Raw genomic sequence first — 72,089 nt, 5'->3', positions numbered from 1 at the left:
GGTGTGAATGCCATTGAGAGTGAAGAGATAAGGGTTGTATCTGAAGTGAGCTGTTTGAATTTTCCTCTTGTATCTGTGAAGCAACATCTGATTAATAGCGGTATCTTCCCGGGCTGTGGTGTTGATTGTGAGAATTGCAAAAGTCAACCTGAAGGTTGTGCTGATTTGAAAGGTATGGTACAAAAGCTGATTGACGAGGGTCCTCTTCAGTTCTATCGAAGGCTGAGAGGTGCGAAGAGTAAGGATGGTGAAGTGTCTGTGATCTCAATTCCTTATGATCCAGTTGTTCCAATATGTATTCCGGTGCCTAGTCAGATACCTGTCAGTATCCCGTATGAGGAACAACCAGCGGCATTGATGATTACTGTGCCAGGGCCTATTCCGTATGAGAGTGAGAAGGCCATCCCTTGGCATTATGGTTCAGACGTATATTACTATGGCACGAAGGAAGAAGGCGAGCCATCTAAAGAGAAGTTTGTTGAGGCCTCAGTTGCAAACACTGATAACTTCGCCGGTACTGGTAGGATCACTCGCAGTGGTAGGGTGTTCTCCCCTCAGCTTGTTCAAAACAATGCAGATGCTTTGGCTAAGGCCAAAGGAAAACAAGTAGTGCCCGATGTCCAGAACTCTCCGATTCAGAGTGGGGCACCTGATAGTGCTGTGTCTTCCAAGGATGTGGAGGAATTATTGAGAATCATCAGGAAGTCTGATTACAAAGTTGTTGAGCAGTTGGGTCAGACCCAGTCAAAGATTTCCATCTTGCAACTGCTGATGTGTTCAGAAGGTCATAGAGATGCTCTCTTGAGAATCCTGAATGGTGCTTACGTCCCGCATGAAATATCTGTGAATCAGTTAGAGGCGGTGGCCAATAATATCTCCGCTGGGAACGGTTTGGGATTTACGGATCGTGATCTTCCTCTAGAAGGGAGAAACCATAACAAGGCTTTGCATATTTCGATTGAGTGTAAGGGGACGACTTTGTCCCGTGTTCTGGTTGATACTGGGTCTTCATTGAACGTGCTTCCTAAATCAGCTCTAATGAGAATTGACTATGCCGGTGTAGAGTTAAGGCCTAGTGAGTTGGTAGTGCGCGCCTTTGATGGTTCAAGGAGGTCTGTGTTCGGAGAGGTAGATCTACCAATCCAGATTGGTCCTCAGATCTTTACCACAACCTTTTATGTGATGGATATTCAACCCGCTTACTGTTGTCTGTTGGGACGACCGTGGATTCACAAGGCTGGTGCTGTGACATCCACTCTTCATCAGAAGTTGAAGTATCCGGTTGACGGTAAAGTGGTGACAGTTTGTGGTGAAGAAGATTACATCGTGAGTCACTTGTCCTCTTTCCGGTATGTGGAGATCGAAGGTGAGATACATGAGACGCCGTTCCAAGCGTTTGAAGCTGTAAATGCTGTGAGAACTCCTCCTTATGAGATAACGAAGCCAGAAACGATTATGTCTTCTCTGAAAGACGCTCAGGTTGTTGTTGAGACTGGAAAGGTGGAAGGCTGGGGGCAAGTAATTGATGTGCGTCCCAAATTTGACAAGAATGGTCTTGGTTTCAGTCCTGGAAAGCGTATTGCATCGCCAAAGCCTAATATCCTTAGCCCGATCAAGTTTGTGAGTGGTGGTGTCATTCAAGATGGCCAGGTTAATGCCATTGTCAATGGCGAGGAGGTGGATAGTGACTGTGATTTTGATAGCTGGATTCGTCCAAGTATTTCTGGGGAGATGCCTCGCAACTGGACAATTGAAGATGTCATTCAAGTCACACAAGCTCAGGAGTAAACTTCTTGTTTTTACTTTTCTTATCATGCAATAATTCCTACGCTCTGCCCAAGGCGTAGTGAATCATTTGTAGGGCCATGCAGTTCGCATTTTCAAAGTTAATCATGAAATAAAAGGACGTTTTTGCATTCAAATGTTTTGCTCTTTGTCTTTCTTTTTAACTTTTTCCTTTAAATGGCAATGTTTTTGCACACACTTGCACATAGCTTAATAAAAATAAAACTAAAATAAAAACATCAATCATGCAGATGTTCCACTACCACGGATTTCATTGGTAACAGTTCCGCTATTGCTTATTATGATTTTGACAATCCGATCTACCAAGCCGAGGAGGAAGCTTATGAAGATTGTGATCTCCCCGAAGAGTTGGCCAGACTGTTGAAACAGGAAGAAAAGAAAGCGATTCAGCCGCATCAGGGGGAAATTGAGATGGTAAATGTTGGCACTAAAGAGCAAGTCCGAGAAGTCAAGATAGGGGCTGCGCTTGAGAATAGTGTGAAGCAGAGGCTTATTGTTATGTTGAAAGAGTATGCAGACATCTTTGCTTGGTCCTATGAGGATATGCCTGGTCTCGATACAGATATTGTAGTACACCGCCTGCCTCTCAAGGAAGATAGTCCTCCTGTCAAGCAAAAGCTTCGAAGGACTCGCCCAGACATGTCTGAGAAGATTAAGAAAGAGGTTGAGAAACAATTTGATGCTGGCTTTCTACAAGTGGTGAATTACCCGCCGTGGGTCGCTAATATTGTTCCTGTACCTAAGAAGGACGGAAAGGTCAGGATGTGTGTGGACTACAGAGATCTTAATAGGGCGAGTCCAAAGGATGATTTTCCTCTTCCTCACATTGATGTGTTGGTGGATAGTACTGCTCCTTTCAAAGTGTTTTCCTTCATGGATGGCTTCTCTGGGTACAATCAGATCAAGATGGCACCAGAAGACATGGAGAAAACAACGTTCATCACACCGTGGGGAACTTTCTGCTATAAAGTTATGCCTTTTGGGTTGAAAAACGCAGGGGCAACGTATCAGCGCGCCATGGTGACTCTTTTTCACGACATGATTCACAAAGAGATTGAAGTGTATGTCGACGACATGATTGCAAAGTCTCACACTGAAGAAGAGCACTTGGTTCACTTGCAGAAGTTGTTTGAAAGGCTTCGGGAATTCAGACTGAGGTTGAATCCAAACAAATGCACCTTTGGAGTGCGATCCGGAAAGTTGTTGGGCTTTGTTGTTAGTGGAAAAGGTATTGAGGTCGATCCTGCCAAAATAAAAGCTATACAAGAGATGCCTGAGCCGAGAACAGAAAAAGAGGTTCGTGGTTTCTTAGGGAGATTGAACTACATTGCTAGATTCATCTCTCATCTTACGGCCACTTGTGAACCAATATTCAAGTTGCTAAGAAAAGATCAGACGGCCAGGTGGAATAATGATTGTCAAAAAGCATTCGAAAAAGTGAAAGAGTATCTGCAGGAACCTCCGATACTAATGCCTCCAGTTCCAGGAAGACCTTTGATTATGTACCTCACAGTTCTTGAAAATTCAATGGGATGTGTGCTGGGTCAACATGACGAGTCTGGCCGAAAAGAGCATGCAATATACTACCTTAGCAAAAAGTTTACCGACTGTGAATCCCGATACTCACTGCTCGAGAAAACTTGTTGTGCTTTGGTGTGGGCTGCTCGCTGGCTGAGGCAGTATATGTTGGTTCACACCACCTTGTTGATTTCCAAGATGGATCCTATCAAGTATGTTTTTGAGAAGCCCGCTCTTTCCGGTAGAGTAGCCAGGTGGCAAATGATTTTGACTGAATATGATATCCAATATACTACTCAGAAAGCCATCAAAGGTAGTGTGTTGGCAGATTATCTTGCGCACCAGCCGGTCGAAGATTATGAACCGATGAAGTTTGAATTCCCCGATGAGGATGTGTTGTACATCAGAGATTGTAACATTCCCGGACCGGAAGAAGGACCCGAACCAGGATCGCGATGGACGCTCGTGTTCGATGGTGCCTCTAATGCACTCGGGAATGGTGTTGGAGCTGTAATTACTTCCCCATCAGGTTTTCATATTCCATTTACAGCCAGAATCTGTTTTGATTGCACTAATAACATGGCTGAATATGAAGCCTGCATTTATGGTATCGAAGCTGCGATTGATTTGCGAATCAAGTACTTGAAAGTTTATGGGGATTCCAATCTTGTCATTAGCCAGATCAATGGAGATTGGGAAACTCGCCATCAGAATCTGATTCCGTACAGGGAGCATGTGATGAGACTCATTCCGTATTTTGATGAGATCACATTCGAGCATATTTCTAGAGAAGAGAACAATCTTGCTGATGCTCTCGCTACTTTGGCTTCCATGTTCAAAGTGAAATGGGCCAATGAAGCGCCTAACATCACCATCAACAGATTGGACGAACCAGCATTTTGCTTTGAGGTTGATGTTGAGTTGGATGGTAATCCCTGGTATCATGATATCAAAAAGTTCCTCGAAACTCAAGAGTATCCTCCCGAAGCGTCGGTGACTGATAAGAAGTTTCTGAGAAGGTTTGCAGCTAAGTTTTACCTCAACGGTGGGGTTTTGTACAAGAGACATCATGACGGTGTGTTACTCCGATGTGTTGTGAAGGAAGAAGCTTCGAAAATCATCGAGGAAATGCATGAAGGTGAGTTTGGTACCCATTCTAGTGGGCATACAATGGCTAAGAAGATCTTGAGGGCTGGTTACTATTGGTCCACTATGGAAACTGATTGTCATAACCATGTCAGAATTTGTCACAAGTGCCAGATTTATGCTGACAAAGTGCACGTGCCGCCCGTGCCTTTGAATGTTTTGACTTCTCCGTGGCCTTTTGCAATGTGGGGCATTGACATGATTGGAGAGATTAAGCCTACTGCTTCTAATGGACATCGCTTCATTTTGGTTGCCATCGATTACTTCACCAAGTGGGTCGAAGCTGCATCTTATGCGAATGTCACCAAGCAAGTGATTACTCGCTTTATCAAGCACAACATAATATGTCGTTATGGGATTCCTGAGAAGATCATTACTGATAATGGATCGAATCTCAATAACAAGATGATGAAGGAGCTTTGTGAGTCCTTCAAGATCAAGCATCACAATTCTTCTCCGTACCGTCCAAAGATGAATGGCGCGGTTGAAGCGGCCAACAAGAACATTAAGAAGATTGTGCAGAAGATGGTAGTGACCTACCGAGATTGGCACGAGATGTTGCCTTTCGCCTTGCATGGCTATCGCACCTCTGTGCGTACATCGACTGGGGCAACTCCTTTCTCACTTGTTTATGGCATGGAAGCAGTATTGCCAGTTGAAGTTGAGATCCCTTCCTTGAGGATTATGAAAGACGTCGAGCTTGACGAGTCAGAATGGGTACAAAATCGGATGGATCAGTTGAACCTCATTGATGAAAAACGCTTAGCGGCCATCGGGCATGGTCAGGTGTACCAAAAGAAGATGAGAAAAGCTTTTGACAAGCGGGTGCGACCCCAAAACTACAAACCAGGTGATCTGGTACTCAAAAGAATCATTCTCCCTCAAGGCGATCCTCGAGGCAAGTGGACTCCGACGTATGAAGGCCCCTTTGTTGTGCAGAAAGTATTCTCTGGCGGCGCCATGATGCTTGCAACAATGGATGGCGAGAACTTTCCGCACCCTGTGAACGCAGATGTAGTCAAAAAATACTTCGCATAGACCTGATAAAAAAAAGAAGAAAAAAAGAAAAAAAAAAGAAGAAAGAAAAAAGAGAAAAGAAAATGAATCAGGCAAAAGAATGAAAAAGAAACAAATATACCCGCTAAGTTGAAAACCCGAAAGGGCGGCTTAGGCAAAAAAGGGACAAAAGCGAACGACTACATCTCGCATGCCACCATGGCAATCACTCTTCATACATGTTTAGGGCTCCCGACCGAGGGATAAGCAAGACTCCGTGTTCTTGAGTTTACACCGGGCAGCTCAAATCCCTAAAGCATGCACAACATCCACTCACTTTGTTTAGGGCTCCCGACCGAGGGATAAGCAAGACTCCGTGTTCTTGAGTTTTGCATCGCTGGCAACTCAAATCCCTAAAGGCGCTCACAAACCCCGTCGGGTCCACAAGTTTGGTGATGTCATATCAATCAGTTGTTAAATCGGGCAGTGATCAATCCTAATGAGTACGGTCTTCCAAAGCAAGGAGATGAGAGCGTCGGAGTTATAAAAGTGATAGCGGGATCGAAACCAATGGATATCCGTTTCACATTGCCATTTCTCTCGTACTCAATAAATGTGTGGTTACCTCTTACTAGGAACTACTTCTGAAAAGTGTTCGCTCTTTTATGAGCATTCTTTTTTGCGATTAATAAAAATCCTTTTTATCTTAAACAACTGTTTTCTTTTACCGTTTTGTTTGCATAAAACGTCCTAAGTTTGTGTTAAACTTTGCATATGAAAACTGCATTGCTTTTACAATACATGATTAGAAATGAAACCTTTGAATCTACTTCGAAGTTTTGTGTAACTGGGATGGCAGGCTAAGATACCATGCTATATCCTGGGGCATTTGCATTTGTTTGTCTCGCAGGTACATGCTTGCAAGCGCTTCGTATTAGCATATCGGCGGACTTAATCATGAGAGATTCTCATTCCCCAGCCGAGTGTTTCTTAATGAAAGATTCTCATTCCCCAGCTGAGTACTTTCAGATGGGACTTTCCTTGCTCCAGGATTCTCATATCCTCTGTAAAGCACATCTTAATGCATTCTCTATGCTCCAGAAGCCTTATTCCCGACGGAATGCTTTCTCCCCAGTTGAATCATGATGGAATGGTGTCTGATTCCCCAGCTAGCTCTTAATAAGGTTCCTTGCTCGAGTTCCTCGTTCTTCCCAGTAAAGCGTTTCTCTCCCCAACGGATTGACCCGTTTTCCCCAGGAGAGTCATCTTGTTCCCCAGTGGAGTTGTCTTAACAAAAGGTTCTTATGCTAAGTCCTTATCCCCCAACGGATTCCTCATCTCATCAGTGGATCTTTGTGCAGAAGTATTCATCTTCCCCACCGTGTCTTTCCTCAGCAGAGATTCGCATGCATCCTCAGCAGAATCTGTTTCCTTCAAGGATTTTCCCAGCGGAATACGTCATACGCAAGCTAGTTGGTCACTCCCCATCAGAGTTGTCTTCATTTGGGATGTTCATATCCCCAAGCAGGATTTATTCCCCAATCAGAGCTCGCATCCAGATTTGATCGTCTCCAGCAGATTTCTGATCCATCTTTGACAGCTCGCAGTCGTGACCCTTGGTCACTCATCTTGTCCTCCCCGCAGAGTTCCATATTCTCTCTAGGACTTCTTCAGCAATTCAGTGCTCATCCGTTGCCTCCCTAAGCAACGCTCGAATCATGCATCATTTGCATTGCATTCTCAAAGCGTATAACGTCTTCCTTCTCGGAAACATTATTCCATACACATTCATACATGCATCATGCATAAATCATATCATATCTGTTTCTTTCCGCAGGAAAGTTATCCAGATACAAATGCCTCCTAGAGAGCAATATTCGCCTAGTCATTACAGGCGCTTATCCTGATGTTTTGAATCAGAAGAGGATTGTTCTACTTATTTTCTGGCACAGCTCAGATCAGTTCAAAGACATTCCTATTCCCGATGCCCCCAGATCGGTGGAAGATATTTGTTCCTATTCCTGATAAATCAGACTTTCAGTTGAAGGAACCGCCTCCGGATCTCCCAAGATCTTCCGAAGGAGCAAGCCCTCTGATACATCAGATCAGTTGGAAATATCTACTCCCTGACGATTTAGTTCGTTCAGAAGAAGAAACTCGTTTGCCCAGTCCTGATGCCTAACCATCAGTTGAAGACGTTTTCTTTACCCGGCGTACACAGTTCGGAAGAAACATCCGTTCCTATCCTAATATCCAGTTTCAGATTAGTTGAAGGAACCGCCTCCGGATCTCCCGTGATCTTACTAAGGAGCAAGCCACTGATATCATCAGATCAGATGGAGATGTTTGCCTGATCGACTTTGTCTTTCAGATGAAGATTGTCCTACTTATTTTCTGGCATCATGTCCAGATCAGTTTAAAGGCATTCTTTCCCCGGCGTACACAGTTCGGAAGAGATATTGTTCCTATCCTGATTCCTAGTTCAGTTGAAGGAACCGCCTCCGGATCCCCGTGGTCTTACGAAGGAGCTAGCCGCTAATTCCCAGATTAGTTGGAATATCTACCTGATGATTTAATTGCATCAGAAGAGATGTCTGCCCAGATTCCCAGATCAGAGATACTTATTACCCGTTGATATCCAGATCAACCGGCGTATCTCCTTCGATTCCCAGATCGACTTAAGACATCTATCCCGATGCAAGTTCGGAGACATCTGCTACGTCTGATACTCAGATCAGTCGAGATGTTCCTTCTCTTGATGCCCGGATCATTTGAAGTGTTTTCCCCTTCCTGTGGGTGCCCGTTCCTCCTTTTTCACAAGTTGGAGCATATTTATTATCCACATCAATTGAAGTTTTTTCTCCCTGCTTGCGGGGTGGTACATTCCTTCTTATTACGAGATGGAATCTTCTATTGATCAAGAGTGCAAATTTTCGAGTTCATTCTGTTATTTAATCTCCTTCCACCTCAACGGTTCGAAACTTTCGTTTCTCACTCGTCAGGTTCAAGAAGTTTGAATAGGGGCAGCTGTTGCACCCCAAAATTTGCCCTCTTTATTGGAGCTATAAGTTAATGATGACGTTTATTTCGTCATTCAAAAATGGAAGAAAAATAATAAAGAGTTTTCATGTGTTAAGGAAGTAAAGTGTGAAAAATGGTTTAAAACCGTGAAAGTACGAGAAAATTCATAAATACTATGTGGAAGGTGATACGAGTTAAGTTCCCGCGTTGTCCTCATTGTTTCGACAAAATATACAACTTTTGTGTTCGGCTCGGGAGCCAATTCTTTAAGGAAGGTCTTCAAATTGGCAAATTACTTGAGGTTTTTGCAGTGAGAAATAGTGCTGAATGTAGGGTTTTGCGCCTCGGAAAATTCATATCTCCTAATCCGCTCGCCGGATTCGCTTGAAAATTTAACTGGAGCTCCGTGGCATCATTACCAAGATTTCATATGTTCGGACCAAAGGCCAATTATGCATGGAAAATTCCCAGAATTTTAAGGATCGTCGTGTTGTTTCGGTAAAAAGTGTGTTTTCGAGCATGTCGCGCCGAGTTCAAAAATTCATAACTTCTTCGATTTTTATCGTATTAAGTCCATTCCGGCGGCATTCTCCCAGAAATTTCATTAGCTTCGATTCTTCGTCACACATGCCTGTTCAGATTCTGAGCCGAAGATATGGTTTTATCGAGTTCTTTGAGCGGTACTCACAAAATTTCGCACAGTCGCGCCAGATGAATAGACGTTTCTCGTCATTCAAACAGGCGTAATTTCTTCATCGCTTATCAGATCAAGACGATTCTCGCGGTGACGATTCACGAATTTGGTCATCTTCACAGTGGCATCGGTTTCGTTCCGAAATTTAGAGCCGAACCGAGTTTCCTTAAAAAACGAGCCAAAATAAGAGAATTAAGGGCGTTTTGGACATTTCACTATGTTCGCTATATAAGTCATTTTTCTTCACAAATTCTCATAACTTGACTTCACCCAAAAAGATCAAAAACACTTTCTCTCAATTCTCTTGAATCAAAACCACAAATTACATAAAAACTTTCATCGATATTCATCAATTTTCTTCAAGATCAAGAACAACATGGATTGAAAATCAAAGTTCCGAGCTCGAAGTTCTTCTCCTCCTCTCTCCCTAGCTTGCGCGCCCCTCTCTCACTCTCCTTGGGATCCGCTTTTCGCTTCGCGTTGTGTTCGCATACGTGTCGTGTTCGTGTTCGCGCGTCGGTTTAGATCTTCATTCGGTAAGCTTTCTAATCATGAATTAAGTGCTTAATTGATGATCATTACATGAATTCAAGTTTAGATATACTTATTTCTCTTGTCTCAATGGATGTGTGATGTGTGATTGATCGATGAATTCGCGTATTGTTAATTGTGTTCATATGAATTGTGGCTAGAATTAATGTTTGTTCCATATGATTGATGCTCGTTGATGATGAATTACGCTATTTGTGTTCGAATCCATGGCTCGTTGGTGATCATGTGTGCAATATTGTTAACATTCATGCGTAAGTCTTGCGATACACTCCAAGTGTTCGTTTAAATGCTTGTGTATAATTTTTGCTTGATAATGGCCTAGTTTGATGCTTAGGTTATGACTTGAGTATAGTTGCTATAATTGATCATCTTCACGTGTGTTAATTCTTGCCGTTGGTGACGTATTGATGTGATTGTTGGTGTTAATACTTGTATCTTGTGTCGCACTCAAGGTGTTTGTGCCAATATATGTGTTGAAATCTTTTGCTTACTATTTGTTTTGGTAAGTGCTTAAATCATTACTTGAGATATTGTCATAGTTTGATTACCATTGTATGTGTTAATGCTCGTCACTTATGTTGCGTTTGCATAATTGTTGGTGATGATGTTTGAGTTGTGGTTTGGCTCTACGCGTCGCACTTTGTTTGGTTTGTGGTTGTTTGGCCTAATTGACGTGGGGATTCATGTCTATCTTTTGCCAATATGTTTCATTTGTGCTTAATCATTGAAATCGATATATGTTTGGTTTTGTTGCTTTGGTGCTTGATGATTGTTCGCTTATTGCTAATAGCATGCCTCATGTTGATACTTGACTCACATATTCTCTTGTGCCATCAATCTTTGCCTTGATACCGTGCCTTGTTTCCATGATCGTTTCACTATGTTTTGGTTGCGCTTTGAAGATGTGCATGATGCTTGCAAGTTGGTATTGGTTTAGATTGAGTGGGAATGGCTTCCAAGCCTTTAAAAATGATAAAATTTGGTTTTCCTACAGTGGAACTCGGTTCCCAAAATGGAGGAACCGGTTCCTACTCAATCTAAAGCGCTTTGGTTTTGGGCAGAATGCCCTGGAACCCGGTTCCCAGTTTAGGGGAACCGGTTCCTGCTGTGTTGTGTTGCTTTGGTTTTTGGGCAGAATGCCCTGGAACCCGGTTCCCAGTTTGGGGGAACCGGTTCCTGCTGTGTTTTGCTGGTTTCGAATTTGGGCAGAGTGCCCTGGAACCCGGTTCCCAGTTTGGGGGGAACCGGTTCCTGTGTGTGTTTTTGTGCTGGAACCCGGGTTCCCATATAGGGGAACCGGTTCCCTTACTTGTTTTTGGTCCTTTTCTTTTCTAACTTCTTTCTTGCGTAACTTTTCACTCATAGCTTTGTTTTACATGTTCCTTATACCGTTGGAAAGCTTGAGAAGTGTACTACCTAGTTAAATGTTTGTTTCTCATTAATTTGTATCCCATTTATGTTTGATCTCTCTTTGAGGTTTTGTGATTCATTTCATATTCATATTATTTGATCGTTTCCTTTCGCTTTATAATAAGAACGCAATTCCGATTGCGATGTTTGTTATCTCTAACTTGTGTGCTAGTGTGCAAGGCGTTTGGACGGTCACCGATTGATACTCATTGCTTGAGTGTTCCGCTTCACTTGCGGAATACGATTATATCTCATTGACTCGTATCGTGTTCTCGACTTGGAGACACGATCTTATCGCTTTATATCTGCTTGTTTGGTTTGCTTGTTACTCTTGCAGGTGTATCGTGATTATGCTCGACATGCGAGTCGACATTTGTGCGCTTTATGGCTAATCGGTGTGCTGACTATTTGCTTTTGCTTTGCTAGCTCGCTCGCGGGATTCTAGTTTCTTCGTTTTGCTTCGCTTTAGTTTACGGATCATCATCCGTTTGGTATTGATTCCGTTTCATTTTATCTTTTCTCGCACTTTATTGCTTTCCGCATCATCCTATAACATGAGAAGTAGGACCTAGACATGCATCTGGCCAAGCCCTCGAAAGAGGCTCTGTTTTTGTTGGTGTGTTTACATTTGTGCTTTGCGGCAGGGAGTCACGGTGTAATAAGTCCTATATGGCACTCCGTTAAGTCCTCATGGAAGGCATGCGGTCAAGGGTTCGTAATCAACCCCCGCCTAGTCTCATAGAGTCTGTTCAGTATGCGCATGTTACGCGTGGCTCGCTTCTGAACCAACACAAGATCTTGTTATCGAGTATGTCAGGAAAAGGGTTCATGTAGCCGGACCCCCGCCTTTCCTATAGCTCACGTCGCTCGACGTTGACGCTCGGTGTACGCACGCACCATTTTCCTTTATGATCCGTGACGGCTTGGTTGCTGAGAGGGGTCCGCCCTCTTGTCTATGGCCCGATCATTTTCGCGAGGTCTAATGCTTGGTTGACTTGGGTTGAGTTGCTCCCCTTGGCTATGGCGGGACCGCCTTTCTACCACTTGGCCAGTGCCTTTGGTTTGTTTGCTTCACGAGTGGATGCTCGTTTGTGTGCTATATTGTTTGCATTCGCTTTTCCCCCGTAGGTTGTTTAGTTTAGTTTAGACTTGTACCCTTTGTATGATAACATTAGGTAGCAAGCTTTCCCCCTTAGCTTAGGTTTTCCTCATGCATTCTTTAAAACACAAACCACACTCTTTGATTTTCTTTTCTTAAGAGCTTGTTATTTCCGCTCCATTCCCAAGCATAAGTCTCCAAAGGTCGAGCAGCGGAGTGTGAATGTAACTCGTTCACCTAAAAAACACAAAACAAATAGAAATTAGTTAGCCGAGCTACGGTAGCTCTGATTCTGCAAAACAGATACGTAGGCAGCGGGGTAGGGCCCGTGCAAGCATAATCCTTTATTTTCCCTACATTCTGCATTCATTTTAGTCCAGATTAGCATAGATTTGTTACATACCCATAGATTTAGACACTAGCGTGGATACCATCGAGTACGATGGGCGCGAGGGGTGCTAGCACCTTCCCCTCGCGTAACCGACTCCCTTACCCTTTTCTCTGGTCGTGAGACCGTTGTTTTGTTTTGTGGTTTGCTGGCATTCCCTTCCTTTTCAGGATAAATATGTTAGTGGCGACTCTGTTAATTTTCGCGGTAGCGACAGTAGGTACTTGAAGGGTTAAAGTTGGGTGTTTAATCTATGTTAGATTTGTAACTAAAAGTATTAAGAATGAACCTTATGATGAACGAAGGTAGGAGACCATGTATCACGTGGATATGTGACGTTATATATGTAGTATGAGAGACAATGAGTATAAAGGTTAACATGAGATGAAGGTAAAGTAGCACCAAAAATTTAAGTAATCATAAAAGTTGAGATGGAAAAGTGTTAATCATTCAAGTCATGGATGACAATGTTTAGAGATTTATTAGAAATGTTAAACAACGTGTAGACAAGGGTTCATTATAAGAGTGTTAAGACGGTGAGACTGGGAGCATATTAAAAAAAACTCAGATTGTATATATAGTGAGATGAAATCAACAAAATTATATGGTATAACAAGTATTTGGAGATCTTGAAGATTAAATTATAGAGTTTGATTTAGGGATCAGACATTAAAAAAAAATATAGGAAATAATTTATGCTTGAGTAATTCTTCTTTTTCAGTCGAGCGTTAATATTTGAGATACGTGCTCAGTGATCAAATGGATCAGTAAGATATGTTATTTTTGAAGAAATAATTCTTTAGAGTGTTAGGTTGAAGAAAAATTTACTGGTTGGTACCTTAATAAAAGTTAAAAATGAATAAAAAATTTATGAAAAGATAGATGTGTCAGGATGATTAGTCAGAATTTATGCATAAAAGATTGATTTGGGGTAGGGCTGGAAATGAGTCGAGTCGAGTCGAACTCGTCTCAGTTTAGTTCGATTCGTTAACAATTGGACGAGTTTGATTTCGAGTTCATGACAAATTTCTTTTTTCAGCTCAAACTGACTCGTTAAGAATTGTCCGAGTTTGAGTTCGAGTTTATTACGAACTTTTTTTCCAACTCAAACTTGACTTGTTAGAAGTTCACGAACATCTCGGTTCGACTCGTTAGCTTTATCTTGTTAGGTTTAACTCGCTTATTCTACGAATTTAAAAGTAATTTTTTAAAGTCTATTTTTTTTTATATTTTTTATATTTTAAATTAATATTTTTAAAATAAAAATATAGAAATAAAATAACAGTTAAAAGATTTGAATTTATACGATGTAAGTTTTATTTGTATAATTATTTGTAGAAATATTTTGCTAACTTGAGAATATAAATTATCAATAAAACTATTAGATTAAAATAAAATATGATATTAAGATTTAGAGCAAATCTTTAAACCTACTCTTAAACACAATATAATATATCTCATATATAATTGAATTGACTCATGAACCTAACGAATCGAACTATATATGTTCAAGTTCAGCTCATTTAATTAACGAACTTAATTTTTAGCACATACTCAACTCATTTGGTTCATGAACATGACTCAACGATTTAATTTTCGAATCAAGTTTCAAATTATTTTCGAGTTAGTTTGATTCATTATCATGTTAGAATTTTTTGGGGTCATACATGTAATAAATTAATGTGTTAGAACCATTATTTAATTAGCCAAATTAAAGTGATCTATTTAATGTAAAATTTATGGCTAAGGATGTAATTATCATGAAAAATATTGTGTAGATACCAAAAGTCTTATTTCTATTATTTGTGATGGGTAAAATTGGAATAAGAAAACTTGAATAATTATGACCCTTCATGGAAGGGCATGATGTAACACCCCAAATCTACCCCTCAATTATAAGCGAAAATCAGAGTGCATTTAAGAATATTCATCAAAGATGGGATGTCACAATTCGACTTAATCAAACAAACATACTTATATTGCATTTAATAATGATACATAGCATTCGGAACAAAACTTCATTCATCACTTACAACTTAAACTTATAAACACCTTTCAATTTAACTTAACACAAATGTCATCATGGAATACAATAATCATATAATAACGACTAATCCCCCCGAGTGCTACGTATCAGAGCAATGGACACCAACTCGACTTGCCATAAAGCAACATAAAGACTTCACATAGATAACCTCGGACATCCACGACTAATCTTGAGTACCTGCCCATTTCCCATGGTAGGGGAAATATCAGCAAAGGGGTGAGATATCTTACAATATAAAGGAATGCATGATAAATAATATAGGAGATATAGATCATACATAATTTCACCACTTCGCATCACATAACATCTTACAACAAGTTTCACCGCAAAACGACTTATCAATATAATACAACTTTCAAAACGGCAACGATGTCATTAATCACATATTCAAATATACAAGTATGATATCAAATACGTCACAACAAACATATCATTATCACGTCACAACAAACACCTCTTCATCTCAACAATCCAAACACAATTCAAATGCAATTCAAATGCGACTCGAATGCGACTCAAACTTATGCACATGCATGTGGTACCATTGGAGTAAAACTCCCGTCTCAAACAGTTTGCCATTGGGGCGTATTAAACATTTGCCACAAGGGCCGTCTCAAACATTTGCCACAAGGGCCGTCTCAAACAATTGCCACAAGGGCCGTCTCAAACAATGCAATGGATGCGACTCAAATGATGCACATCCACAAACACAACTTAAACCACTTAATCAACTTAAACGACATAATCAACTTGAACGACATAATCAACTTAAACAACATAACCACATCAACTAAACGACATCAACTCAATGCCAAGGTTCTATGGCAATAACCGTATCATAGTAATTTACCACATCTAAATCACATCATCACATCATATCGACATACAACATCTATTCAACTTCATTCTTATCAACATAATACAACTTATCAATAGTGACCATAGGGTCTACAACAACAACGACAAGTTCATCATGTTATAGCAACAATAACAATTCAACATATTGTACAACAACAACAAACATCAACAAATTCTTCATATTCCTTAATTCAAGTAATCGTCATAACACATTACATTCAACTTCCTAATAAAGACATATATATTCTTAATTCATCACATGGCATCATCGTCGACTCATACATATCAAATACGCACAATTAATCACATATAGAATACAACATATTTATCAATTATGCATATCATCACATGTCTCATTATCTCATTACAAGGAAGGCACATATTATCATTTCAATAACATTGTATCGTCATAAGGAAAACATACATCAAGATATACCGCAACATGGTTACATTGATTCATAGCAAAGAACATACTTCACATGTTAACACAACATAGTCCATCACTTAATCCTAATAAACATAGTAGGAGAATGGATCCTATGAATCATTTTACTGCATCATGGTATAGTTCATTGCATTAGCTTTCCGACGCTTCAAACGGCGCCTAAAACGGAGTTACGGATCAAAAGTTACATCATTTCAAAGTTTGGAAAAAGTTATGCAAAACAGGGTTCGCGGCTCGAACAATAGTTCGCGGCGCGAACTGAGTGAATCAAATAATCCTCAAGTTTCTGCCAAGCAGTTCGCGGCTCGAACAATAGTTCGCGGCGCGAACTGAGTGAATCAAATAATCCTCAAGTTTCTGCCAAGCAGTTCGCGGCTCGAACAATAGTTCGCGGCGCGAACTGAGCAGATCCAGTTTTTCCCAAGTTTCTGCCAAGAGGTTCGCGGCTCGAACAATAGTTCGCGGCGCGAACTGGCGATTTTCAGAAAATCCCAAAACACAGAAACAACATACGAAACTCATTCAAAAATCCCCAAACTTAACCCAATCAAGTTGGAAAACACCAATCATCACGAACAACCACATAATACATGTTATAAACACAAATACAACACATATTATGGATCTTCTAACAACACAACATCATTAAGCATCAATCAAACACATTTCAAATCATCAATTCATGCATTTGTTCTTAAACCCTAACTTTTCTATGTTTCAATGAAATTGCAAAGAATAGAAAGCACACACAACATTATCAATTCCACATTCATCAACATTGCAACACAATCATGGATTTCAATTATGGAACCTAATCTCTACCATACCCATCATCATGCCAACCCTTAGAGAGTAAGAACCCCACCCTTACCTTAGCAAAAGCTTCACTTCCTTCAATGGAACTCTTCCTCTTCATGCCATAGATTTCCCTCTTCCTCTCTTCTTTCTCTTCTTTCTCTTCTTTCTCTTCTTTCTCTTCTTTTCCACAAAATGAGTTATGAGGTTTAATCTCTAAAACCCTAACTCTTACTATCTTTTCTCCCTAATGGGCTTAACCCATAACCCATCCATTGTGTTATATTCTTTCCACTTAGGCCCAATTCATAACATCTCTTTAATTACTCAATTAAGCCAAATAACACACATAAATAATTAACCACACAACATAACCGAATATTATTTCCAATAATATTCCACATTTACCATCGATCCATAACTTTAACAATACTAACTGGCAATTGTACTTCTCTGACTAATCCGACTAATAAATCCGACCATAACTTAACTGCTCAAATTAACATATTAATCCAAATTACGTTTGTAGAATAATACCGATAAACCTCGACTTCAACTAATTCCAACCAATAAACCCTTGATCAATTTAATTAAATAATTAATTAAATTCGGGGCGTTACACATGAGATTCTAAACTTGAATAGGCATGACTCTTTATGAAAGGGCATGTAATTCATATAAATAAGGGGTTATGGTCCCCAATTGTAGACACGACACAAGAAAAATATCATAGAATATTTATTCTCTTTATCCCATTGAAAGAGAAACTAAGGAATTAAGGAATCTACAATTGGAAGGTCATTTTCCTATCAAGATCATCTTCTTCTCATTAAAACTTCATGGATCCTAAAGGTACGCTTCCGCTTTATATTTCATCATGAATTAAGTATGGGTTCATAATAAAGTCTTGATTAATTAAGAAAAATTTCCAACAAGTGGTATCAGAGCCTCCCATACTTGATCATGTGTGAATTTTGGTAATTATTGATGTTTAGCATTTCAAAAATTGGGTTATTGAAAATTATAATTCAATACACAATTTTTTTTTTAATGATATAGATGATTTTACGGATGATTATTATATATTATATATATACCACCATGGATGTATACATGGATAGCACGGTTTCGTATAAGGCAGTGTTCGTATCCTTTGAACTGGTTTGAATTGCTACTGTATGATTCCATGGCCTTTTCTTTTCTTTTAACGTTCTATTTTTTAAGGCAACATTTTGGATTATAATAATATTATTATGATTTTGTTTTTCAAAACAGTGACATTAATCCATTACTTATAGAAATGTTTTCTTTATGCTTAAATTTTGGATTAGTGATATGTCTAATATTTTAAATGAGAACTTGAGATATATTTGTAAGCAACACAATTCTATAAAGAATATTAATAAAAATCAATATAAGGTATAAATATATTTCAGTTTTGAAAATTAATTTAATTTAATTTGTCATAATTTTAAATTAAAGTTATTTGACATTTTAAATGATTCTATTGAGACTAGAAATCACCAAAGTGACGCTTCTTTTATGGATTTGATCATGAGAAATGTTGAATGTTAGTGTGCATATGTTTCTATGTGAGTATTAGTTGGCCCAAAGGAAAATTGATATTTGACATGATTATATACACACACTTTGTAATGATAAACATGTGATAATTTTAAGGCTTCATATGTAAATGATAAATCAATCCAAAGAGGGGTTTATTATTTGACATGTTTTATTATCAATGTTGAATTGTTATAACAAGAGTATCACTAGCAATTAATATTATTGTCCAAAGACTTGATATTGATGGTGCACTAGATATCTTGAGATGAGTTATGACATTATTTGAACATATATTATTTGATTTTATTCATGATTTATTTTAAATTGTTAGTTCTAGCTTTTAATGGTGCCACTTTTAAGGACCGGAAGGAAAACATTTTAATTGTTTTTGGCTGCATGGATCTTGACCTTGCATTAATGATAAATCGTCCCTTTCTCCTATAGACTTCAGTACCTCTAATGAAAGAAAAAATTATGAGAAGTGAGATCGCTCTAATCGTACGAGTCTTATGATCATAAAGTGTGGCGTTCAAGAGACAATCAGTGATATTATAGCTAAAGAAATAACAAATGCTAAATATTTCCTTGCTGAAATTGAAAAGCGCTTTGCTAAAAGCGATAAAGTGAAAACAAACACACTTCTTCAAAGCTTGATTTCTATAAAGTATAAAGGCAAAGGAAACATAAGAAAGTATATTATGGAAATGTCTAATATTTCTTCCAACAAATTTATGGCACAAAATCTTTAGTTGTCGGATAATTTACTCGTGCATTTGGTATTAATATCTCTTCCTGCACAATTTGGTCAATTTAAGATAAACTATAATTGACAAAAGGAGAGAGTACAAAGTGGACAAATTTTTATAGAACATTTAAGGACAAACTCCATGACAAAGGGGCTTCCCCCCACAAGGTCTTTCATGAGCAAACTGCTCACATGGGTGTTATAGAATTAGAGGATTCTTTGGTTTAGTGGGAGTTAGTCATTGTTATCAATTATGTTCTATGTTTGATAGTATATTCATATTACGTTCTGATCAGAAATAAAGTTTAGTTATTCAGTTTATTGCACTTTGTATGATAATATTAATTTTATTAAAGTAAAGAGGACCAGTTGAAAATTGACATGTATTGATCACCTTCATGTGATTTTCATGCTGCACATTTCATGATTAATCTATGTCATTTAGTTGCGTTTATATTTGTGATCATTGATGGGTTTAATTATGACTGATATAATGAAAACCGCTTTGGTCCTATATATTGATGTAATTAATGGACGAGATGGGGATATGTCCCATGTTTATAATGGAAATTTTTGAGCTCATAAAGTCTAACACATTTATAAGGATACATATATGACCAGTGGGAGATTGTTAGAATTTTTTGGGGTCATACATGTAATAAATTAATGTGTTAGGACCATTATTTAATTAGCCAAATTAAAGTGATCTATTTAATGTAAAATTTATGGCTAAGGATGTAATTATCATGAAAAATATTGTGTAGATACCAAAAGTCTTATTTCTATTATTTGTGATGGGTAAAATTGGAATAAGAAAACTTGAATAATTATGACCCTTCATGGAAGGACATGAGATTCTAAACTTGAATAGGCATGACTCTTTATGAAAGGGCATGTAATTCATATAAATAAGGGGTTATGGTCCCCAATTGTAGACACGACACAAGAAAAATATCATAAAATATTTATTCTCTTTATCCCATTGAAAGAGAAACTAAGGAATTAAGGAATCTACAATTGGAAGGTCATTTTCCTATCAAGATCATCTTCTTCTCATTAAAACTTCATGGATCCTAAAGGTACGCTTCCGCTTTATATTTCATCATGAATTAAGTATGGGTTCATAATAAAGTCTTGATTAATTAAGAAAAATTTCCAACATATCAGCCCTAGTTCGGGGGTGTAATACTTTGCGAGTTTAATAAAATAAAATAAATAGTGTACTTATTTTTTATTTTATTGAATGCCTTCTAGAGCTGGATGTTTTCTTTTTGTGAGTTTAATAAAATAAAATAAATAGTGTACTTATTTTTTATTTTATTGAATGCCTTCTAGAGTTGGATGTTTTTTTTTCCTTCGTGCATTCCTCACGCCTAACCTTCATCTTCTTTTGACATTAAAATTTAAATACTCAATACCATTCCCAAGTCTCTACTGCTGTCGAAATTAGTTTAAATACTAATATCACCAATAATTATCAAGAATGTCATTCCCATGCGAGATATATCGCAAATTCAAGGAAACTCACGTCCCATTGAAATAAAAACTACTTAAATTTGTCAGCAAATCATATTTTAACTTTAAAAGTTATTATTGTTACGTTGAATTAGGGTTGTTATTGTAGTTTGGACAGTTTTGACGAAAAAAATTATCTAAACCGCAATAGAAAAAATTAAGCGATTTGGTTTGGTTCGATTGATTTTTTAAAATAAACGAACCAAATTAAACCAAATCAATGCGGTTTGGTTCGATTCGGTTTGTTCGGTTTTTTGCAAATACATGCATATATATGACAACATAACTTTGTATTTAGACATTCATACACTATCAAATTAAATAACAACAAAACTCGTCATATTTTGACAACAACTTTCCATTTAATATGTAAGAATTAAATTAGACAAAAGTGAAATAATAAACTGAAAATAATAGTATAAATCAATATAAATTATTATAATAAAACAAAAAAATAGAAGAGACGGGAAATTAGTAAAGATGAAAAAAAAAGAGTTAAGAGATTAAAAGTGCGATAAAAACGAAACTGAAATAGGGAACGTTTGCATAAAAATGAGAAGGTGAAAAAAATAATATAAGAGAGTAGAGATTAGAGAAGAAGAGAGAAGATGTATGTGACAAAGAAGGCGCGATAATGCTATTAGTGATTCGAGAAAATCGGGATTAAAATCATATGTGTAAGGACGAGAAAATTGTTCGTGATCACAAGGTTAAAGTATAATATGTTTAAGTTTGGGTTGAATGTGAGTTAAGTAAAAGTTAGTTTATAATATAATGCGGTTTGATTCGGTTTTGTTTGATTTACAAAATACAAACCACAAATCGAACCGAACCAAGCGTTTTGTTAAAAGATGATCCAAACAAATCATAACTAAATGTGATTTTTTGAGGTTTTAATTTGGTTTAGTTTGTAGTTTTCTAATTTGGTTTTGAACACCCATAAGTTAAATGTTAATAGCATGAACTTTGAATCTCACAATTGTGTTTTATGTATGAATATATTATTTTTGTTGTACAAGATTGCTCTTTAGAATTAATTTTTTTATAATAATATTAAAGTTTATATATGTTTTATAAATATGTTTGGTCCATATAAAAAAAATGGCATGTTTTAATATCTACAAAATTATTATTTTTGTAGTTTTAGTCCATATTATTAAACTACTCTGTATTTTTAAATGATTCTTGTACAAACATGTTAAAATGTTATAAAAAGTTCTTTGAAAAAATAACTCAAAATTTGATTTTTAAGTCGAGATTTTCATTAGTTTTATTATTATCTTTTAAAATTTAAAAAATTCATATTTAATTCTTCTCATTTTAAAAAAATTCTAAATTTTGATAAATAAATATTTTATAGTATTATAAACATCTACAAAAAAATTTAATCAAATATTTAAAAATTAAAGAGTAATAAAATAATTTTCAAAATTTTAGAAAATAACAAAGACTAAAATTACAGTAAAACTTTTAAAAGGATCAAAATATATTTTTTTTTTATAGAAACTACAAATAAATTTTGAGATATTTATAAGTACCGAAAAGATATTTAACCCTTATATATATATATATATATATATATATATATATATATATATATATATATATATATATATATATATATATATATATATATATATATATATATATATATATATATATATATATATATATATATATATATATATAGGGTTAAATACTATTTACCCCCTGCCAAACTAGCGAGATTCGGTTTTCCCCCTTATTAAAAAAAAATTTAGCCTCTGCCCCTTAAAAAAAAATTCTCCAAAGGGAAACCTTAATGAGGGAGATTCCATCAGACCTGCCTACGTGTAATGGATCTTCTTACTTATGTGGCTGTTTGTGACACCGTGACAAGGTCTCCTCATATAATTTAGGATTTAGGGTTCACGATGGTATTCATTCTGATTTCATCCATTGTTGCTCTTTCAATTTCTTCACCTTCAACGTGGGTTTATTCCCAAATTTTAGGGTTAAACAATCTCTTCTTCGTGATTCCAGTTGCTTCATCCTTTCTTCTTTTATAACCTCACCTGTGGAAATGGAATCCAGTAAAAGTATCGGTAGCAGCAATTCCTACATCTCCAACGTGAATTTGAAGGTCCCTACATGTGGATGCAGTCGTCCTATGAAGACGTGGGTAGCTAAGACGTTGAAGAATCGCGGACGGAAATTCTGGAAGTGCAAGAATGCAGGAGTAAGTTTTTAGTTATTTCATTTTTTTGTTAAATGGGTTTACTGAAAGTTGGATTTAAGATTGTTGTTTTGTAATTGCAGATGGAGAATAGTTGAGTTTTTTATTTGGGATGATGAAATCAGCAGTTCGGAACATTTATGCAAGGACTGTGAATTGGCAAATATGAAGGTTAAGTTGATGGAAGGAATTCTGGAGTAATGTGTTTTGGTTGTTCAATTAATGTGATTTAGTATGATTCATTAAAGTTTTATAATTTGTTGAAAAGTTTGGTTGATAATGTAGCATTCACACAACCATTGTACCATAAAATTACTTAACTGACAAAATGCATAACATTGTACCAACATTGTACCAAGATACATCACCATTGTACCATAAACAAATGACATAAACAAAACATTGAAGTTCACTAGCATTATACATAACTAGGACTTATACATAATCATGACTTAATACTTCTTCTTCAATTTCTTCTTCCCACGTCTTGACTCAACATTGTTCTCTTCATCAGTTAATGATAATGGTTCTTCAGAGTTAGCACCTGGGCCAGTGATTGGTTTTTTAAACCAGAACAACTTATGTGTTTCACTTATCCTCCTCTTGATTGGCTTGGTAGGTGACATCTTTTTCTTACCTCTCCTTTGTGAGGTTCCATCCACAGCAGAGCATTGGGTAGAGTCAAAGTCTGGCAGGCCATTTAATACAGACCATTAACGTATGGCATACCTAAATTCATCTAGGGAGTTGAATTCCATACCCCACTGAAATTTAAAATCCTTATTTAAATGCTCCTTTTTGAACTTTTCAAACTTTTGGACTTTAGCTTTCTCACTATCAGACAAATCAGGATCAGAACTTTCCAACTCATCACTAATATATTCATCTTCCTCACAAGGTTTGTCTTTACTAACACTAACATATTCAACAACCTTTGGGATCTCTTTCTGTGGTAAACTTATATCTACCCCTTCAAGACCATCAACAAGTGCAGTGACCCTCTCATCTTCACTATCACCTAGCCCCTCAACCTCATCTTCATCACTTCCTTCCATCTCACCAACCTCATTAACACACCTAGGAAGTCTTACTGTTGCTCCCATATCTACAACATCATGCTCTATAAAAAGTTCCCCATCTATTCGATTAGCACATCTATATGCAGCAAAGTCATAACAATCGTTATCCTTTCTAATCTGAAAATAATCTTCACATATTTCACGAATTAGAGTCCAGATTCTATATGTCACTTCCCGGTAACCCCAACCCATCACCAACCTATGTATACTATCCAATGTAAACTCTTCTACACGGAGTTCCGAAACTAACAACGACATACCACCTCTATAAATCGTATGACCGTCGTTCAGAAACACAAACTCTCCACCATATTGGAGTACATCTTTGAACTTATCGTTACACTGAAATCAGAATAATCATACATTACAAAAACCCAACATTTACCCTAATCTTAACTGAAAAAACGAAAAACTAGCTACACATACCTCCTCATCACGAACGAAGGTTCCTTCTTCTTCGTTCTTGTTTGCATGCATGACTTGCTTCTCCTGCTTGGACTCTACCGGCTCCTTTTCCTTTTTCTTCCTTTGCTTGGACTGTAACGGCAGTTTGTTAGCCTTTGACGGTGCCGGAGCCTTATTCTTACAAGCACGCTTCTTCTTCCCCATTTCAAGTTTCTAACAATGTTAAACCCTAACATTGCAAGGGGGGATTATGTATATAAGGATGAAGAAATATGAGGAGACCTTGCCACCGTGTCACAAACAGCCACATAAGCAAGAAGATCCATTACACGTAGGCAGGTCTGATGGAATCTCCCTCAATAAGGTTTCCCTTTGGAGAGTCTTTTTTTTAAGGGGCAAAGGCTAAATTTTTTTTTAATAAGGGGGAAAACCGAATCTCGCTAATTTGGCAGGGGGTAAATGATATTTAACATCTCTCTCTCTCTCTCTATATATATATATATATATATATATATACATATATATATATATATATATATATATATATATATATATATATATATATATATATATATTTAATAGACAATTTATGTCTAGCAGAATTTGAGTTTGAGACTTTGAGAGAAACACACCCTCAAAACTCAAACTTTCACCGGTGAGTCACACACATTTAACCCTAATATTAAATTTACTCTTTAGAATTATGAGCTAATTATCAATTTGCATAAAATATTTATTTTATATTACAAAATAACATATTCAAGTTTGCTCTATAGAATTAAGAACTAATTAACATTTACGTTAAATATTTAAAATGAGTCTTTTTATATATAACAAATAAAAAAAACCATATATTGTAAAAATGATGTGAAGTTAAATAATTGGATATTATGTACAACAAAATTCTATAGTAAGATTACAAAAATAATTAGAAATTGTTTTAATCCATATTTCAATAATTTTACACATTTTTTAAACTTTTAATTTTGACCTTTTTAAAATGATTCTTATGCAAATATTATTTATGTTTATTTAAGGGGTTTGAAACTCCACTAGATGACTCTTCCCTTATTGCCTAACATATTTTTTTGTAGTGTGAAATAAATTGCAAACAAATACATGTTCCTTTCGAAAGCTTTATAGCATAAAAATAAACTCTCGGAGGGTCAATAATAGAGAGCTACAAAAAAAATGCTAAAAACTCCTTTAATTAGCATATGATAAACTGCTTCATGAAGAATCTTTCCTTGGAAAAGAGCTTCTAGTATGGGAAAGACTTTCATGTACCGTGTAAATAGCTATTTTGACAAATAATGGATATTTATTTGAGTTTCAAACACATAATATTAAATATACCTTTCCCTTCCACTTCAAAATTACATAAATATATCTAAACCATTGTGATATATAAAAAACAGAAAACATATAGCAGGCACCAGCATTGCTACATCTATCATGGAAGTGTCATCAAAGACTAACAAACACAGCAGGACGTCTTTCCAACCCATCTTTCTCCTTATTCTTGTTTGCTTTATGAATTTTGCAACTGCTAAAGCAAAGAACGATGATGATATTCCATCGGTGTCTTGCTCAGACAACAATGAAACTACTCCAAATAGTGTGTTTCAGTTGAATCTCAAGAGCCTTCTCTCATATTTATCTTCCAACGCTACTGCCAACAAAGAGTTCTACAGCACCACAGTAGCAGACATAAACAACTCCTCCAATACAGTCTATGGTATGTTTATGTGCATGGGTGATGTCCCTGCTCATCTATGTAGTCAGTGTGTTACATATATGACTCATTACAATTTATCAGACTCAGTAATAAACTCTGATTGTTCCCTGTCCAAAGAGGTTGTGATGAGCAATGACAATTGCATGGTCCGATATTCCAACAACTCATTCTTGTCCACTGCTGACTTAATTCACTATTCTAGCTCTTGCACCTCTGTCAACATGTCAAATCAGGCAATACTTGAGGGTTTAGTTTCTGAAACTTTGAATGGAGTGGCAGATGAGGCAGCCAATTTTTCAACTGGAGTCAAGAAATACGCTACAAAGGAAGCAATGATATCTGAATTTCAAACCCTTTATTTTCAAGCTCAGTGCACACCTAACCTGTCACCACAAGATTGTCGAAAATGTCTGAATGGAACCATAAAGTGGTTACTTCAGTCTTGTGAAAGTAAAAGTAGCAATATAATAGTAGGGAACTCTGAAACCTACAGTTGTTACATCAGAAATGATTTGTACCCTTTTTATCGCCCTAGTAATGCTCCAACCCCACAAGAACTTGTCCCAGCTTCCAATACAATTGATTCAAAATACTCGCAGCATCTTTCTTATCTTTCCCACAATTGCTCAAGCAATGAAAGCATGAATTATGATTTTCAGTTACATCTCACAACATTATTCTCTTTTCTATCTTCAAATGCCACCGAAACTAGTTTTTTCAAGACGACTGTGGACACATTCCATGGTCTCTTTATGTGTCGTGGTGATATATCCCTCTCCCCAACCATGTGTCAGTTATGTGTCCAATATGCAATCAAAAGAATATCATCAGAGTGCCCTTCCTCCAGTGAAGCTGTAATTTGGTACGATAAATGCTTACTCCGTTATTCCTATCATTTTCTCATTTCAGATATTGATACAACCGTACCTAAATTTCACCAATTCAATATGGCCAATACTTCTCACCTCAACATGCTGCAAAGCTTCACTAATTGGAAACTTGCAGATATTTTATCTGAAGTGCCAAATTTGCAGACAGGAGATAGTTCTATAAAGAATTATGAAACAACATCGGTAAAATTAAATAAACGTCAAACCATTTACACTCTTGCTCAGTGTACACCAGATCTGTCTGATGAGGATTGTGACTCTTGCTTGCAAAGCATTTTCCAGAACGAAATTCCTTGGAATAGTTTGGCAAGTCCCGAGGGGAAAATTCTATATCCAAGCTGCTATATGATGTTTGGATTGTCCCAATTCTACAACAATGGTGATGAAGCAGAGGAGTTTGGGCATGTTAATCCTCCTCCAACAACTAAAGGTGAGGTTTCATTCAATTAATATATCTTCCATGACTCCATTCAATAGTAAACAAGTAATAGAATTCAAGTGGCTAATAAACTTTAACTAAAATTGAATCAAATAGTTTGAACTGTACCTAGGTACAATTCTTGGATGAAACAATTTTTCGTTATGTTTTAATAACCTTTCAACCAAAGATTAATCAAAAAATAAAGAATCACGATAAGTTATAAAGACAATATGTAGTATTTTGCTATTTATCATTTCATTAGTACTCTTTATATGGAAAGACATGAATAACTAGTTATGGTTGAACTATTGAATCTCTAACCATTAGAGCAACATTATTTACTACTGGTGTAGTAAGGAATTTTTATGACTATCATGGATTAACAAATTTTTTTGGTATATGTGAAACACATGTTCATCATTTGTACAGAAAATGAAAAAAGAAGCTTCCGAACGATCGTAGTTGTTGTCCCGACCATCCTTTCAACATTACTATTAGCTTTTTCCTGCTATTTGCTAAGGAAAAGAGCGAGAAAGAGCAGCTATAAAACCTTAATTCTAAAAAAAAATTGTAAGTGTTCTGATTGAAATTTTGTAACAGCTAACAAAAAAAAAGTAAATTAATTCATATGTTAATTAATTTGTAACTTCCATGAAGATTTGCTAGTTCTTTTAACAATTCAAACATATTTGTCTAGTTGGTCATGAAAGTACCACTTTAGAGGGTTTGCAATTCGAAATGGCTATAATTAAAACTGCAACAAACAACTTTTCACATGAAAACAAGATTGGCGAAGGTGGATTTGGACAAGTTTACAAGGTGAGCAACCATGACAAAGTTTATTCATATTACTTTATGACAGTTATTTGCATAAATGATGGTTTGTTTTCTAATTAGGGAATTCTTTCTGATGGAAGACACGTAGCTGTTAAGAGACTCTCATCAAGTTCAAATCAAGGCATAGTTGAGTTCAAGAATGAAATTTTATTGATAGCCAAGTTACAACAAAGAAATCTCGTGGCATTAATAGGCTTTTGCCTAGAAGACAAAGAGAAGATTCTTATTTATGAATATGTGCCAAATGGGAGCCTTGATTACTTATTATTTGGTATGACATTTCAACTACACCTCTTTTATTAGTTAATTTGAAAAGTTATCCATGCTTTTAACTTTATGCACTATATCTTAAACTAATACAAGTGGTTGATTACAAAACATATCTCTTTTAGTTTATGATTCATTCAATAAAATGTGCAGATACTCAACAACAATGTTTAAGTTGGGATGCACGTTACAAAATTATTGGAGGAACGGCTTTAGGAATTCTTTATTTGCATGAATATTCTCGTCTCAAAGTCATACATCGGGATCTTAAACCAAGTAATGTTCTATTAGATGAAAATATGAATCCTAAAATATCAGATTTTGGCATGGCTAGAATGGTTCAAATAAATGAAGATCGTGGACATACAAACAAAATTGCTGGAACTTGGTAAGTTTTAAACTATTATCTATATTTTTTTAGTCAAATATGCATTTCGTCCCTAAAAATATTCTCATTTTTATTTCCAACAAAAATGACCACTTCAAATATATTTGTCTCTCAAATATATTGTTTTTTTTTAATTATAATAAAACATGTCCAATGAAAGCTCGTGTGGGAAGTGATTTTTTTATGACGAGACATTGTATTTTGCCTTAAAATATTAGTTTTAATAAATTAGTCATTTAATCTTTAATGATCTTTTGAAATTTGAATTATTAAAGATTAAATTAATGATATTTTAAGTAGGGAGGACAAATAAGTTGGATATGTTTAACCCACCATTTGTAGCAGGCACGTGGCACTTGCATAAGACACATGCTACTAGAGTTAAAAACGAAAGACAGTGGTTTGAAGGAAATTTTTGTAGCGATTAAAAACCGAAGTTGACATATTTATAAGAACAAAAAACCATGTTTAACCCTCTATTTTTTTTTTTCATTCATAAGCTTTATTTCTTTCTAACTTAAACTTTCTTTTCATAGGGGTTACATGTCTCCAGAATATGTAATGTTTGGACAATTTTCAGAGAAGTCAGATGTTTTTAGTTTTGGTGTCATTGTTTTAGAGATTATTACTGGAAAAAGAAATATAAGTCCTTACGATCCACATCATATTGCCGAAGGCCTCACAAGTTATGTGAGTATGTTAACCTAGTTAGTCACTTGAAATTTGTTGAAATTGAGAAAAACTTGATGATTTGATTATTTAATTTGAAAAATTCTACAGGTATGGAGACAGTGGATAAATGAAACTCCATTAATCATATTGGATTCAAAAATAGAAAATTATTCTTTTATTGAAGTTATTAAGTGCATACAGATTGGTTTGTTATGTGTTCAAGAAAATCCAAATGTCAGACCAACAATATCAACGGTTGTTTCATATCTCAACAGTCATTCACCAGAATTGCCATCACCACAAGAACCAGCATTTTTCATACACAGCAGAATGAATCAAGAAGTAACTGCACAAATGGAATCAAGTTCTGCCAACAATTTTGTATCATATTCCGTTAACGAGATGTCTATAAGTGAATTTTATCCTCGACAATAGGTTAATTCATTTTCATTAAGCATATACTTGTCTTCAAACTTTCATCGCTACATAATTTCGCTTACTAATTTTACCTTTTTTTAACTATAGTGACATATGTCTAATTGAAGTCCACATGGCAAGTGTGACATGACTTTTTTTTAATGACATGATATTACATAGACTTAAAATATCATTAATTGAATAATTGAACTATTTAATATTTAATCGAAATTGAGGGTTGAATAGATCAACCCATTGTGTTAATGGCTCAAGAAGTTGGAGGAGTTAAAGTACTGTGTTTCGAACTCTGGCCAAGGATAAAATACTAATATAACAAGTAACAACCCATTAGAATATTTGTGATTCTCTATTTCTCAATGAGTTTTTCTATTCTCTCCCAATAGATAATTTTGGTGTATTTTAGCTAATTTGTAATATTTTCTAGTTTTGGAGTATTTGTCATAAAGGAAATTATCGGGAAAAAAAAGACGTTGATTATGAAGATGTCAAGATAACGACAATGACAATAGAAATGAAAACCAATGAACACTATATCAAAATGCAATAGTGATAATATGTTCAAACTGGAATGGATAAATCATATACATACTGATTTTTGCCACGCTTACTTGAAAGTCATAGTTGGAGAATCATTATATTTGTATCTGCATAAACCAAAAGGCATTGTTTTTACAATTTCATTAGGCTACTAATTTAACATTACAACATTGTTGGTAAAATTAAATTGGCTTCTATGCTATCAAGATGGCAGTAAAAAGAAGAGGCATTAAATCATTAAGCCAAATCTGTGTGAAAATTTAGTAGAGACATTTTATCAAACAGTTGTGGGGTGTAAAGTACAGGCAGCAAAATCAAATAAGATTATATAAATACCAACCCGAGCCTCCAGCTTGATCAATCTTCCCGCCATAGAGATCTTCCAGGGAGTGATGAGCCCATTGAATCTTAGATTGTTCCTAGCTCTCCAGATTTCATCTATGATATTAACAAAAAGGCTGGATGATTGTTTCTGAATGGCAGGAGGAACGACCAGCAATATTAAAATTTAAAACTCAGAAAGATCTTGCATTGAAAAGACTAAAAGATTTGAATTAAAAGTAATGGCCAATCAATTTCAAGTCTCAAGAGCAAAAATGCAATCGAAGAAAAGGTGGTCATTACTTTCAGAATGAGACCTACACAAACTCCGCATATTATTACTAGTTAATACCACTTTACTCCCTCTAAAAATATTTATTGAACAGAGCTTTCTAAAAAAAATTTAAAAAAATTGGATCAAAATTCCAAGAGAATCTGTATACGTGGCATGCAAATGTGGCATTTTTCTATTTTTTATTTATTTTTAATTTCCACGTGGAATTTTGTTGTTTTTTTCAAAAATTTTATTTATTATTTTTTTTCTTTTATTTTTTTATTAGTTTTAAATTTTATTTTTATTATATATAAATCCGTAGGTATTGTCAAATCCGTAGGTAAATCCGGAGGTATTATCAAATCTGTAGGTAAATCCGCAGGTATTTTCAAATCCGTAGGTAGATCCGCAGGTATTTTTAAAGGTAAATCTGCAGGTAATTTTAAATCTGTAGGTAAATCCGCAAGTAAATCCGTAGGTAAATCCGCAGGTATTGTCAAATCCGTAGGTAAATCCGCAGATATTGTCAAATCCGTAGGTAAATTCGCAGGTATTGTCAAATTCGCAAGTATTTCTAAAGGTAAATCCCCAAATATTTTTAAAGGTAAATCCCCGGGTATTTTTAAATCCGTAGGTAAATCCGCGGGTAAATCTGCAGGTATTGTCAAATCCGTAGGTAAATCCGCAGGTATTTTTAAATCCATAGGTAAATCCGTAAGTAAATCCGAAGGTATTGTCAAATATTTTTTAAAAAACATAAAAAAATAATAAAAAAAATTAAAAAAAATTATTTCCACGTGGCAGTGCTGACTGTGCCACATTGCTTATGTGTTGTACAGTCAGCACTACCAAAAATGCCACGTAGGCAAGATTCTAAGAATCTTGGCCAAAAAATTTGATATCGGTCAAATTTGATGGAATCTTTATTTGGCAAAGTTTGTCCAATAAGTTTTTTTTAGAGGGGGTAAAGCAAAACACGCCTATATGACAGGGGGTAAAGTGGTATTAATCCTTATTACTATTACATTTTGATATACATGGTGTTCTTCGTTATCTTGATAGAAACTCATCGAGAGATAGAATCACAATTCTAATTAATTACTCAATCCGTTCTTTTTTAAGTGTCGTTTTAGAAGAATTTTGTTTTCCTATTTAAGTGTCGTTTTATAATTTAATGTTATAATTTGTCATTTATACCCTTATTTTTCAATAACTCCACCTCAAATTTTTCAATTAGTTATTGAAAAAAAAGTTTGTATGATTGAATTTATTTGGAAAGAGAAAAATAAATAAGGGTATAATAGAAAAAGTAACTCTAATAATATACTATATTAGTTGAAGAGCTTTTTGCTAAAACGACACTTAAAAAGAAACGAAGGGAGTAGTTAATTCTGCTGTAAAAAAAATTAATTAGTTAATTCTTGAATAAGTAAATATAAAAATAAGTTGTTATATTAAATAGTTAAATTATTTAATTAAGGGTTAAATATGCGAAAGGTTCCCACAAATATATCAACATTTAATTTTAGTCTTCTAAAATTTTTCGTTAAACAACGTCTTCACAAGTGTGTTTTATTTTCTTTGACACGTATGATTTTTATTAAAATAATTATTTTTGTTTTATATTAAAGGCAAACGTTTAAACCCTAATCCCTTTCATTCATTTTCGTCTTCTTCAACTATATTTCGTCTTCTTCTTCGCCGAACCCTAATTTCCTTTCATTTGTTTCTGTCTTCTTTAACTACACTACGTCTTCTTCTTCGCTGAACCCTAATTTCCTTTCATTCTTCTTCGTCTTCTTCAACTTCACTTCATTATCTCCAAAAATATTGATAGTATGTCATCTTCATATAGGCGGAGTAAATCAGTATCGTATAGCAACCGTCCAGGGAGAAGGTGTGGGTGTACTGCTCGTATGATATCATACCATTGCAAGAACAAGCGTAATAAAGGGAGACTATAATAGAGATGCTTGTTTTGGCAAAATGAGAAAAATTGAAATTTGTTCATATGGGATGGTGATATTGCACAAGGAAAGGATGTTTATGAAAGTGTAGATGAAGAATGAAGCAAAGATGAGAGCAAGGTGGGGAAGATTCAAATTGTTGAAACTTTGAAGGAATTATATGAATCTTTAATGAAGAAGAACAAAAGATTGCAGATCACGGGGAATTTAGATGCATTTTCTAGAAAGCTGAAGTAAATTGGTCTTGCATTTTCGTTTATGGTCAACATATAATTGTTATTGAAGTGTAAATGTTAAAATACACTACCCTTGTTCTTCTAAGTTTGTAATAATGGTTAATTGATGTTGAATTGTTCAATTATGTAACCGTCACTATTGCAATGCAGCTTAGTTATGCAATGTACTATAATTTTGTATAGCCTATAATTTGGTTTAATTGATTTTGTAAGTTTCACTTGGTATGACCTATAATTTGGTTCAGTTATGTAAAGTACTATAACTTGGTACGACTTATAATTGGGTTCAACTATGTAATGTGAAGGTTCAATGAAACATAAGAAGGGGGTTTGAATTGGATTTTAAGATTAAATTTTCCGTTCACCCAAACACAAACAAAACAAATATAACAATGATAAAAGAACACAAGTACTTTTATCTTGGATCCCCTTTAACTAGGTTAGTCCAATTCACTTGCCAAGATGATTTTTTCTTCTCAATAAGGACTTAATCCACTTATCACATATTTGATTACAAACACAAACACCACATTCAATGTTTTCTCAAGGATTTGGACTATACCATAGTCCCTAAAGGAGTTACAACTCAAAGACAATATGTCAAAGACTTATCAAGTAATCTGACTAATACTTAGTCACTCAAGGAAATAAACCAAAAGTTAGAAAAAAAGCTCGTGTGTTTACAGAATTACTTCTACAATAAGCAGATTACACAAAAAATTAAGATAAAAGGATTACACTTAAATCATTTGAAAATTAAATGCTTTAAGTGTTTGAATCTTTTTGGTGTTCTTGACTTTCTTCTTTCTGAGTGTATTTCATACTATCTTGAATCTTCTTATTTCTTTTCTTTCAAATCAATTCGTCGCTTTTTCCAATCTTATAAAATATCCATATATAGATGATGAAAAATAGATCCACTGGAGGGTAAGATGGAATTTATTTTCTTTAATGACTACCATAGAGAAAAGCAAAAGTTGTTGAAAAGATGACGAATATTACAATACTTTTTTGATTTATAGCATAGTAGAGGGAACAATTGGCTTTGTACTATATTCACACTTTTCTTCATTCAGAAGATACTAATCCAGAGGCTTCGTATAAGGAATGATGAAGCTTGATCTGATATCAGAGCTTTTCTTCAGTGCCTAGTTGAAATTGAGACTTCAGAGTCTAGATGAGCTAAGGCCTGAGATAACAGAAGCTTGAATTATCAAAGTCTTGAAGCTTCAGAGTCATTATCAGAGTAGATCTGGATGGATAATTTTAGAAGTATTGACTTGATAGTTCATATGCATATTTTCTTAGTAAACACATCTTTGTATTCTTCAAAGGTTTAGAGTGTGTTTGATGTTCGAAGATTAGAGTTGCTTGTTCATATCCCAGAACTTCAATGGTTTAGAGTTCAAAACTTGCTAGTTTAGAGTCCAAATTCTATATATCAGAAGATGCGCACTAAACAAATAATTAGAGTACAAAATTATTCTCTACACAATGTACACTTTGTTATCATTAAATAAGTGACCTATAACTTTGACATAAGGTGCCCTTTAACTTTGACATAAGGTGACCTATTTGATATGACCTATAATTTGGACAGAACATCTCCTATAACTTTTACATAAGGGGGCCTATTAATTGGACAAATTATGACCTATACTTCTGCATAATTGTGATAGATATATATTTAGAAATGCAAACATATTTCACTAAAGAGTAATTGCAAACATCTCATTACATATGTAGTACATTACAATCATTATATATCAAAATAGTAATTGATCCATTCATTACATTACAATACACATGACATGATGGTTATAAAACACCATAAAAATATCTTTTTCAAAATACAAACATAAACATAACATAAATATCTTCTAGACTGCATCTTCAAAGAGTCTTCACTAAGTTAGCCCCTTGCAAATGTCTTCCCAATTTTTTAATATATCCTACCACCACCAATCACTTCTTCTATGGTTTCCTCTTCAATGATCACCAACAGATTATCATGTTTTTCACCAGGGTCAGATACATCCTTTTTTCCACTTTACTTTAGCACTTTTGTTGAAGAGTTGTCTTCCACACACGTTCTTTGCAAACAACGGTTTTATCCTAAATGTTGTGGATGTTAAAATTTTACTGCACAAGACAGTATAGTTTCATTTTTTCCCGTCCTTACATACCACCCTACATCTATTGGAATCATTTTCTTCAAATCTCACATCCCTACCATTCAAAATATATACTCTAGTAGAGCATCTTCTTCATTTAACCTGATTACACATGGCCTTTCATCACAACTATCATCATCAACCCCACTTTCCATTTCATCAGTCACGTAGTCATCTTTAATGACATGTTCCTTATCCATCTCTTCTATTATAAATATGTTCTTGAGTGGTTCACTTGGGGCATCACTATTAGCAATAGTTTTAGTTCTAGGTTCACCATCAACATTTGCATCAACCCTTTTCATCCTATCATCCTCAATATCATCAAAGTGTACACCTTCCAATATTCATCACTAGAATCACCACTAAATTAACTTAATTTTTCATCCTCTTCATCACATGTCTTACCCTTGCCATTCTCTCTAACCCTATCCATAAAGGTGGCCTCTCTTGTAACTAGTTTTGGATCATAGAATATCTCAACTTCACAATTATTTCCAATAACATATATTGATAACTCAGAAGTATCTCCATCATCCCTAAATTGTTAATATTCTTCAAGATATCATTCATCATGTTTCGACCACATTTTAACAACATTAGCATCAAACTCAGGGTCAATCGCTTTCACTTAGTCGCATTCTTCAAAAAAGACCAATAATCAGGATCTTGACTACTAAATGCATATATTTCCCCACCATTATATCTTATGTCAAGGTCTTTTACAAAATAACCCTTTGTGTAGAACATAACCTAAAATCTACCTCATGTACAATAAATTCACTAAGGTTTACAATTTACCAAATTAGGTCAAACAAATACGGTATGCAGTAGAAATACTACTTATAAATGGATACAGATACAAAATCAATATTAATAATAGAAGAATGATTCTTTATCTAACTCTACCATTAATAAATATGCAACAAAGTGAATTACCTGGGACCGCTGAATGCGACTAATTTGGACCATGCTGGCTTGCAAGTGAAAGGAGGGAATAAAGGCAACGACAAGTTTGCTGTTAGGACCACACGAAAGAAGCTTTGTTCCAGGACTACACATAAGTTTTCAAAGTAGAGTTTGCTGTTTTAGGGCTTCACTCATTCTCTCGAGCTGGAAATGTTGGTGTTGTTTGAAGGACCAATTTTAGAGGGACTAAAATTGGAACTGGGACCAATTTTAGGGCCGAAAAGATTTGCGGGGATCATTGTTTGAACGACAATTTTAGAGGGTCTAAAATTGAAGGTTGGCATATTCATAGGGACTAAAAACATATTTAACCCTTTAATTAATGATATTTTAAGTCTCTACCATATCACGTCATTGAAAAAATTCATGTGACACTTATAGTTAAAAAAGGTCAAATTGGTAACAAAAAATATGTAAAAACAAAAGTTTGAAGAAATTTTGTTAAGTCTAAAAAAAGTGATATATTTAGAAAAAATAAAAATATTTATTCATATTTATAAAACATCACAAAAATAAAGTATATGTTTGATGAAAAGGAATTAACCTATAGTCGAGGATAAACTTCACTCATAGATATCTCGTTAATAGAATATGATACAAAATTATTGGTAGAACTTGATTCCATTTGTGATGTTACTTCTTGATTGATTCTGCTGTGTATGAAAAATGCTGGTTCTTGTGGTGATGGTAATTCTGGGGAATGACTGTTAAGATATGAAACAACATTTGACATTGTTGGTATGACATTTGGATTTTCTTGAACACATAACAAACCAATTTGTATGCACTTAATAACTTCAATAAGAGAATAATTTTCTATTTTTGAATCCAATATGATTAATGGATTTTCATTTATCCATTGTCTCCATACCTGTAGAATTTATCAAATTAAATAATCAAATTATCAATTTTTTCTCAATTTGCATAAATTTCAACTAACTAGCTAGGTTAACATACTCACATAACTTGTGAGGCCTTCCGCAGCATGATTTGGATCATAAGGACTTATATTTCTTTTTCCAGTAATAATCTCTAAAACAATGACACCAAAACTAAAAACATCTGACTTCTCCGAAAATTGTCCAAGCATTGCATACTCTGGAGACATGTAACCCCTATGATAAGAAAGTATAAATTAGAAAGAAATAAAGCTTAGGAATGAAAATTATAAGGCTAAATATTTTTTCGTTCCTATAAATATGTCAACTTCTATTTTTAGTTGCTACAAAAATTTCCTTCAAACCTTTGTCTTTCATTTTTTTAACTATAGTAGCATATGTCTTGTTTAAGTACCACTTGCTTTTTTAATGACAACTCAAAATTACAACTCACCTGCCATAAACAATTGGTTAAACGAACTGACATGAAGGATCCAACTTGTTTTTCATCCCTACTTAAACTATCATTTATTTAACATTTAATGATTATATGGTATTTAGGTCGAAGTCTAGTCTCGACAAGGATAGCTTCTTGGTTAGACAGAGATTAAGCATGCATTCAAAGTTTGTTCACATGCTGATGTTGAAATATGCTATGGTGTTAGCATGTCGAATTGGGCTAGTCTGTTAGCCCAATTGTTTAAGTTAGCTTGTTACTTAAGTTATCTTAGTAGTCTATAAGTAGACTGATTCTCTCAGGTTGTTGAGAGAGCATTGGTTGTTGTTATTCACTTGTAACCTTTGAACCCTAATTGAGAAAATGAATAGTAAAAAAGTTATAACCAATCCAGTTTCTTCTTCTTCTTCTTCTTCTTCTTCTTCTTCTTTTTCCCTTCTCTCTCTCTCTCTCTCTCTCTCTCTCTCTCCTAAAACTAAAGGGTTTCTTGTGTTTTTTTAAGAAAATCAATCATTCTCATAGTTTACTTTGTTCTTTACAACTCTTGTTACAACAAACTACTGCGGTGAGCATGGAGAAGAAGATATTGTCAACAAAATACGAGGTTGAGAAATTCATCGATGTGAATGATTTTCAGTCTATGGAGCATGAATATGTAAGCCCTTTTTGTTCAACGAGGTTTGTTAGAAGTTTTGAAAGGATCGAAAAAGATGGATGTTGTCCTAACACCAAATGAAAATACGATGATGATAGAGAAAGCCCATAGTGCCATCGTATTGAGCTTTGGTGATAACGCTCTCCGACAAGTTTCGAAGGAGAAAACTGCAACTGATGTGTAGGATGAAAATTAAAGGTTTGTACATGGCCAAATAGTTGGTCAATTGCCTATACCTGAGGCAAGATTTGTATTCATTCAATATCAGTGAAGACAAATATTGAGTGAACAACTAGATATGTTCAATAAGCTGATTCTTGATTTGGAGAATATCGATGTTACCAACAATGATGAAGATCAACATTGTATTGTTGGGTGATTTACCAAGATCTAATGCTCACTTCAAAGAAAACCTTTTGTATGGAAGAGAGTCACTACCCTTTGAAGAAGTTCAATCAGCCTTATATTCGAAGGATTTGAACGAAAGAAAGGAGCATGAGCCATCATCTGCTGGTGAAGGATTGTTCGTAAAAGGAAAATTCTCAAAGAAGGAATTTAATTTAGAGAAAAAGAAGGGTAAAGGTTCCTAAAAGTCTTATTGTGATGATGCTCTTTCTAGTATATGTTAAAATTGTAAAAAGGAAGGTCATAGCCCTGACAGGTTGAAGAGTTATGGAGATGGCAAAGACAATGGCAATGCAACCATTGTTCAAGATGATTATGAATCATCTGATGTACTGGTGGTTTCTAGCAAACATTATATCAATTAATGGATTATGGATTCAAGTTGTACTTGGCACATGACTCCAAACAAATATTTGTTTAAGGAATTATGTGATCAAGATGGTGGGTCAGTGCTTCTAGGAAACAAAAAAGCCTTCAAAATAGCAAGAATTAGATATGTCATATTCAAGCTTCGTGATGAGTCAATAGAGTTGTTGATTGGTGTCAGATATGTACCTAATCTTAAGAGAAATATGATTTCTCTTAGTTAATTAGACAATAAAGGATATGTTTTCAAAGGAGAACAAAACATTCTAAGGGTAATGAATAGGCTGAAAGAAGTCTCAAGAGGCATCAAAAGGCAAGCCATGTATACCCTTGAGGTTGAGGTTGTACGTGGTTCAACAGATGTAGCATCCACAAAACCGGTGTCAAAGACTGAGTTATGGAACAAGAGACTTGGCCATGTTAGTGAAACAGGCTTGGTCAAATTTTCAAAACAAAATCTGGTATGTGGTGACAAGGTCAAAAAAATTAGATTTTTGTGAACCTTATGTATTTGGTAAATCCTGTAGGCTGAAGTTTAACAAAGGTAAACTAAGAACATGTGGATCCCTTGACTATATTTATGTTGGTCTTTGTGGGCCTACAAGGAATCCTTCACACTTTGGTGCAAGAATTTTCTATCCATAGTTAATTATTACTCACGAAAGTTATGGGTATTCATTCACAAAACTAAGGATGAAACTTTTGAAAATTTCAAAAAATGGGGGACTATGGTCGAAAATCAAACTGGCAAGAAATTCAAGAGGTTGAGATTAGGAGAGAAGTTTTAAATTGGGTATGTTTAGGCTTTGAACTAATACTATCATAGTGAATTTCCTTCTTGGCTTGGTAGCCCCCAAAGTAGGTGACGTTGCACCGAACTAGGTTAACAATTGAATGTGTGATTTACCATTATGCAATTTATTTATACATATTTTAAAGTCTGGTTTATTAGGTTTTGTCCGTCATCATGTTCTAATGTTGGGACATCAGCAGTGACATGTTTTAAAAGTGCTAGAATTTCAATTGGTATCAAAGAAGGAACCCTGTTTTGTTTATTGGGTGAGCTCCAGGGAGATAACTTTTTGGTTATCTCTAGCAAATCTAGAATGATAGCATTCTGAAAATCATTGGACAATAGAATCTTAAAGTTTATCAGGATGGGAGACTCTTGGTCTTGGATACAGAAGGGAAATGTATAAATTAGTTCTTTGTAATTCTGAAGTTGTCAATGCCATAATCAGTATAGTTGATAAGCACCTGTTCAGACTGATTATCACATGTGTTTTGGACAAAGATACTTGGGAAATTCTCAAGTCCACTCATAAAGGCACATCCAGGTGTTTTGGGAGAAAAAAGACTTGAAGAAAAGTTGATCAAGATGAAGAAACTCAAGTGTTTACCCAATAGATTTGACATGAAAGTGACTGCCATTAAAGAAGCCCAAGATATTAACAGCATGAGAGTAGTGAACTTGTTAGGGAATTTTTTTGTGTGAGCTGTTTCAAAGTGACAGTTCTAAATAATATAACAAAAGTGTAACAGCCCGATTTTTATTAGTATTTATTTAACTATTATTTATTTAATTAATTGGTGTGTTAATTATTTATTTAATTAATTGGTGTGTTAATTATTTATTAAATTGTTTTGTGATATAATGAGTAATTTAATTAACTAACTTTGTGTGTATTTGTATTTAATTGGTTAATTGAGATAATAGTTTATTATATTAATTAATTTGGTGTGTATATTTGTGTTTATTTAATTATTGGTGTTATTTAATTTAGTAAACTAAAATAGAAATAATAAATAGAATATATTATATTGGGCTTATTTATTGATGTTGGGAGTAAATAAGGGGTGCTATATTTAGGTCCATTAGGTATAACTAGTAGAGGTTGGAAAGAGAGAGGTAGCATAATTTTATTTCTTATTTTACTGATAGAGAGAAAAGTGGAGAAAGAAAGAAAAGAAGAAAAAGAGGAAGAAAGGGGAAGAGCAAGAGCAACCTAGGGTTCCATAAATTTAAGAGGTAAGGGGGATAATCCTTATTATTATGGGTTAGTATAATTGGGTCAATGGGTAGAAACATGTTTAGGTTGAAATCCCTAATTTTTATGGTTTTGAAATTGTTAGGTTTTGATGAATAATCTTTGATTTGTGATGATTAATTGTGTTGGAATAGATACATTAGAGAAAAAGAAAATAGACACTATATTATTTTTGTTCTCTTACTGTAGCGGAAATTGATGAGAAAATTAGATATTATGTGGTAGTTGTTGTAGTATAATAATGGAAGTAAGTGTTATATACTCTATCAATTATCACTGTAGCAAAATCCAAATGAAAGTGGTATCCCACTTAGTTCAAAGGCTATATGGCATATACTGGTACATGTTTAGTATGAAACAAGTAGAAAGTGGATAATATATGTATTAATTTTGGACACTGTAGCGCAAAAACAATATAAAGTGGGTGAATTGTGTTTACCTTAATTACTGTAGCATAATGACAAATAAATAGGTGCTACATATAATTTCGAAACAGTCCCGTTTGACCGAATAGTCGAATTAAGCGGTATAATTAGTTGTCCGGAATTTGATGAAAATTTACGTGGTAGCTAAGTTTAATTAGTAGATTAACGTGGTGATGTTATTTTGTTGAAATTGGGATATTTTACAAATCGACCGAAATTGTGTTTTATTTAAATATTCTTTATAAATAAATTTTAACAATTTAATATAATTGTCAATAGAGTTGTTAGAGTTGTCAATAGAGTTGTTAGAGTTGACAATAAGTTGTCAGAGTTGTTTAGAGTTATTAAGAGTCATATTTTTATTTGTTTTGCGTAATTTTGACATGTTTAGAGTTGTTAGTTATGATGTCGGTGTTTGTTTTTTTTGTTGAAACTTTAGCAATTCATATCTTTTGAACCATAACTTCGTTTGAGTTTTCGTTCGAAGCGTTAGAAAGCTAGCGCGATATTCTTTTCAATGAAAAAATGGTCTTGAGTAATAGAATGCTAGAAATTGGAAATGGAGTAGAAATAGAAGTGAATTAAATTAATATAGTGTGATTATTAATTGGTTAATTAAATTAATAGTTGAATTAATTTTAATAAGACTATTTATTTGGAATATACTTGGACTTGGATAAATTATTCGGTTATCGGTAAATTACGGTATTTTGGGAATTTGTCCGTAATTGTGTTTTGGCTTGAATATGTTTATGTTGAGAATAAATATATGTATATGCTATGATGTTGTGCTAATATTGATTTTCTATGAGTAGTTGGATAACATTAATTCTAATAATTAATTGTTTGATGTGGAAAGTGTGTGTTCATGTATAATTGACAAAAATGAGAATTAACATGAGATAGTATGGTTACTAGTGTTAATTGGATTGTGTGAATCGTAATTGATTAACTGGCCTCTCATATGTGAATGATGTGTGTGTGTGTGTTGTGAATGTTGTGTACAATTGGTGGATAATTCATAGAGTTGAATTATTGTGATATGCGGAAAGTTAAGGTGGTAGAGATGATCTTAATTGCATATATTTGTGATATTGTACATACATTCATATCATAGTGTGCCTTGAAACACAGGTGGATTTGCTTTGAAACACAAGCGGGCTTGGATTCTAGAGTGAATCGGAAGCCGTAAACTATATGTTTACAATTGGTGGACTTTGGTCTTGTCCGGATCGGAAGTGTGGCTTAGATTATAGAGATATGAATCGGAGGCCGGTGAAACTTAGCATTTCACATTGGTACCACATGCATAGTGTCACATATTTTGCATTGAGTCACATTGAGGTTATGTAATGTTTGAATATATGCATTTATGTGATTGTTATGTATACATGAGATGTGATAATTGGATTTGGTGATGTTTGGACACATGACTTGGTAAAATATATGATCATGTGATAATTATAATTATGTGTATTATTTGGGAATATAGTATTGGAATTTAATATTATACTCCTTGAGTTTTGATGTATGCTTGTAACATGTGAAATAAATGTTGGTTAGTATTATTTACATGGTTATATAAGTGTGATGAATTTCTATAACTGTTGATTGAATCATTGTATCTTATTATACTTTCTTCATAATGATTTGTATTCTCACCCTTCTGTTTTAATGTTGCCCTCGTTTGGCAACATGCAGGTTTGACGATTAGTAGCTGGCGTGTGATCTAGTCGGAGTTTCTTCCGAGTTTCTTGGTAATTAAGTAGCGAGTCAATGCTCTGGTTATGTAACACTGGGTAGCTTAGACGTTGAACTCATGTTCTATTTGTTTATGCATTTTGTTATAACTTGCGAACATGTTTAATTAGTTACTTGTTGTTGAGAGGCCTTAAGCCAAATATTATGATTATGGTTATCTTATGAGTTGTTTATGGAGATATGATCATGGTATGGGACATGTATCATTTATATGAAACACATGAGTATTACTTTCCGCTGTGAATGCATATTCTGGATAAAATATGATTAATTGAGAGGTGTTATTTGAAATGACCAGGTGTATCATATATTGTAAGTAAATGCTGTCGGTTTTTAAAGGCTTTTAGATTTTGAAAACATCGATGTGACGCCCTTTTGTTATATGCATGCTTATTCTCTGATTATATGCTTATTTATTTTGGGGTATAAAAGGGGTGTTACATTAGTGGTATCAGAGCACGGTCGACCAGTTGGTCAAGGTTATTAATGTCTTTTATCCTGTTGTATTTGATTCGTGTATCTGACACGATCGATACTATTTTGTCTGGTTGTTTAGTTGTTTAGGACGATGGTTGTGGGAAGGAATGTTGACACTAATGTTGAGGCAGTGCTGAGGTGGACTGGTGCGATTGGACAAGCGCCGCAAGAGAATGTCGGTTATGGAGGAAAGGATGAGTTCCGTGCTTTTGGAGACTTTCAAAGGTGCAACCCGCCGATCTTTGAAGGAGGGTATGGACCGGACAAAGCGCACACATGGATGAGAGAAATTGAGAAGATCTTTCAAGTCGTGAGTTGCACTGATGTACAGAAGGTACAGTTTGGTACTCACGTGCTGACAAAAGAAGCTGACGTTTGGTGAAGTAATACTGTGCGGAGATTTGAAATAGTAGGTATTGAAGTTACTTGGACTCTTTTTCGTGATGCATTTTTGGGAAACTATTTTCCAGAAGATGTGCGTGGAAAGAAAGAAGTGAGGTTTCTACAGTTGAAACGAGGAGGAGAACAGTTCCGTGAAAAATCGTATGATGACATGAGGGAACAAACTGATCTTGGCAAGAAGCTAAGTGGGGGAGGAGCTTCTACTCCGATTAAGTGCTACAGGTGTGGCGAGACGGGTCACAAAACTGTTGATTGTGGAGTTGGTTCGAGTAGGATTTGCTACAGTTGTGGTGAGCAAGGACACAATTATGTCGTGTGCGATAAGCGAAAGAAGGATCAAGCGAAAGAAAAAGTGTTTGCGTTGTCTGGTGCTGAGACTACTTCTAAGGATAAGTTAATTTGAGGTACGTGCTTTATTATTGATAATGGTGCAACGCATTATTTTATTCTTTGGATTGTGCTATAAGATTGGATCATGTTTTATCTGTATACGTAGAAGTATGGTTATTGATACACTTGTTATGAGTTTTGTCCTACTTCTTTGTGTGTTGAATTACCCGTTGAGCATCTTTGGTAGAGATTTTGGAATTGATTTAGTACAAGTTCTGAAGGAACACTATTATAGTTAGTAATTGTGGTTTATGTTTCATTATGATTGTCGACTGTCTATTAACAAATTGAGGACTTGATCACCCTTAATCTATTGTTGATAGAAGACGAGATCGTATTTGACGAGATAGACTTCTCTTAATAACTTGGTGGTGTGTAAAGCGACTAAGGAGAAGTTGAAGAGTCGAATTGAGGAGTTGTTGAGAAGAGGTTCAATTGTCTGGGTGTATAGTCATAAGTAGCGCCTGTTTTATCGAGTAAGAAGAAAATAAGGTTCTATGAGGTAATGTTTTTTTTTTAGGATGTTTTGGATTCTAAGAGTGACGATGAACATGCTGAACATTAAGGATTGTGTTATCGATGTTGAAAGAGAAGAGGTTATATGCGAAGTTTTCTGAATGTGAGCTTTGGTTAAAGGAAGAGAGTTTCTTTAGGTTTGTGATTTCGAGCTGAGGTGGGTTGATGCAAATATCGACAAGTGGTAGTTATACTTCAAGGCAACTTAAAGTTCAAAAGAGGAAATATTCTATGTATGAATGGATGTTATCCGCCGTTGGGTTTGTTTTCAAACTTAAGAGGCATTATTGTTTGGATCAAGATTTGAGGTGTGTAGTGACTACAAGAATTGAATACGAGGAAAACAAGGCGAGTGGAATTTCGAATGATTATGATTTTGGGTTGAATTACCATCCTGGAAAAGCGAATGTTGTAACCGATGCATTGAGTAGGAAATCATTACATAAGTTTATGTTGAGCATTCAAGAATTGGAAATTGTTGGAACAATTTAGAGATTTGAGTTTAGTTTGTGAAGCGACGTCTTCTTGTGTTAAGGTTAGTATGTTGAAGCTCATTTGTGATATTCTTGACGAGATTAGAGAGAGTCAGAAATTGGATTTGCGAGTGGTTGACAAGAGGGCATTGATTAATCAAGAAAAAGGTAATAACTTTCGGATTGACGAGATTAGGGTCATGAGATGTCGTGATCGGGTTTGTATTCCGAATGTCTTGAATTTGGAAAAGGAGAATTTTGGATGAAGGACATCGTAATGGTTTGAGTATTCATCACGGTGTTAATAAATGTATCAAGATTTGAGGAAATGTTTAGTGGTAAAGTATGAAGAGGGGTATGGAGGAATTGTGTATTTGAATTGGACTTGTCAAAAACCGTTTAGTTTGGTGCAACAGTTATCCTATTCGAGTAGAAGTGAGATAGTATCTCTACGGATTTTGGTTTCGAGATTGTCGAGAACATCGAGTAGTTGTGAAGTGATTTGGGTCATTGTGGATACGTTGACGAAACGTGCTTATTTTATTCCAGTGAGGATAATTATTGGATGGAGATAATTGCTAAGTTTTATATCGAGAGAATTGAGTATTGCATGGTATTCCATTCGGGTATTGGAACGACATCTTATGGAACATTGTATGATCGAAGGCGTGGAATGCTTTTGTTTTAGTGTGAATCTGGAGAGAGTAGATGTAGTTTCAGTGTTGAGATGGCTGTGTCGATTGAATTTTCGAGGACGAAAATCTTTTAAGTGGAGGAGAGTTGTAACAGCCCGATTTTTATTAGTATTTATTTAACTATTATTTATTTAATTAATTGGTGTGTTAATTATTTATTTAATTAATTGGTGTGTTAATTATTTATTAAATTGTTTTGTGATATAATGAGTAATTTAATTAACTAACTTTGTGTGTATTTGTATTTAATTGGTTAATTGAGATAATAGTTTATTATATTAATTAATTTGGTGTGTATATTTGTGTTTATTTAATTATTGGTGTTATTTAATTTAGTAAACTAAAATAGAAATAATAAATAGAATATATTATATTGGGCTTATTTATTGATGTTGGGAGTAAATAAGGGGTGCTATATTTAGGTCCATTAGGTATAACTAGTAGAGGTTGGAAAGAGAGAGGTAGCATAATTTTATTTCTTATTTTACTGATAGAGAGAAAAGTGGAGAAAGAAAGAAAAGAAGAAAAAGAGGAAGAAAGGGGAAGAGCAAGAGCAACCTAGGGTTCCATAAATTTAAGAGGTAAGGGGGATAATCCTTATTATTATGGGTTAGTATAATTGGGTCAATGGGTAGAAACATGTTTAGGTTGAAATCCCTAATTTTTATGGTTTTGAAATTGTTAGGTTTTGATGAATAATCTTTGATTTGTGATGATTAATTGTGTTGGAATAGATACATTAGAGAAAAAGAAAATAGACACTATATTATTTTTGTTCTCTTACTGTAGCGGAAATTGATGAGAAAATTAGATATTATGTGGTAGTTGTTGTAGTATAATAATGGAAGTAAGTGTTATATACTCTATCAATTATCACTGTAGCAAAATCCAAATGAAAGTGGTATCCCACTTAGTTCAAAGGCTATATGGCATATACTGGTACATGTTTAGTATGAAACAAGTAGAAAGTGGATAATATATGTATTAATTTTGGACACTGTAGCGCAAAAACAATATAAAGTGGGTGAATTGTGTTTACCTTAATTACTGTAGCATAATGACAAATAAATAGGTGCTACATATAATTTCGAAACAGTCCCGTTTGACCGAATAGTCGAATTAAGCGGCATAATTAGTTGTCCGGAATTTGATGAAAATTTACGTGGTAGCTAAGTTTAATTAGTAGATTAACGTGGTGATGTTATTTTGTTGAAATTGGGATATTTTACAAATCGACCGAAATTGTGTTTTATTTAAATATTCTTTATAAATAAATTTTAACAATTTAATATAATTGTCAATAGAGTTGTTAGAGTTGTCAATAGAGTTGTTAGAGTTGACAATAAGTTGTCAGAGTTGTTTAGAGTTATTAAGAGTCATATTTTTATTTGTTTTGCGTAATTTTGACATGTTTAGAGTTGTTAGTGTATGATGTCGGTGTTTGTTTTTTTTGTTGAAACTTTAGCAATTCATATCTTTTGAACCATAACTCCGTTTGAGTTTTCGTTCGAAGCGTTAGAAAGCTAGCGCGATATTCTTTTCAATGAAAAAATGGTCTTGAGTAATAGAATGCTAGAAATTGGAAATGGAGTAGAAATAGAAGTGAATTAAATTAATATAGTGTGATTATTAATTGGTTAATTAAATTAATAGTTGAATTAATTTTAATAAGACTATTTATTTGGAATATACTTGGACTTGGATAAATTATTCGGTTATCGGTAAATTACGGTATTTTGGGAATTTGTCCGTAATTGTGTTTTGGCTTGAATATGTTTATGTTGAGAATAAATATATGTATATGCTATGATGTTGTGCTAATATTGATTTTCTATGAGTAGTTGGATAACATTAATTCTAATAATTAATTGTTTGATGTGGAAAGTGTGTGTTCATGTATAATTGACAAAAATGAGAATTAACATGAGATAGTATGGTTACTAGTGTTAATTGGATTGTGTGAATCGTAATTGATTAACTGGCCTCTCATATGTGAATGATGTGTGTGTGTGTGTTGTGAATGTTGTGTACAATTGGTGGATAATTCATAGAGTTGAATTATTGTGATATGCGGAAAGTTAAGGTGGTAGAGATGATCTTAATTGCATATATTTGTGATATTGTACATACATTCATATCATAGTGTGCCTTGAAACACAGGTGGATTTGCTTTGAAACACAAGCGGGCTTGGATTCTAGAGTGAATCGGAAGCCGTAAACTATATGTTTACAATTGGTGGACTTTGGTCTTGTCCGGATCGGAAGTGTGGCTTAGATTATAGAGATATGAATCGGAGGCCGGTGAAACTTAGCATTTCACATTGGTACCACATGCATAGTGTCACATATTTTGCATTGAGTCACATTGAGGTTATGTAATGTTTGAATATATGCATTTATGTGATTGTTATGTATACATGAGATGTGATAATTGGATTTGGTGATGTTTGGACACATGACTTGGTAAAATATATGATCATGTGATAATTATAATTATGTGTATTATTTGGGAATATAGTATTGGAATTTAATATTATACTCCTTGAGTTTTGATGTATGCTTGTAACATGTGAAATAAATGTTGGTTAGTATTATTTACATGGTTATATAAGTGTGATGAATTTCTATAACTGTTGATTGAATCATTGTATCTTATTATACTTTCTTCATAATGATTTGTATTCTCACCCTTCTGTTTTAATGTTGCCCTCGTTTGGCAACATGCAGGTTTGACGATTAGTAGCTGGCGTGTGATCTAGTCGGAGTTTCTTCCGAGTTTCTTGGTAATTAAGTAGCGAGTCAATGCTCTGGTTATGTAACACTGGGTAGCTTAGACGTTGAACTCATGTTCTATTTGTTTATGCATTTTGTTATAACTTGCGAACATGTTTAATTAGTTACTTGTTGTTGAGAGGCCTTAAGCCAAATATTATGATTATGGTTATCTTATGAGTTGTTTATGGAGATATGATCATGGTATGGGACATGTATCATTTATATGAAACACATGAGTATTACTTTCCGCTGTGAATGCATATTCTGGATAAAATATGATTAATTGAGAGGTGTTATTTGAAATGACCAGGTGTATCATATATTGTAAGTAAATGCTGTCGGTTTTTAAAGGCTTTTAGATTTTGAAAGCATCGATGTGACGCCCTTTTGTTATATGCATGCTTATTCTCTGATTATATGCTTATTTATTTTGGGGTATAAAAGGGGTGTTACATTAGTGGTATCAGAGCACGGTCGACCAGTTGGTCAAGGTTATTAATGTCTTTTATCCTGTTGTATTTGATTCGTGTATCTGACACGATCGATACTATTTTGTCTGGTTGTTTAGTTGTTTAGGACGATGGTTGTGGGAAGGAATGTTGACACTAATGTTGAGGCAGTGCTGAGGTGGACTGGTGCGATTGGACAAGCGCCGCAAGAGAATGTCGGTTATGGAGGAAAGGATGAGTTCCGTGCTTTTGGAGACTTTCAAAGGTGCAACCCGCCGATCTTTGAAGGAGGGTATGGACCGGACAAAGCGCACACATGGATGAGAGAAATTGAGAAGATCTTTCAAGTCGTGAGTTGCACTGATGTACAGAAGGTACAGTTTGGTACTCACGTGCTGACAAAAGAAGCTGACGTTTGGTGAAGTAATACTGTGCGGAGATTTGAAATAGTAGGTATTGAAGTTACTTGGACTCTTTTTCGTGATGCATTTTTGGGAAACTATTTTCCAGAAGATGTGCGTGGAAAGAAAGAAGTGAGGTTTCTACAGTTGAAACGAGGAGGAGAACAGTTCCGTGAAAAATCGTATGATGACATGAGGGAACAAACTGATCTTGGCAAGAAGCTAAGTGGGGGAGGAGCTTCTACTCCGATTAAGTGCTACAGGTGTGGCGAGACGGGTCACAAAACTGTTGATTGTGGAGTTGGTTCGAGTAGGATTTGCTACAGTTGTGGTGAGCAAGGACACAATTATGTCGTGTGCGATAAGCGAAAGAAGGATCAAGCGAAAGAAAAAGTGTTTGCGTTGTCTGGTGCTGAGACTACTTCTAAGGATAAGTTAATTTGAGGTACGTGCTTTATTATTGATAATGGTGCAACGCATTATTTTATTCTTTGGATTGTGCTATAAGATTGGATCATGTTTTATCTGTATACGTAGAAGTATGGTTATTGATACACTTGTTATGAGTTTTGTCCTACTTCTTTGTGTGTTGAATTACCCGTTGAGCATCTTTGGTAGAGATTTTGGAATTGATTTAGTACAAGTTCTGAAGGAACACTATTATAGTTAGTAATTGTGGTTTATGTTTCATTATGATTGTCGACTGTCTATTAACAAATTGAGGACTTGATCACCCTTAATCTATTGTTGATAGAAGACGAGATCGTATTTGACGAGATAGACTTCTCTTAATAACTTGGTGGTGTGTAAAGCGACTAAGGAGAAGTTGAAGAGTCGAATTGAGGAGTTGTTGAGAAGAGGTTCAATTGTCTGGGTGTATAGTCATAAGTAGCGCCTGTTTTATCGAGTAAGAAGAAAATAAGGTTCTATGAGGTAATGTTTTTTTTTAGGATGTTTTGGATTCTAAGAGTGACGATGAACATGCTGAACATTAAGGATTGTGTTATCGATGTTGAAAGAGAAGAGGTTATATGCGAAGTTTTCTGAATGTGAGCTTTGGTTAAAGGAAGAGAGTTTCTTTAGGTTTGTGATTTCGAGCTGAGGTGGGTTGATGCAAATATCGACAAGTGGTAGTTATACTTCAAGGCAACTTAAAGTTCAAAAGAGGAAATATTCTATGTATGAATGGATGTTATCCGCCGTTGGGTTTGTTTTCAAACTTAAGAGGCATTATTGTTTGGATCAAGATTTGAGGTGTGTAGTGACTACAAGAATTGAATACGAGGAAAACAAGGCGAGTGGAATTTCGAATGATTATGATTTTGGGTTGAATTACCATCCTGGAAAAGCGAATGTTGTAACCGATGCATTGAGTAGGAAATCATTACATAAGTTTATGTTGAGCATTCAAGAATTGGAAATTGTTGGAACAATTTAGAGATTTGAGTTTAGTTTGTGAAGCGACGTCTTCTTGTGTTAAGGTTAGTATGTTGAAGCTCATTTGTGATATTCTTGACGAGATTAGAGAGAGTCAGAAATTGGATTTGCGAGTGGTTGACAAGAGGGCATTGATTAATCAAGAAAAAGGTAATAACTTTCGGATTGACGAGATTAGGGTCATGAGATGTCGTGATCGGGTTTGTATTCCGAATGTCTTGAATTTGGAAAAGGAGAATTTTGGATGAAGGACATCGTAATGGTTTGAGTATTCATCACGGTGTTAATAAATGTATCAAGATTTGAGGAAATGTTTAGTGGTAAAGTATGAAGAGGGGTATGGAGGAATTGTGTATTTGAATTGGACTTGTCAAAAACCGTTTAGTTTGGTGCAACAGTTATCCTATTCGAGTAGAAGTGAGATAGTATCTCTACGGATTTTGGTTTCGAGATTGTCGAGAACATCGAGTAGTTGTGAAGTGATTTGGGTCATTGTGGATACGTTGACGAAACGTGCTTATTTTATTCCAGTGAGGATAATTATTGGATGGAGATAATTGCTAAGTTTTATATCGAGAGAATTGTGTATTGCATGGTATTCCATTCGGGTATTGGAACGACATCTTATGGAACATTGTATGATCGAAGGCGTGGAATGCTTTTGTTTTAGTGTGAATCTGGAGAGAGTAGATGTAGTTTCAGTGTTGAGATGGCTGTGTCGATTGAATTTTCGAGGACGAAAATCTTTTAAGTGGAGGAGAGTTGTAACAGCCCGATTTTTATTAGTATTTATTTAACTATTATTTATTTAATTAATTGGTGTGTTAATTATTTATTTAATTAATTGGTGTGTTAATTATTTATTAAATTGTTTTGTGATATAATGAGTAATTTAATTAACTAACTTTGTGTGTATTTGTATTTAATTGGTTAATTGAGATAATAGTTTATTATATTAATTAATTTGGTGTGTATATTTGTGTTTATTTAATTATTGGTGTTATTTAATTTAGTAAACTAAAATAGAAATAATAAATAGAATATATTATATTGGGCTTATTTATTGATGTTGGGAGTAAATAAGGGGTGCTATATTTAGGTCCATTAGGTATAACTAGTAGAGGTTGGAAAGAGAGAGGTAGCATAATTTTATTTCTTATTTTACTGATAGAGAGAAAAGTGGAGAAAGAAAGAAAAGAAGAAAAAGAGGAAGAAAGGGGAAGAGCAAGAGCAACCTAGGGTTCCATAAATTTAAGAGGTAAGGGGGATAATCCTTATTATTATGGGTTAGTATAATTGGGTCAATGGGTAGAAACATGTTTAGGTTGAAATCCCTAATTTTTATGGTTTTGAAATTGTTAGGTTTTGATGAATAATCTTTGATTTGTGATGATTAATTGTGTTGGAATAGATACATTAGAGAAAAAGAAAATAGACACTATATTATTTTTGTTCTCTTACTGTAGCGGAAATTGATGAGAAAATTAGATATTATGTGGTAGTTGCTGTAGTATAATAATGGAAGTAAGTGTTATATACTCTATCAATTATCACTGTAGCAAAATCCAAATGAAAGTGGTATCCCACTTAGTTCAAAGGCTATATGGCATATACTGGTACATGTTTAGTATGAAACAAGTAGAAAGTGGATAATATATGTATTAATTTTGGACACTGTAGCGCAAAAACAATATAAAGTGGGTGAATTGTGTTTACCTTAATTACTGTAGCATAATGACAAATAAATAGGTGCTACATATAATTTCGAAACAGTCCCGTTTGACCGAATAGTCGAATTAAGCGGCATAATTAGTTGTCCGGAATTTGATGAAAATTTACGTGGTAGCTAAGTTTAATTAGTAGATTAACGTGGTGATGTTATTTTGTTGAAATTGGGATATTTTACAAATCGACCGAAATTGTGTTTTATTTAAATATTCTTTATAAATAAATTTTAACAATTTAATATAATTGTCAATAGAGTTGTTAGAGTTGTCAATAGAGTTGTTAGAGTTGACAATAAGTTGTCAGAGTTGTTTAGAGTTATTAAGAGTCATATTTTTATTTGTTTTGCGTAATTTTGACATGTTTAGAGTTGTTAGTGTATGATGTCGGTGTTTGTTTTTTTTTGTTGAAACTTTAGCAATTCATATCTTTTGAACCATAACTCCGTTTGAGTTTTCGTTCGAAGCGTTAGAAAGCTAGCGCGATATTCTTTTCAATGAAAAAATGGTCTTGAGTAATAGAATGCTAGAAATTGGAAATGGAGTAGAAATAGAAGTGAATTAAATTAATATAGTGTGATTATTAATTGGTTAATTAAATTAATAGTTGAATTAATTTTAATAAGACTATTTATTTGGAATATACTTGGACTTGGATAAATTATTCGGTTATCGGTAAATTACGGTATTTTGGGAATTTGTCCGTAATTGTGTTTTGGCTTGAATATGTTTATGTTGAGAATAAATATATGTATATGCTATGATGTTGTGCTAATATTGATTTTCTATGAGTAGTTGGATAACATTAATTCTAATAATTAATTGTTTGATGTGGAAAGTGTGTGTTCATGTATAATTGACAAAAATGAGAATTAACATGAGATAGTATGGTTACTAGTGTTAATTGGATTGTGTGAATCGTAATTGATTAACTGGCCTCTCATATGTGAATGATGTGTGTGTGTGTTGTGAATGTTGTGTACAATTGGTGGATAATTCATAGAGTTGAATTATTGTGATATGCGGAAAGTTAAGGTGGTAGAGATGATCTTAATTGCATATATTTGTGATATTGTACATACATTCATATCATAGTGTGCCTTGAAACACAGGTGGATTTGCTTTGAAACACAAGCGGGCTTGGATTCTAGAGTGAATCGGAAGCCGTAAACTATATGTTTACAATTGGTGGACTTTGGTCTTGTCCGGATCGGAAGTGTGGCTTAGATTATAGAGATATGAATCGGAGGCCGGTGAAACTTAGCATTTCACATTGGTACCACATGCATAGTGTCACATATTTTGCATTGAGTCACATTGAGGTTATGTAATGTTTGAATATATGCATTTATGTGATTGTTATGTATACATGAGATGTGATAATTGGATTTGGTGATGTTTGGACACATGACTTGGTAAAATATATGATCATGTGATAATTATAATTATGTGTATTATTTGGGAATATAGTATTGGAATTTAATATTATACTCCTTGAGTTTTGATGTATGCTTGTAACATGTGAAATAAATGTTGGTTAGTATTATTTACATGGTTATATAAGTGTGATGAATTTCTATAACTGTTGATTGAATCATTGTATCTTATTATACTTTCTTCATAATGATTTGTATTCTCACCCTTCTGTTTTAATGTTGCCCTCGTTTGGCAACATGCAGGTTTGACGATTAGTAGCTGGCGTGTGATCTAGTCGGAGTTTCTTCCGAGTTTCTTGGTAATTAAGTAGCGAGTCAATGCTCTGGTTATGTAACACTGGGTAGCTTAGACGTTGAACTCATGTTCTATTTGTTTATGCATTTTGTTATAACTTGCGAACATGTTTAATTAGTTACTTGTTGTTGAGAGGCCTTAAGCCAAATATTATGATTATGGTTATCTTATGAGTTGTTTATGGAGATATGATCATGGTATGGGACATGTATCATTTATATGAAACACATGAGTATTACTTTCCGCTGTGAATGCATATTCTGGATAAAATATGATTAATTGAGAGGTGTTATTTGAAATGACCAGGTGTATCATATATTGTAAGTAAATGCTGTCGGTTTTTAAAGGCTTTTAGATTTTGAAAACATCGATGTGACGCCCTTTTGTTATATGCATGCTTATTCTCTGATTATATGCTTATTTATTTTGGGGTATAAAAGGGGTGTTACAAAAAGCATGGCTTTTGTCTCCAACTCTGTAGAAGTTTGTAACCTGATCTTTGATAAAAGGGTTATTTTAATGCCATTGTGTATTTCAATTAGGTTATGAGAAAATGCATAGAAGGTCAATGCCAGATATCAAGAACATCAGTTATGACATCAACAAGATCCTTGATGATCATAGTAAAGCTAAATCTAAAGTAAGAATATTCAGTGCAATATATGTGAAGGCTTTTGAACTTGCTATGGCAGAATGCCTTACTTCAAGAAAAAACTAAAGCGACTTTCTGTTTCTTGATCTGATCAGGATAGTGATCCTGATGTTATACCTGTCAGTCAAGACAGGAAAATATGCTTATGATGTAGGCTGCTGCAATGAAGAAATAACTCATATTGAGTTAATTGCTTCTTACAAGGAACTCTAGTTCAAGAATGAAGAAGTCTGTATATAGGAAGAAAGACAAAAGAGTAACTATTTCTCAACTACAGGCTGAAAAGGAAGATTGTTTGTATATTATCTTTAACCCGTAGATGAGGTGACCTTTTGAACTCCAAACTTTAAATCATGATCAAGTTTGTGAGAATGGCGAACAATTGATTCCAGTGTAATTGGGACATTCTTCAAGATTGGAAGATGACTGGAAACCTAAAGGGATAGGGTTTGATTTTCAAGGCTTTAACAAGCAAAGAAAATCTTAAGTGATAGAAATTAGTTTCCATTCAGAGGCAGAGTTGAGTCAATGATGTGAAACAAAATGTCTCAACATCGTATCAGGCATTAGAGTTCTCAAGCTAATGGCAGGTGCTTGCACTAGAAATGTCACTTATGTGGTAAAACTCAAGGAAGGTGTTTCCCTTAGAGTTGTTTTAATGCAAAAGAAGATTGGTATGTCTTCTTTGACACTGGTTGTTCCAGACACATGACTGGAGTAAAAGAGTTATAGTGGTATTTAAGGATCAATCCATCCTCCATGTCACTTTGGTCATAATTCCAAAAGTGTAGAAAATTGAGAAACTGGATGGAACAAGATTTCCTAGTCTTGTTGATGTACTTCTTGCTAAAGGATTAATGACTAGTGTGATGATAAACATAAGTCAGTTGTGTGACCAAGGTCTGAAGACAAATTTCATTCATGAATATTTTCTAGTCACTAATGAGATCAATAAAGTGTGAGGAGGGAGTCAAGTCTAAAAACAACTAGTATTTTTGTGGTACCACAAGAAACAACTTGCTCGTCCACATGCTTAATGATCAAAGGAAGATGAAGTCTAGATGTCACACTAGAAGTGGTAACATCAGACTGTTAATAAAATTTTAGAACTTCTTATTATGGGACCAATGAGGTCAATACAAGGTGGGAGTCTTGGCACGCAAAGGCTAGTCTATAAGGCTGCAAATGATTTTCTAAAATGACCTGAATTATCAATAGAAAAGAAAAATAAAAGATCCTTATCATCTCCTTCAAAGATACCAGAGGGATGTACTATCTATGTATGCTCCAGAACCAAAGTCAATGGTTCAATCATGGAGAAAGGGACTAATGTCCAAGCATATATTGGAACATCTAAGCAGATTGACACTCTAAAAGTGAGACTGATTCTGAAGAGCTAGCATACACTGAATCAGATAACTCCCAAGTCAACAATGTTTTCTCTAGAGCTCCGTTAATTTATACTAGAAAATTCATAATTTGGAGTTTGTATATCCTATAGTTTCAAAGATGAAATATCTAATTATGGTGAAGTTAGGAATAAATTTATTGGCCAAGGCTGATGGAGATAATATGAATAGAGAATATTTCTTATTTAGAAATAAGTTTTGTCCCTTGGATCAACAATGATCTAATCCTGATCTTCAACAAGGCCTATGTATTATGCTGAAGGAGGCTATTCTTCTCAATTATTTTATATGCGAAAGAAATACAATGTCCAAAAGAATGTTATGACATTGTACCGTGGAAAAATGATTTAAGTCTTAATATTAAAGAATGTCAGTTTGCATAGCAGGTCAAAGATCATTGATATTGGTCATCTCCTTGCCAAAGGCCTTGCTACAGTCAATAGTGTTTCTTCTAAGCTTGGGACTTCTGAGAACTTAATGGGAGATATCTTTTAAGTCTTTGAAGACTATCCTTTTTGAGAGTTTAAGGTGTTTTGGGAATTTTGTACTGCTGAAGAATCATATCAATTATTGATTGGAAGGCTTGTCAACAACATTTCGTCCTTTATTCATTTAGAGATGCGTGCAACTCCAGAAGAAGAATTTTTCAATGAGATAGAAAATGTCATTCCAAATGTTGTAACATGTTTAGCAATCAAATATTGGAAAGAGAAAAAGAAGAAAAAGATGGTGTCTATCTCCTGTGATAAGTTTTGTACTATTAATAAAGATGATTTAACGTCTTTCAAACACTCTCTCATTGACCGATCTATCGTTACAAGAAAGGCATCGTTACGAACAATGTAACTCTCGGTTTCAATTAATACCTTACTGACTGTTCGTCCTCTCAAGCTACGTTTCAGAATGCGCAAATCTACCAAAAATGCGGAGGATAAAAAGGATCACTTGCTGGAAGCCAAGAATGATAAGAGTACTGATCTAGAGAAGATTTATTTCAATGTTGGAATTTCTACTAGAACATCACTGACGGTGAATAAATCTATGTCAAAGATGAAGTATTTCAAGATAAATCATGTTCAGTTACATGACTCTGACTCAGATGCTGATGAAGATAGAGTTAACTTCAAAGACACCTGTGGAAAGATTGGATAGTTTTGTTTTGCCAAATTAAAAATAAAAAAACAAAAAATGTTGTTTTGTTTTTTCCCATTTCTAGGGTGTTTCTAGTGTCTCTGTACACTTACTTTATTTTTGTCAATTTTTGGCTAAAAACGAGGAGTAGAGTGTTAGTAATTGTTAGTAGTATTAGTTTTTTGATCTTTTTTAGGAGTAAATAATGTTGCATGTCACATATCTTAACATGTTAATGAAGAATAAATGAGTCTAGTATGGTTGCTTTCTGTATGCAAATATTTAGAGAGAGCATGATAGTCTGTCATGCTTGATATTGCTGTTGCCACTGTTGGTGCTGCTACTACTTCTATTTTTGCTTCTGCTGCTACTACTGATGTGGTTGTGTGCTGCTTCTGCTGCATGTTCTTCAAATGTGTGAACTGGGATAGTTCAGGGTTGAGTTTAAGTTTGGTTTTCTTGTGCCTTGATTTTCCATAGGGATGGCAAACAGGCATGCCTGCCCTGTTTAGGCTCGTTCCGCAAACGCATGTGAAAAAATGGGGCGGGACGGGGAGGGTGTATTTGAGAGTGCGGGTTTAAAACCTTGCCCTGTCCTGCAAAAAGGGAGGGTGGGGCAGGTAAAGTCTACGGGAATTGAACCTTTTAGGCCTTAATATAGTAAAATTGTATGAAAAAGCTCATGCCCGCAAAAGCCCACCGAAAAACAAGGCGGAGCGGACACATTAAAGGGAGCAGGCCTAAAATCTTGCTCCGCCCCGCGAAAAGTGCGGGCAAAACGGGCTTTCCCTGCGGGCCAAACCTGTTTTGCCACCCCTAGTTTTTCCCCTTGAATTTCAAGGTTGGTTTACTTGTGATTTGAGTTTTATCTCTAAGGGAGCGAATTGGTTCAGTGTGACAGGGGGAGTAATGGACCTGTCTGATTGTACAAGCTATTGAGATATGTTAATGAGATGTTTTTGGAGTATTGAAAATGTTGATTTGTAACTGCATGTAATCTCAGATATATTTATATGATTGCAGAATTGATAAAGTTTACATGTTTTGATGTAGATCGTGTTTTTGTTTTAATTGTGGTTTTATTCATCCCTACAGGTTTATTATGCAAAAGGTTGTTTTATCCAAAATTTTCTAAAAGGGGAGATCGTTATATCCATGGTTTTAGGATTGACAGCAATTTTGTTAAAACATGGTTCATGACAGATGTTGAGAAAGTTGTCATAACATCTTGATCATACTGATACAACAGGGTGTAAATGTTGCATTGAAGACAGATGTTGTGACATGCTGAACTAGAACATCAGTACATACTGTTTTAAATCTTGACAATTTTTTTTTTGATTTTGCTAGATTCCTTTTGGATACGACTTACTTATTTTCGTAGGTCAAGAATATTTAATATGGAACAAGTGATTTGATCTCCAACTGTGCATAAGTTTCTAAAATTGAATATTGAGACAATTTAGGAAACTTAATGTTTTATTCCAAGATTTTTAAGGAGAATCTCCGCATAAGTGGTGCAGAGATCAAGTAATTAATATCTGGGTGAATAGCCCATGGACTATTGAGTAGTATGTAAAGAGATACCTAAAACTAATGTAATCAATTCTTTCACAATTGTAAAATGAGGGAAAAGTTAGAAGTCTTAGGTTTTAAGAGTCTCTTGTGTTTTAAGTCACCCATGTATTTTTTGATACCATGAGGTAGACTGATTGTTCTTGCCTGTTTGTCAAGTTATTGTTCTCACTCTTGAAGTTTGTAAGCAAAAAGTTAAGTATTGTTCTTGGTCGAAGCTTTTAAGCAAGATCAAGTATTGTTTTATATTGGAAGTGTAAGCAAAAAGTTACTTGACGGTTTTGGTTCTTTGTTTTGAAACAGTAACTGGGATTGAGATTGTTTTATCATTGAGGTGATTGGTTGTAGGAAGTGAGAGAGAGATCTCATATCTTAATTGTTCTAGGTAGAAGTTGTACAAGGTAGGTATTAAGTGAGAAGTTGTAAACTGGGACTGTTTAGGCTTTGAACTAATACTATCATAGTGAATTTCCTTCCTAGTTTGGTAGCCCCAGAGTAGGCGACGTTACACCGAACTCGGTTAACAATTGAATATATAATTTACCATTCTGCAATTTATTTTTGCACATTTTACAATCTGGTTTACTGGGTTCTGTCTGTCAACAGATGTTGTAACATCTGTCTTGACATCATGTTGTGATGTTAGGACATCAGCAGTGACATGTTTTAAAAGTGCCATAATTCAATTACCAATGTTACAATATAAATTAATAAAATCACTTGCCACAAAAGTTTTCTTTGGACATGTTTGTTATAGTTACTCCAACAACAATCAAACCTTATCTAACTAATTAAGTGGGGTCGGCTACATAGATCAAATTTTATTATAATGTTCTATTCATAACCGTGCTTCTATCCAAATGGTTAATATTGTGATCTTTCTTAATAACTTCTCTTATAATTTTTCTAGGTTTTCCTCTTTCTCTAGTTGTTTGATTTCTCTCCATTTGACCTACTCTCCTTACTACATAATCTACAGGTCTTCTATCTACATACAAAAACAATCTAAGTTTATTTTCCACTATCTTCTCTATTATAGGTGTTACCCCAACACACAAAATTTATTTGAGACATAAATATATTTGCAGGATAATTTTGTTGGAACTAAAAACGAGCTTAGATAAAATTTTAGCGACAAAAAGCGTATTTTTCTCAAAAATTTGTAAGTATTAACTTAAAACTTACCATGTCCCAGCAATTTTGTTTGTATGTCCACGGTCTTGGTCTATTTCTACAATTCTAGCCATGCCAAAATCTGATATTTTCGGATTCATATTTTCATCTAATAGAACATTGCTCGGTTTAAGATCACGATGTATGACTTTGAGGCGAGAATATTCATGCAAATAGAGAATTCCTAAAGCTGTTCCTCCAATAATTTTGTAACGAGCATCCCAACTTAAATTTTGTTGTTGAGTATCTGCATATTTTATTGAACGAATAAGAAACTAGAAGAAATATATGTTTTGTAATCAACCACTTGTATCAGTTTAAAATATAGTTCATCAAGTTAAAAGCATGCATAACTTTTCAAATTAACTATTAAAAGAGGTCTACTTGAAATGTCATACCAAATAAAAAGTAATCAAGGCTCCCATTTGGCACATATTCATAAATAAGAATCTTCTCTTGATCTTCTAGGCAAAAACCTATTAATGCCACAAGATTTCTTTGTTGTAACTTGGCTATCAATAAAATTTCATTCTTGAACTCAACTATGCCTTGATTTGAACTTGATGAGAGCCTCTTAACAGCTATGTCTCTTCCATCAGAAAGAATTCCCTAATTGGAAAATAAACCATCATTTATGCAGATAACTTTGTCATAAAGTAATATGAATAAACTTTGTCATGTTTACTCACCTTGTACACTTGTCCAAATCCACCTTCACCAATCTTGTTTTCATGTGAAAAGTTGTTTGTTGCTGTTTTAATTACCGCCAATTGGAATTGCAAACCCTCTAAAGTCGTACTTTCATGACCAACTAAAAATAATTGAATTGTTAAACCAATCAGAAAATTTTCATGGAAATTACAAATTAATTGACTTTTTTGCTAGTTCTTATAAAATTTCAATCAGAATACTTACAATTTTTTTTTAGAATTAAGGTTTTATAACTGCTCTTTCTTGCTCTTTTCCTTAGCAAATAGCAGGAAAAAGTTAACAAGGTTAACAGTAATGTTGAAAGGATGGTCGGGACAACAACTGTCATCGTTCGCGACTTTCTTTTTTTGTTTTCTGCACAACAATCAGTTTACTATTCAATTTTAGATAAAGTTTATTTAATCACTTGAATTCTATTACCTCTTTACTAATGAATTGAGTCATGCAAGAAATATTAATTGAATGAAACTTCACCTTTTGTTGTAGGAGGAGAATTAACATGCCCAGACTCCTCTGGTTCTTTACCATTGTTGTAGAATTGGGACAGTCCAAACATCATATAGCAGCTTGAATATAGAATTTTCCCCTCTGGACTTGCCAATTTATTCCAAGGAATTTCGAATTGGAAAATGTTTTGCAAGCAAGAGCCACAATGCCCATCAGACAGATCTGGTGTACATTGAGCAAGAGTGTAAATGGTTTGATGATCATTCAATTTTACCGATGTTGTTTCATAATTTTCAGTACTATCTCCTGTCTGCAAATTTGGCACTTCAGATAAAATATCTGCAAGTTTCCAATTAGTGAAGCTTTGCAGCATGTTGAGGTGAGAAGTATTGGCCATATTGAATTGGTGAAATTTAGGCGCGGTTGTATCAATATCTGAAATGAGAGAGTGATATGAATAACGGAGTAAGCATAACTGACGGAAGGGCACTCTGATGATATTCTTTTGATTGCATATTGGACACATAACTGACACATGGTTGGGGAGAGGGATATATCACCACGACACATAAAGAGACCATGGAATGTGTCCACAGTCGTCTTGAAAAAACTAGTTTCGGTGGCATTTGAAGACAGAAAAGAGAATAATGTTGTGAGATGTAACTGAAAATCATAGTTCATGCTTTCATTGCTTGAGCAATTGTGGGAAAGATAAGAAAGTTGCTGCGAGTATTTTGAATCAATTGTATTGGAAGCTGGGACAAGTTCTTGTGGGGTTGGAGCATTACTAGGGCGATAAAAAGGGTACAAATCATTTCTGATGTAACAACTGTAGGTTTCAGACTTCCCTACTATTATATTGCTACTTTTACTTTCACAAGACTGAAGTAAATACTTTATGGTTCCATTCAGACATTTTCGACAATCTTGTGGTGTCAGGTTAGGTGTGCACTGAGCTTGAAAATAAAGGGTTTGAAATTCAGATATCATTGCTTCCTTTGTAGCGTATTTCTTGACTCCAGTTGAAAAATTGGCTGCCTCATCTGCCACTCCATTCCAAGTTTCAGAAACTAAACCCTCAAGTATTGCCTGATTTGACATGTTGACGGAGGTGCAAGAGCTAGAATAGTAAATTAAGTTAGCAGTGGACAAGAATGAGTTGTTGGAATATCGGACCATGCAATTGTCATTCCTCATCACAACCTCTTTGGACAGGGAACAATAAGAGTTTATTACTGAGTCTGATAAATTGAAATGAGTCATATATGTAACACACTGACTACAGAGATGAGCAGGGACATCACCGTTGCACATAAACAAACCATAGACTGTATTGGAGGAGTTGTTTATGTCTGCTACTTTGGTGCTGTAGAACTCTTTGTTGGCAGTAGCGTTGGAAGATAAATATGAGAGAAGGCTCTTGAGATTCAACTGAAACACACTATTTGGAGTAGTTTCATTGTTGTCTGGGCAAAACACAGATGGAATATCATCATCGTTCTTTGCTTTAGCAGTTGCAAAATTCATAAAGCAAACAAGAATAAGGAGAAAGATGGGTTGGAAAGACGCGGTGCAGTGTTTGTTAGTTTTTGATGGCACTACCATGATGGATCTGCGATAAGTTTTCTGTTTTTTTTAACTGTTATCATAATGGTTTCTATCTAGGGGACAACTTCTCTACCCATCACAAAAAGTTGGGTAGTGTACCTTCAACCAATCACAAAGTTCTATTTAATTTTCAGACATTTAATTAATTATAAAATAGTACAAATTTTGTTGTTTCCAAGAAATTTTACATTGAAGGTAACTCTACCCAACTTTTTGAATTGGGCAGATAAGAATTCACCTTCTATATATTTATGTAAATTTGAAGTCAAAAATCATAGTTGTGGTTGGGTCAACGACTGTAGGGCATAGCAGCACAACTTAATAAATACACCCCTAAATAAACGCTATGTCATTTTAGCTTTAAGAAAATTAGCACAAGAACAATAATAATTAATTAGTTTAGTAGTGATTGAGGTTGATTGAATTTGATAGAGAATACAACGTCCAAACTTGTCAACATTATATAAGGATCTAAATATCTATACCACCGTGTCTATTTCTATTAAAATATTTAAATATATATTGTGTCTAATTCTTGAGTTAGTTGATTAGCTATAGCTCAATTGTACAAATTAATAATAAATTTTGATGTATTAAGTTGTACTTCATCTTATTAAGAAGACCATTCTAAATTAATATTATCATATTTGTCCTCAATTATATCGGTGAATTTCTTTTTATTTTTTATAATGTAAATTTCTTTGATTTTAATTATCAGTGACATCTGAATGTGGAAAAAGTTACACAGAAAATAAAATTAATATTTTCTAAATCAAAAAAATATTTAAAAATAGAAAACATTATTAGCTCATTCAAATCTTTCTCATCAATAGATTGAATATTCCACACAGAAAGTTGATTTTGAGTTAATGTAGACTCTGAATTTCTTTTGCAAACCAATTTTTTTATCTTCATGTTTGACTTTACTGTTTGCTTTATGATTATTTCCAATGAGACTAAGCAAATTACAATCCAACCAACTCAAAATCTCATCTCCGGTCAATGCACGTTTTAGACTTCTGTGTTAATTGACACCACAAATATGATTTTAGCTCATATGCTGACATCGTTAATAATTTATAAAGTATAAATTAATTAAATATAATTATATGTGGTGCATGTGTCTAACATGGACACAAATATAGACATCGTTTTTTTTTTTTAATTTGTCAGTGCTGCCTACGATACGAGGTTATGATTTTGTTTTTAACTAGTATTTTTATCTGTGCGATGCACATGACTGATTAGGAAGAAGTTAGGAAAGAAACTTATTAAGGATTAGGAGAGAAACTTGTATTTTGTTTTAATATATTAAGGATAATATTGTTATTGATTACGTGTTTAATTAATTTTGAACAAGTTTAACACTTATGTTCTTTGATTATAGTCAAACAACAAGTTCATATTTCTTTTCATTGATAAGAATATATTATCAAATGACATTCATATGAAGTTGTGCTGATACATTTGGAGTTTAGTATCACATATTTTGGATTGTTCATGAAATTAATCAGTTATGATTTTTTTCCAGAACAAAGCACTCATAATCACACTTAATCAAATAATAAACGAAGTTCATTGATTTAAAAGGTTTACAAACAAAGTAATGAGAATTGAAAACATCTTAACAATGATTACTCAATATAATCAAATGTTTCACAATTTTCAATACTCAATACATCATCATGCCATTCATTTCTTATCCTATTCACTAATCTCGCTTTAATGAGAATTTCAGATATAACTCTTTCATATAGTGAGAAATATTATTTGGTTCCTTGAGGCAAAGATAGTTTCTTTGAGATAGTCAAAGATGATATTGGGAAGGTTGACACGAATGTCACATGAGAGAAAGAATAGAAGTTGTTTGTCTCCATCCTTGAGTTCTTCCATATTAGTTTCCATTGGACACGAGTTTGATAGGAGAATCTGAAACCATACTTTGAAAATAGGTTGAAGGATTATTGAAGACGAGGATTGAGAATAGTGCTCAATCGAGTGCAGAAACCTATGAAGCATCATCATCCTGACATCCAATTTTATTAGTAATTGTTTTCATGTTGATCCTTATAGGGTATCAACACAAAGAGGATCGAATCTCGTCTCCTTCGAAAGGAAGATATCCATTCATCCAGAATTATTTCACTAAATCAGGAATGATTGTCCCATTGAGCATAACAAAGTAGTTGTGCCACTCTTTAGTTCTCACTTGTTTCAGGAGATCATAACCTCTTGCTTTCAATTTTCTGAATAATGATCTTTTGTTCGTTGATAATTGATAAGTGCCAAAATATCATTGTTTTGAGTATATATTTGTGGCGCTTATCGATTCTATTCTTTTCGTTTTTTATAATAAAATCTCAACTTTTGTGTAAATATTTGTATACTCGAGTTTTGATTCGTTTTATGTACCGTCTGACCATTTTTCATTCATTTTAAAGGTATTGATGCATATCGGAGCCTCGAGTAATAAAGTGTCGAAGACATGGCTTCGAATACACAGTTTTGGAGCAATAAGGAAACAATTCTGCAGAGGCTCGCTAAGCCCATATGTAGCGCGCTTAGAGTTTCCAAAACAGAGGCATAATTGTTTTCTTGAGCTTGCATAGCGAACTCATCCGCTTAGCGAGGTCCCCTGCACGAGCGTAGATATCTTAAATAGTTTTGGGCAACTCGCTTAGCCAGATCATTCCGCTAAGCGAGTTCTACTTAATTTTGTGTTTATATTCTTCATCCTTTCCATTTTCTAGGTTATGGTTTTGGGGGTTTTTATGTTCCAACTCTATCACTTTCATTTTAAGGGTAGTTTAGCTTATAAAACAACTATGGAGCTTGCATTTGAATGATTGGAGGTGGATTGATCGTCGATCAGAGCTGACAAACTGGGAGATTTTCAGTTCATTTCTCTTCTTCTTTGTGTATTCTCAATTAGCTGGGTTTTGTTTATGTATTCACTTTGAACTAATGTATATTTGTCGCCAATGGTGTTATATTTAATATGCGTTATAAATTTTTGTCAATTCTTATCTTAAATTTTTGCTCCGTGCTTGGGGTTTGGGTTGCTATAGACATATACGGCTAGAATCCTTATCTAGGATGATTATATGTTAGTTTCTAGACTTTGGAGATAGATTTAGAGCTAACATTTGAAGGATAGAAAAACACTTAGAAATGGGGGTTTGAATAAGTGTGACTTTAAAAACTCTTAAGATAAAAACAATGAACACAATATTTTTATCCTGGTTCGTTGTTAACGAAACTACTCCAGTTCACCCCCTTAGAGTGATTTACCTCAACTGAGGATTTAATCCACTAATCAACCTTGATTACAATGGTTATCCACTTAGAAATACTCTAAGTCTTCTAGAGTATATTGGTCACACTTTGATCACTCTAGGAAATCAACACTTAGAAACTTCCAAGTCTTCTAGAGTCTACTGATCTCACTGACCACTCTAGGAACCTTTTACAATTAATGTAAAATAAATGTTACAAGAGTTTGAATTGCTTCTTATAAATCTATAATCACAACTGTGATATTTCTCTTAAGATCTATGCTTAACACTGATAACACGATTTTATATCGTATATTTAGCTTGAAATCCATAGATATTTATAGCATTTTCCGTTTATTATATTGATTTATTATGATATTACGCGAGTTTCCGCTTTGTTTCAGGTTTTACACTCTTATTATGACTATTTGTGAAAAGGAGAAGAAATGGAGCTAAAACGACCTCTATTTATGCCTAAATGATGAAGAATGGGTGCTGAAGTAAAAAGGGAGTGCAAATAAGGCCCAAGTGTGCTGAAAGAGACCCAAAGGCCCAATGAAGCAATCCAGCCCACGAAGGAAAGCAGCCCAAACCATACAAGCAAGCGAAGACGCACGTCTCCACGTCTCAATGGACACGTCAGCAAGGGGAGACGCACGTCTCCATTCCCCTACTTTTTCTCCACTTGAGACGCACGTCTCAAGTCATTCAAAGGAGCTTCCTGAAGAAGCGGAGACGCACGTCTCCAGGTCCAAGTCAGCTGAGTCCCTCTTTTCACGCAACGCAACTGCAAAGCATCCCCTATAAATAGAAGCAGTCACTTCAGTCCAAAGTGTCCGATTTCCTGCCAACAAAGTGCTGCCGAAATTGTACCGCGTATTATTTTTCTTCCCGCTTTCATTCAAACAGTTTATTTTCTCATAACAATTTCTACATCGGAAATTGTTGTGAACCTTTTTATAAATCTAGCCTTACGTTAGATTTATCGCATTTTATTTCCCTTGATTTATTATTCCGTCCGTTTAAGTTCTGAAGAACGATCCAGCCAACCTGTGGTGGAAGTTCGGTACTTGAAGATTCAGTTTCCATTAATTTAATTCAGGTTTAATATTTATTGCCTTTATATATTCATTTGCATGATATATTATATGCCTATTAACATGCCTTTTATTATAAGCCAAATTGATTTATGCATGCTTAACCGTATTAATATGTCTGGCTAAATTACTAAGGTATCGGTATGTAGAGTAAGTTAACTGTGGGATCCGAAATAAATTGGCTTAATGATGTTTTATTAAATATCACTTGTTTTTGGTTTGTATGTCTAATTTAATTAGTAAGTCTTAAAACCAATAGAGCGAAAGTTTGAGGTCTTAAGATAGTCAAAGGTTAAAATCAATAGAGCGAAAGTTTGAGATCTTTAACCAGATAGTAGACATAGGACATTAGTTTTAAGGATGGCGAAAGCGTATTAAAACTAATTGGGACTTATTTATTTTCAAAAATTGTTTTTACACCCGAGCGGGATGGCGAAAGCGTACGTTAGGGATATTAACTTGTTCCGAGTCAATAGAGCGAAAGTTTGAGATTAGGAGATTTAAATAAATAACAACTTCATAAAATAGGCATTTTATTAATTACGTTGTTTCCAAAAAGCTTTTCTAAAATCTAATGGGATGGCGAAAGCGTACATTAGGATTAGGATAGTGTAGCGGAAAAAATGTGACTCGACGCGCTTTCGCGCATTCGAAGTACAACAGAGTCGCCACCGAACTTTATTTATTCCAAAAAGGAAAGGGAAAATATCGATAAAACCCACAAAGAAATGAAATGGATAAGATGGTCGTTGTAACCAAATTAGGATTCGGGAGTCGGTTAAGCAAGGGGAAGGTATTAGCACCCCTCACCTCCATCGTACTCGATGGGACCCATTTAGTTAGTTTCGTGTTTGAGTGTTAGTGTAATGTTTGCGTTCTTTAGCTTATTAATCGAGAAAAGGTAAAGGAAAGAATTTTAGGGTTTTTATTATTATGAGGAAAAAGAAAAGGTTTTTTATTATTATGCTCGCCAAGACGTTTGTATCTTGTGCCTACGTATTCCCTAGTGCAATGGGAAAGTCAGAGCAATCGTAGTTCGGACTAAGAACCACGAAAAGTTTGTTGGTTGATTTTAGCGAGAGGTACTCGATCGCTTTCAAATGGAAATACTATGCGCACATGGATATGAGATCACTACAAGAATGGATGACTAAATCAAGATAAGACAAGATTTTGGCCATCATCGCATTCGAGTGGAAGATATTCGATCTTCACATGTGGAAGTATGTTCGTATTGAAAATTGATTAAGTATCTCGTTTATGAAAAGAATTTTAATATGGAAAGGCCATGAGGCAAAAAGGTTGAATGAAATTGAGATTGTGTTTTAAAGAATGCTTTTGCGGACGTTTAGCAAAGGATTGAGCATAGGTGTTCACCTAGCGCGTCTTTACCCAAGGTATTGAACAGGAGCTAGCCCCATTGTCACTTGTTGTCCAAGTTAATTAATTTTGGTTCGAAAGATCAGGGTATTCAAGAGGTGTGCACTTCTTGTCACAAGATCTTTCGGTTTGATTAATGTATTTTAATTCAAAAGATCAAGGTATTCAAGAGGTGTTCACCCCTTGTCACAGGATCTTTCGGTTTTGTTAATGTGTTTTAGATTCAAAAGATCAAGGTATTCAAGAGGTGTTCACCCCTTGTCACTTAATCTCTTGATTTGATTAGTGTATTTTAATTCAAAAGATCAAGGTATTCAAGAGGTCTCCACCCCTTGTCACTTAAGCTCTTGGTTTGATTAAAATGTTTTAGATTCAAAAGATCAAGGTATTCAAGAGGTGTCCACCCCTTGTCACAGGATCTTTTGATTTTATTAAAGAATTTTTTTGATTCAAAGGATAAAAGGTATTCAAGAGGTGTGCACCCCTTGTCACTTAATCGCTTTGATTTAATTAAGAAAAAGTTTTTGAAAAAAGGAAGTGTTAATCCAAAGGAATCGAGGTATTCAAGAGGTGTACACCCCTTGTCACACGATCTTTTGGTATGGTTAAGAAAAAGGTTTTCGAAAAGAAGAAGCTCGACGTTGGATCGAGAATTATTTGTAACGACTTGGCGTTGGACCAAGGTTTATTTATTTTTGGATTTTGATGAATATAATGTTTTTGGTATTTTTAATATAAGGAGTAAAATCTAGCAAACCCTACATAATAAAATATTTTTTGTGTTTTTGATATATAAAGAAAAACAAATATTAAAACTAAACAATTAATTAAGAGGGATTAGAAACAGTCAAATGGGGTGCAATAGAAAGATAGGCGCTGGGAGTGTAAATAGGAGACTGCTAAGGAACTTAAGCCCACAAACAACATTAAAAAGAAAAGAACCCTAAACTCAATAACAAGCAAACCGCCGTTTGGTCCTTCCCCCTTCCTCTCTATCACGTTTCTCTGTTTCCTCTTTCGATTCCAGACAACAACAAACAAATATCAAAACAAATCTCTATCGATGTCTCTCATCTCTCTACCACTCATCGAACAGGAAAAAATTCAAGCATAATGGTATAGCAGTCAACATGAACAATACCTCAACAATGGAAGGCCGGAGGTAACAATCACCACGTTTAATGGAATCAATCAACGGAAAGTATGAAAGAAAACATGATCTAAACTTCACAAACACAGTATCGCGAACTGAATAGAAAATAACGAGAGTTACCTATGGTGAGAACAGATGGATCAACTGTTGATATGAAGCCGCGTTGTGGATCAATGCTGTTGCGTGCGTGAATGATGGTGAGGATGACTCACGGTTTCGGTTAATATATGGTGGGATGATGAGAGACGAAGGTTTTTGTTTATGGTTTGGTAGGTGTTGTTGTGAACTGAGGGATGATTCGATAATGAAGGATCGATGGTTGCAGAGAGGTTTGCGTGAGGTCGTTGGTAAGGAGGTGGTTTATGCGAGTGTGTGGGATGGTTTGTGAGTTGCAGGTGTGTATGAAATCTGGACGAAAGATTGAAGGCGTGAGTTGAGGCTGAAAATGGTGTCTAGGTTTTGAACGGTTGGGTGTTGGTTATGTTGTGGATGAATGGTTTTTTTGAGGAGTTAATGAATAGAGAATTGGTTTCGGTAAAGTTTGGAGGAAGTTTGGTTTTATTTGAGCAGAGTAACTTTGATTTTTTTTTTTCGATTTCTCCCTGTTCCCCCCTCTTGCAGTTGTGATGAGTACATCTTTATATAGGCTGAGATTAGGGTTTTAGATGTAGAATTGGGGGGGGAAAATGGTATGAAGATTTGAACAATTGTGGAATACTGATTTTTGTTCTTTCTTGATGCAGGTTTGATATGAACACTTTGGTGAAAATTTTGGAGTTTTATGTATGGCTTATTCTTGCAGCAACTTTGGACTGATATGGACTGCATAGTGCAGGTTGGGCAGCAGGCAACAGCAAGCATGGATAGTGATATAGGATAAAGCGTGGGATAGAGAAAAGATGAACCTTTTTTGTTTTGACTTTTTTTGTTTTGTCTTAATGGGCTTAAAAATATATGTGATTTGGGCTTCACACAATAAATTCTATTCTATAATCATAAAAATAATAAAAAAAAAACTAGTAAAATCTAATAATAATAATAATAATAATAATAATAATAAAAATAATAATAATAATAGAAATTCATCTAAACTAAATCTAGAATAAAAAATGATATTAAAACAAAAAATTAATCTAAACTATCTAAAGTTATTATTTTTTTAATATTTTTTAATTAAATCTAACTAAAAATTAAACCATGTGAAAATGCGAATAAAAATCTATTTTTTTGCTGACTTTAGTAAAAGTCTAATTTTTTTATAAATATGTAAAGCGCGATGATTGGATGTACATGAAATGCAAATGCGACATGACTATATAAAAAAGACTAGGTCAAAAATTGGGGTGCGACAGATGCCCCTATTTAAGTTTCTTCTATCGAAGATGTGAAGAGACTTAAATACAGAGTACACAATTTTTGTCCTTCATATGCAAATGAAATGCAATGCATGGACTCTTTTTTTTGTTATTTTGAATACAATATGATATGAGACGCTCTGAATTCTGTGGGGAATATAGTGTCACAAAAGACAAACTGTTGATGGAGAAACTTGGAAACGAGAGATAAAACTCTGGGTAAAAAGAT

The 72,089-nt window shown here is 34.6% G+C and overlaps 1 protein-coding gene and 1 pseudogene across 1 annotated transcript; one reads left to right on the top strand and one right to left on the bottom strand.

The window, feature by feature from the left end:
* The first annotated feature begins 25,728 nt into the window (after positions 1–25,728).
* On the top strand, positions 25,729–30,003 carry LOC131643434 (cysteine-rich receptor-like protein kinase 10). The gene is made up of 7 exons (XM_058913645.1): positions 25,729–27,358; positions 27,779–27,886; positions 28,047–28,168; positions 28,247–28,457; positions 28,607–28,841; positions 29,378–29,531; positions 29,622–30,003. The coding sequence occupies exons 1-7, from the start codon at positions 25,756–25,758 to the stop codon at positions 29,946–29,948; spliced, it is 2,760 nt and encodes a 919-aa protein (XP_058769628.1). The 5' UTR covers positions 25,729–25,755; the 3' UTR covers positions 29,949–30,003.
* A 6,939-nt stretch (positions 30,004–36,942) lies between these two features.
* LOC131643432 (cysteine-rich receptor-like protein kinase 10) lies at positions 36,943–63,632 on the bottom strand (annotated as a pseudogene).
* Positions 63,633–72,089: the final 8,457 nt, after the last annotated feature.

This window comes from Vicia villosa, linkage group LG1 (genome assembly GCF_029867415.1).
Source record: "Vicia villosa cultivar HV-30 ecotype Madison, WI linkage group LG1, Vvil1.0, whole genome shotgun sequence".
Classification (NCBI taxonomy): Eukaryota; Viridiplantae; Streptophyta; class Magnoliopsida; order Fabales; family Fabaceae; genus Vicia; species Vicia villosa.
This window is presented reverse-complemented; position numbering and strand designations above follow the sequence as displayed.

Excerpts from the sequence above, each read along its gene's own strand:
- LOC131643434 (XM_058913645.1), top strand. The coding sequence starts at position 25,756 with ATGGAAGTGTCATCAAAGACTAACAAACACAGCAGGACGTCTTTCCAA. Across the intron at positions 28,169-28,246 it reads GATTTGGACAAGTTTACAAG|GGAATTCTTTCTGATGGAAG; the intron begins GTGAGCAACCAT and ends TTTTCTAATTAG. Across the intron at positions 29,532-29,621 it reads CCGAAGGCCTCACAAGTTAT|GTATGGAGACAGTGGATAAA; the intron begins GTGAGTATGTTA and ends AAAATTCTACAG.